Source organism: Oncorhynchus keta, chromosome 31 (assembly GCF_023373465.1).
Source record: "Oncorhynchus keta strain PuntledgeMale-10-30-2019 chromosome 31, Oket_V2, whole genome shotgun sequence".
In the NCBI taxonomy this organism is placed as follows: domain Eukaryota; kingdom Metazoa; phylum Chordata; class Actinopteri; order Salmoniformes; family Salmonidae; genus Oncorhynchus; species Oncorhynchus keta.
The window spans coordinates 22281492-22353580 of record NC_068451.1 but is presented as its reverse complement, the minus strand read 5'-3'; the positions used below and the strand labels follow the sequence as shown (position 1 = coordinate 22353580).

Here is a 72089-nt window from a genome sequence, read left to right as displayed (position 1 = left end):
CGTTATCAACTGGTTAAATGAACACTATAACGGCATTATAAACTGGTTAAATGAACACGACAACAGCATTATCAACTGGTTAAATGAACACTACAACAGCGTTATCAACTGGTTAAATGAACACGACAACAGCTTTATCAACTGGTTAAATGAACACTACAACAGCTTTATCAACTGGTTAAATGAACACGACAACAGCTTTATCAACTGGTTAAATGAACACGACAACAGCTTTATCAACTGGTTAAATGAACACGACAACAGCTTTATCAACTGGTTAAATGAACACGACAACAGCGTTATCAACTGGTTAAATGAACACGACAACAGCGTTATCAACTGGTTAAATGAACACGACAACAGCATTATCAACTGGTTAAATGAACACGACAACAGCGTTATCAACTGGTTAAATGAACACGACAACAGCTTTATCAACTGGTTAAATGAACACGACAACAGCGTTATCAACTGGTTAAATGAACACGACAACAGCGTTATCAACTGGTTAAATGAACACGACAACAGCGTTATCAACTGGTTAAATGAACACGACAACAGCTTTATCAACTGGTTAAATGAACACGACAACAGCGTTATCAACTGGTTAAATGAACACGACAACAGCTTTATCAACTGGTTAAATGAACACGACAACAGCTTTATCAACTGGTTAAATGAACACGACAACAGCTTTATCAACTGGTTAAATGAACACGACAACAGCTTTATCAACTGGTTAAATGAACACGACAACAGCGTTATCAACTGGTTAAATGAACACGACAACAGCGTTATCAACTGGTTAAATGAACACTACAACAGCTTTATCAACTGGTTAAATGAACACGACAACAGCATTATCAAGTGGTTAAATGAACACTACAACAGCTTTATCAACTGGTTAAATGAACACGACAACAGCGTTATCAACTGGTTAAATGAACACGACAACAGCGTTATCAACTGGTTAAATGAACACGACAACAGCATTATCAACTGGTTAAATGAACACGACAACAGCGTTATCAACTGGTTAAATGAACACGACAACAGCATTATCAACTGGTTAAATGAACACGACAACAGCGTTATCAACTGGTTAAATGAACACGACAACAGCTTTATCAACTGGTTAAATGAACACGACAACAGCTTTATCAACTGGTTAAATGAACACGACAACAGCTTTATCAACTGGTTAAATGAACACGACAACAGCTTTATCAACTGGTTAAATGAACACGACAACAGCATTATCAACTGGTTAAATGAACACGACAACAGCATTATCAACTGGTTAAATGAACACGACAACAGCTTTATCAACTGGTTAAATGAACACGACAACAGCATTATCAACTGGTTAAATGAACACGACAACAGCTTTATCAACTGGTTAAATGAACACGACAACAGCTTTATCAACTGGTTAAATGAACACGACAACAGCTTTATCAACTGGTTAAATGAACACGACAACAGCTTTATCAACTGGTTAAATGAACACGACAACAGCTTTATCAACTGGTTAAATGAACACGACAACAGCTTTATCAACTGGTTAAATGAACACGACAACAGCTTTATCAACTGGTTAAATGAACACGACAACAGCTTTATCAACTGGTTAAATGAACACTACAACAGCTTTATCAACTGGTTAAATGAACACGACAACAGCGTTATCAACTGGTTAAATGAACACGACAACAGTTTTATCAACTGGTTAAATGAACACGACAACAGCTTTATCAACTGGTTAAATGAACACGACAACAGTTTTATCAACTGGTTAAATGAACACGACAACAGCGTTATCAACTGGTTAAATGAACACGACAACAGCTTTATCAACTGGTTAAATGAACACGACAACAGCGTTATCAACTGGTTAAATGAACACGACAACAGCTTTATCAACTGGTTAAATGAACACGACAACAGCATTATCAACTGGTTAAATGAACACGACAACAGCTTTATCAACTGGTTAAATGAACACGACAACAGCTTTATCAACTGGTTAAATGAACACGACAACAGCTTTATCAACTGGTTAAATGAACACGACAACAGCGTTATCAACTGGTTAAATGAACACGACAACAGCGTTATCAACTGGTTAAATGAACACGACAACAGCATTATCAACTGGTTAAATGAACACGACAACAGCTTTATCAACTGGTTAAATGAACACGACAACAGCTTTATCAACTGGTTAAATGAACACGACAACAGTTTTATCAACTGGTTAAATGAACACGACAACAGCTTTATCAACTGGTTAAATGAACACGACAACAGCTTTATCAACTGGTTAAATGAACACGACAACAGCTTTATCAACTGGTTAAATGAACACGACAACAGCTTTATCAACTGGTTAAATGAACACGACAACAGCTTTATCAACTGGTTAAATGAACACGACAACAGCGTTATCAACTGGTTAAATGAACACGACAACAGCGTTATCAACTGGTTAAATGAACACGGCAACAGCGTTATCAACTGGTTAAATGAACACGACAACAGCATTATCAACTGGTTAAATGAACACTACAACAGCTTTATCAAGTGGTTAAATGAACACGACAACAGCGTTATAAACTGGTTAAATGAACACTACAACAGCTTTATCAACTGGTTAAATGAACACGACAACAGCATTATCAAGTGGTTAAATGAACACTACAACAGCATTATCAACTGGTTAAATGAACACGACAACAGCTTTATCAAGTGGTTAAATGAACACGACAACAGCTTTATCAAGTGGTTAAATGAACACGACAACAGCTTTATCAACTGGTTAAATGAACACTACAACAGCATTATCAACTGGTTAAATGAACACGACAACAGCGTTATCAACTGGTTAAATGAACACGACAACAGCGTTATCAACTGGTTAAATGAACACGACACCAGCATTATCAACTGGTTAAATGAACACGACAACAGCATTATCAACTGGTTAAATGAACACGACAACAGCTTTATCAACTGGTTAAATGAACACGACAACAGTTTTATCAACTGGTTAAATGAACACGACAACAGCTTTATCAACTGGTTAAATGAACACGACAACAGCTTTATCAACTGGTTAAATGAACACGACAACAGCATTATCAACTGGTTAAATGAACACTACAACAGCATTATCAACTGGTTAAATGAACACGACAACAGCGTTATCAACTGGTTAAATGAACACGACAACAGCGTTATCAACTGGTTAAATGAACACGACAACAGCATTATCAACTGGTTAAATGAACACGACACCAGCATTATCAACTGGTTAAATGAACACGACAACAGCATTATCAACTGGTTAAATGAACACTACAACAGCATTGTCAACTGGTTAAATGAACACGACAACAGCATTATCAACTGGTTAAATGAACACGACAACAGCTTTATCAACTGGTTAAATGAACACGACAACAGCATTATCAACTGGTTAAATGAACACGACAACAGCATTATCAACTGGTTAAATGAACACGACAACAGCATTATCAACTGGTTAAATGAACACGACAACAGCTTTATCAACTGGTTAAATGAACACGACAACAGCTTTATCAACTGGTTAAATGAACACGACAACAGCTTTATCAACTGGTTAAATGAACACGACAACAGCTTTATCAACTGGTTAAATGAACACGACAACAGCTTTATCAACTGGTTAAATGAACACTACAACAGCATTATCAACTGGTTAAATGAACACGACAACAGCATTATCAACTGGTTAAATGAACACGACAACAGCGTTATCAACTGGTTAAATGAACACGACAACAGCATTATCAACTGGTTAAATGAACACGACAACAGCATTATCAACTGGTTAAATGAACACGACAACAGCTTTATCAACTGGTTAAATGAACACGAAAACAGTTTTATCAACTGGTTAAATGAACACGACAACAGCGTTATCAACTGGTTAAATGAACACGACAACAGCGTTATCAACTGGTTAAATGAACACGACAACAGTTTTATCAACTGGTTAAATGAACACGACAACAGCTTTATCAACTGGTTAAATGAACACGACAACAGCTTTATCAACTGGTTAAATGAACACGACAACAGCTTTATCAACTGGTTAAATGAACACGACAACAGCGTTATAAACTGGTTAAATGAACACTACAACAGCTTTATCAACTGGTTAAATGAACACGACAACAGCATTATCAAGTGGTTAAATGAACACTACAACAGCATTATCAACTGGTTAAATGAACACGACAACAGCTTTATCAACTGGTTAAATGAACACGACAACAGCTTTATCAAGTGGTTAAATGAACACGACAACAGCTTTATCAACTGGTTAAATGAACACGACAACAGCATTATCAACTGGTTAAATGAACACGACAACAGCTTTATCAACTGGTTAAATGAACACGACAACAGCTTTATCAACTGGTTAAATGAACACGACAACAGCTTTATCAACTGGTTAAATGAACACGACAACAGCATTATCAACTGGTTAAATGAACACGACAACAGCATTATCAACTGGTTAAATGAACACGACAACAGCGTTATCAACTGGTTAAATGAACACGACAACAGCATTATCAAGTGGTTAAATGAACACTACAACAGCTTTATCAACTGGTTAAATGAACACGACAACAGCGTTATCAACTGGTTAAATGAACACGACAACAGCATTATCAACTGGTTAAATGAACACGACAACAGCTTTATCAACTGGTTAAATGAACACGACAACAGCTTTATCAACTGGTTAAATGAACACGACAACAGCTTTATCAACTGGTTAAATGAACACGACAACAGCTTTATCAACTGGTTAAATGAACACGACAACAGCTTTATCAACTGGTTAAATGAACACGACAACAGCATTATCAACTGGTTAAATGAACACGACAACAGCTTTATCAACTGGTTAAATGAACACGACAACAGCATTATCAACTGGTTAAATGAACACGACAACAACTTTATCAACTGGTTAAATGAACACGACAACAGCTTTATCAACTGGTTAAATTAACACTACAACAACTTTATCAACTGGTTAAATGAACACGACAACAGCTTTATCAACTGGTTAAATGAACACTACAACAGCTTTATCAACTGGTTAAATGAACACGACAACAGCTTTATCAACTGGTTAAATGAACACTACAACAGCTTTATCAACTGGTTAAATGAACACTACAACAGCTTTATCAACTGGTTAAATGAACACTACAACAGCTTTATCAACTGGTTAAATGAACACGACAACAGCATTATCAACTGGTTAAATGAACACGACACCAGCATTATCAACTGGTTAAATGAACACGACAACAGCATTATCAACTGGTTAAATGAACACTACAACAGCATTATCAACTGGTTAAATGAACACTACAACAGCAATATCAACTGGTTAAATGAACACGACAACAGCATTATCAACTGGTTAAATGAACACTACAACAGCGTTATCAACTGGTTAAATGAACACGACAACAGCATTATCAACTGGTTAAATGAACACTACAACAGCGTTATCAACTGGTTAAATGAACACGACAACAGCGTTATCAACTGGTTAAATGAACACGACAACAGCGTTATCAACTGGTTAAATGAACACGACAACAGCTTTATCAACTGGTTAAATGAACACGACAACAGCTTTATCAACTGGTTAAATGAACACGACAACAGCTTTATCAACTGGTTAAATGAACACGACAACAGCATTATCAACTGGTTAAATGAACACGACAACAGCGTTATCAACTGGTTAAATGAACACTACAACAGCATTATCAACTGGTTAAATGAACACTACAACAGCTTTATCAACTGGTTAAATGAACACGACAACAGCATTATCAACTGGTTAAATGAACACGACAACAGCTTTATCAACTGGTTAAATGAACACGACAACAGCTTTATCAACTGGTTAAATGAACACGACAACAGCTTTATCAACTGGTTAAATGAACACGACAACAGCTTTATCAACTGGTTAAATGAACACACAACAGCGTTATCAACTGGTTAAATGAACACGACAACAGCGTTATCAACTGGTTAAATGAACACGACAACAGCATTATCAACTGGTTAAATGAACACGACAACAGCTTTATCAACTGGTTAAATGAACACTACAACAGCTTTATCAACTGGTTAAATGAACACGACAACAGCTTTATCAACTGGTTAAATGAACACGACAACAGCTTTATCAACTGGTTAAATGAACACGACAACAGCGTTATCAACTGGTTAAATGAACACGACAACAGCGTTATCAACTGGTTAAATGAACACGACAACAGCATTATCAACTGGTTAAATGAACACGACAACAGCTTTATCAACTGGTTAAATGAACACGACAACAGCTTTATCAACTGGTTAAATGAACACGACAACAGCTTTATCAACTGGTTAAATGAACACGACAACAGCTTTATCAACTGGTTAAATGAACACGACAACAGCTTTATCAACTGGTTAAATGAACACGACAACAGCTTTATCAACTGGTTAAATGAACACGACAACAGCATTATCAACTGGTTAAATGAACACGACAACAGCTTTATCAACTGGTTAAATGAACACGACAACAGCTTTATCAACTGGTTAAATGAACACTACAACAGCTTTATCAACTGGTTAAATGAACACGACAACAGCGTTATCAACTGGTTAAATGAACACTACAACAGCTTTATCAACTGGTTAAATGAACACGACAACAGCATTATCAACTGGTTAAATGAACACGACAACAGCTTTATCAACTGGTTAAATGAACACGACAACAGCTTTATCAACTGGTTAAATGAACACGACAACAGCTTTATCAACTGGTTAAATGAACACGACAACAGCTTTATCAACTGGTTAAATGAACACGACAACAGCTTTATCAACTGGTTAAATGAACACGACAACAGCTTTATCAACTGGTTAAATGAACACTACAACAGCTTTATCAACTGGTTAAATGAACACGACAACAGCTTTATCAACTGGTTAAATGAACACGACAACAGCTTTATCAACTGGTTAAATGAACACGACAACAGCTTTATCAACTGGTTAAATGAACACGACAACAGCGTTATCAACTGGTTAAATGAACACTACAACAGCTTTATCAACTGGTTAAATGAACACGACAACAGCTTTATCAACTGGTTAAATGAACACGACAACAGCTTTATCAACTGGTTAAATGAACACGACAACAGCTTTATCAACTGGTTAAATGAACACGACAACAGCTTTATCAACTGGTTAAATGAACACGACAACAGCTTTATCAACTGGTTAAATGAACACAACAACAGCTTTATCAACTGGTTAAATGAACACAACAACAGCTTTATCAACTGGTTAAATGAACACGACAACAGCTTTATCAACTGGTTAAATGAACACGACAACAGCGTTATCAACTGGTTAAATGAACACGACAACAGCGTTATCAACTGGTTAAATGAACACGACAACAGCGTTATCAACTGGTTAAATGAACACGACAACAGCTTTATCAACTGGTTAAATGAACACGACAACAGCATTATCAACTGGTTAAATGAACACGACAACAGCTTTATCAACTGGTTAAATGAACACGACAACAGCTTTATCAACTGGTTAAATGAACACGACAACAGCTTTATCAACTGGTTAAATGAACACTACAACAGCTTTATCAACTGGTTAAATGAACACGACAACAGCGTTATCAACTGGTTAAATGAACACGACAACAGCTTTATCAACTGGTTAAATGAACACGACAACAGCTTTATCAACTGGTTAAATGAACACGACAACAGCTTTATCAACTGGTTAAATGAACACGACAACAGCTTTATCAACTGGTTAAATGAACACAACAACAGCTTTATCAACTGGTTAAATGAACACTACAACAGCTTTATCAACTGGTTAAATGAACACGACAACAGCTTTATCAACTGGTTAAATGAACACGACAACAGCTTTATCAACTGGTTAAATGAACACAACAACAGCTTTATCAACTGGTTAAATGAACACGACAACAGCATTATCAACTGGTTAAATGAACACGACAACAGCTTTATCAACTGGTTAAATGAACACTACAACAGCTTTATCAACTGGTTAAATGAACACAACAACAGCTTTATCAACTGGTTAAATGAACACTACAACAGCATTATCAACTGGTTAAATGAACACGACAACAGCTTTATCAACTGGTTAAATGAACACAACAACAGCTTTATCAACTGGTTAAATGAACACGACAACAACTTTATCAACTGGTTAAATGAACACTACAACAGCTTTATCAACTGGTTAAATGAACACGACAACAGCTTTATCAACTGGTTAAATGAACACGACAACAGCATTATCAACTGGTTAAATGAACACGACAACAGCATTATCAACTGGTTAAATGAACACGACAACAGCATTATCAACTGGTTAAATGAACACTACAACAGCTTTATCAACTGGTTAAATGAACACTACAACAGCGTTATCAACTGGTTAAATGAACACGACAATGTCTTGGAAATATTCAGTCAATCATATTTCTTAAATACCCGGAGCCTGTGAGTTCAAACATACTTTTTTTTACAACATAATACAAGCAGAGCTGGTTCATGAAATCAACCCCTTTCCAGTCTTGGCACATACTCATACATTTTTCCTCCTTACGTCACACCCATAGTATCTCCTCTTAATGACTCACCCCCTCTGGTATTTAGCCATCGTTATCTTATTGCTTTGCACTAATTTTAGTTTTGTTTCACAATAGGGCATGGAAACTGTAGAGCCACAATAGTAGTTAAAAAATACAGACATGTCCTGGCCTTAAGACATGTTCTGTCACTGACCTTAGAGCTTTTTATGTCTCTATTTTGGTTTGGTCAGGGTGTGATTTGGGTGGGCATTCTATGTTCATTTTTCTATGTTTTGTATTTCTTTTTTTTGGCCGGGTATGGTTCTCAATCAGGGACAGCTGTCTGTCATTGTCTCTGATTGGGAACCATACTTAGGTAGCCTTTTCCCACCTGTGTTTTGTGAGTAGTTATTTTCTGTTTTGTGTTTCTGCACCTGACAGAACAGTTCGTTGTCATTTTGCTCTTTGTTATTTTGTTCAAGTGTTTTGAAAATAAATCATGAACACTTACCACGCTGCGCTTTGGTCCACTCCTTCTTCATCAGACAAGTGTTACATGTTCATGCCTGTAGGACCATAGCAACAGTCCTTGACACTTTACAGAAATAATCAGACATGTCATCCTGCTAACTACTCTGAAAGGGACACCCATGTTCTGGAGAAGACCAAAGAGGTATAACCATAGCAACAGTACATATTAGGCCATATAACAGTTACAGGAATTCCCAGACAGGTGTATGTCTAATGGTGTCTAGTGACCCAGAGCACATACAGAGAGCACTAGTTTTGCTGGCTCCTTCTGAAATAAATAATTGCCACATATGTTCTGGAAAACCCCCCAAAACAGCATGATCAACTTGTCAAATGAACACTACAACAACATTATCAACCAGTTAAATGAACACAACAGCATTATCAACTTGTCAAATGAACACTACAACAGCATTATCAACCGGTTAAATGAACACTACAACAGCTTTATCAACTGGTTAAATGAACACGACAACAGCGTTATCAACTGGTTACATGAACACGACATCAGCATTATCAACTGGTTAAATGAACACGACAGCAGCATTATCAACTGGTTAAATGAACACGACAGCAGCATTATCAACTGGTTAAATGAAAACAACAGCATTATCAACTGGTTAAATGAAAACAACAGCATTATCAACTGGTTAAATGAAAACAACAGCATTATCAACTGGTTAAACCACTGGTCCAAATCTGTCATATAACGTTTGCTGAGATCAAATCAAATCTGATTTGTTACATATGCCGATTACAACAGTTGTAGACTGTACAGTGAAATGCTTACTTACAAGACCCTAACCAACAACGCAGTTTTAAGAAAATACCCAGCAAAAAAGGATGAGTTAAGAAAAACAAATAATTAAAGAGCAGCAGTAAATAACAATAGCGGGGCAATATACAGGGGGTACCGTTAGAGTCAATGTGCGGGTGCTTCGGTGTCGAGGTAATATGTACATGTAGGTAGAATGATTAAAGTGACTATGCATAGATAATAACAGAAAGTAGCAGCAGCGTAGAAGAGGGGGGATAATGCAAATAGTCTGGGTAGTCATTTGATTAGATGTTCAGGAGTCTTATGGCTTGGGGGTAGAAGCTGTTCAAAAGCCTTGTGGACATAGATAGTAGCGCTTGCCGTGCGGTAGCAAAGAGAACAGTCTATGACTAGGGTGGCTGGAGTCTTTGACAATTTTTAGGGTCTTCCTCTGACACCGACTGGTATAGAGGTCCTGGATGGCAGGAAGCTTGGCCCTGTTGATGTACTGGTCCGTACACACTACCCTCTGTAGAGCTTTGCGGTTGGAGGCCAAGCAGTTGCCATACCAGGCAGTGATGCAACCCATCAGGATGCTCTTGATGGTGCAGCTGTAGAACCTTTTGAGGAGCTGAGGACCCATGCCAAATCTTTTCAGTCTCCTGAGGGGGAATAGCTGTTGTCATGCCCTCTTCACAACTGTCTTGGTGTTCTTGTACCCTGTTTGTTTGTTGGTGATGTGGACACCAAGGAACTTAAAGCTCTCAACCTGCTACACTACAACCCTGTCGATGAGAATGGGGGCGTGCTCGCTCCTCCTTATCCTGTAGTCGACAATCATCTCCTTTGTCTTGATCAAGTTGAGGGAGAGGTTGTTGTCCTTGCACCATACGGTCAGGTCTCTGACCTCCTCCATATAGGCTGTCATCGTTGTCGGTGATCAGGCATACCACTGATGATCAGGCATACCAACTTAATGATGGTGTTGGAGTAGTGCCTGGTCGTGCAGTCATGAATGAACAGGGAGTGGAGGAGGGACTGAGCACGCACCCCTGAGGGGCCCCGTGTTGAGGATCAGCATGGTGGATGTGTTGTTACCTACCCTTACCACCTGGGGGAGGCCCGTCAGGAAGTCCAGAATCCAGTTGCAGAGGGAGATGTTTAGTCCCAGGGTCCTTAGCTTAATGATGAGCTTTGAGGGCACTATGGTGTTGAACTCTGAGCTGTAGTCAACGAATAGCATTCTCACATAGGTGTTCCTTTTGTCCAGGTGTGAAAAGGCAGTGTGGAGTGCAATAGAGATTAAGACTCCGGCATGCAAATTGGAGTGGGTCTAGGGTTTCTGGGATAATGGTGTTGATGTGATCCATGACCAGCCTTCCAAAGCATTTCATGGCTACAGATGTGAGTGCTACTGGTTGGTAGTCATTTAGGCAGATTACCTTTGTGTTCTTTGGCACAGGGACAATGGTCGTCTGCTTGAAACATGTTGGTATTACAGGAAGAGGTTGAAAATGTCAGTGAAGACACATTTTTGTTCCACCTTTATTTGAGAACAAGTTCTCATTTACAACTGCGACCTGGCCAAGATAAAGCAAAGCAGTGCGTCAAAAAAACAACAGAGTTACAAATGGGACAAACAAACGTACAGCCAATAACACAATAGAAAAATCTATATACAGTGTGTGCAAATGGCGTGAGGAGGTTCGGCAATAAGTAGGCCATAGAGTCGAAGTAGTTACAATTTAGCAAATGAACACTGGAGTGATTGATGTGCAGATGATGATGTGCAAAAGTAAATAAAAACAATATGGAGATGAGGTAGGTAGTTGGATGGGCAATTTACAGATGGACTATGCTCAGATAGCTGATGCTTAAAGTTAGTGAGGGAGATATAAGTCTCCAATTTCAGCAATTTTTGCAATTCCTTCCTGTCATTGGCAGACGAGAACTGGAAGGAAAGGTGGCCAAAGTAGGTGTTGGCTTTGGGGATGACCAGTGAGATATACCTGCTGGAGCACGTGCTACGGGTGGGTGTTGCTATGGTGACCAGTGAGCTGAGATAAGGCGGAGCTTCTCCTAGCAAGAGCGCTGCAGTACAGTGCCCTTAACAACTGCGCCACCCGGGAGGCAATAAGAGCTAGTTTTCAGTTTCCCCTCCACATTCAGACCACTCCGACAGTTCTAGCAAAATTCTTGCTTGACAAATTGCTCTTTGCTAAGAAGCTATTGTCTGTTTTTGTTCATTTGAATTAAAACCAATCACAGTAAGGTCACAGTAACTGCAACAGGTTGTTGCCCAGAAATGATATTGAGGTCGAAAAACGGCTGCATTGGACCTTTAACGCTTTGATTACAGTGTCTTTATGTTAAAAAGAAAACTGTCTGTTACACCTGTCTTTGTGCTTGTCTCCACCCCACTCCAGGTGTCACATATCTTCCTCATTATCTCCAGTGTATTTATACCAGTGTTCTCTGTTTGTCTGTTGTCAGTTTGTTTTGTTTCGTCAAGCCTACCAGTGTTTTTTCCCCGTGCGCCTTTCTGGCTCTAGTTCCTGTTTTCTAGCTTTCCTGGTTTTTGACCAATCTGCCTGCCCTGACCCTGCCTGTCGTTTTGTCCCGTGGTCACACCACCCTGGATTACTGATCTCTGCCTGCCGTTCTGTACCTTTCGGACTCTGCTCTGAACTACTGACCTCCCTGGTCTTGTCGTTTGCCTGTTTAAAAAATAAAATTGATACTGTGGCATATCAATATCCCTGCGGTCTGCCATTTTTTTTACCTTTAAATGCGAGTCACATTGAGATTAAAAATCTCTTTTACAAGAGAGCTGTAACGGTTGTCGTCGGTGGAAGAAGGAGAGGACCAAAACGCAGCATGGTTAGTGTTCATCTTATTTAATCATAATCAAAACTGAACACTGAATAACAAAAACAACAAAGAAACAACCAAAACAGTTCTCTGGTGCAGACACACACAGACTGAAAATAACCACCCACAAAACACAATAGAACACAGGCTACCTAAATATGGTTCTTAATCAGGGACAATGATTGACAGCTGCCTCTGATTGAGAACCATATCAGGCCAAACACAGAAATAGAAAATCATAGAAAAACGAACATAGACTGCCCACCCCAACTCACGCCCTGACCATACTAAAACAAAGAATAGAATAACAGAACTATGGTCAGAATGTGACAAGAGCCCTGTATACATTACAATAAAAACAGAAAACATACACATGTATAGAACAATATAATTCAGCACACAACAAAATAAAAATAATTAATACAAGCAAGGACGTAAATTAAGAACAAATTGTATAATATTACATTGTATTGTACCCTCCAACGATTTCCCACAGATCCCTTGTCCAAAATGTCCTTAATCTGTCAATTATTTTATTTCTTAATTTAATTTGGGAAACCCTGTTCTATGGAACAAAGTAGGTACTTTGGTTAAGATATGGCAACCTTTTATTGAATATATGGAAAACTTCCCTGGTGATGGATCATGAACCCCTCCTCACCCCAACACTCAAAACATTCTGGTGCAAGGTGTGGGGGCACTAAAATGAATGATTATATGCATAAATGATGACTTCGGACAGCTTCCCAGTCTTCAGTATCAGAACCGTATAAATCTAACCATAGAGGGAAGAGTGCTCCTTGGTGAGAGCTAGTGCCGGTCAACAATGCCAGGACAACAAGGATGGTGATTAAAATGAGTCAAAACATTATTGTGGTCAGTATGAGGGTCTGAATGGTACCAGTCTATGTTGTCACCATTACTCATCACCCTCACTAGATTTGGGTTGATATCATGTTATAGACTTCTGACTTCACTAACTTCTCGGCCTAGGAGGGGGCCTATGTGATATACAGTTGGCCAAAAGTTGAGAATGACACAAATATTAATTTCCACAAAGTTTGCTGGTTCAGTGTCTTTAGATATTTTTGTCAGATGTTACTATGGAATACTGAAGTATAATTACAAGCATTTCATAAGTGTCAAAGACTTATATTAACAATTACATGAAGTTGAGGTAAAGAGTCAATATTTGTAGTGTTGACCCTTCTTTTTCAAGACCTCTGCAATCTGCCCTGGCATACTGTCAATCAACTTCTGGGCCACATCCTGACTGATGGCAGCCCATTCTTGCATAATCAATGCTTGGAGTTTGTGGGTTTTTGTTTGTCCCTCTCAAGCCTCTTGAGGATTGACCACAAGTTCTCAATGGGATTAAGGTCTGGGGAGTTTCCTGGCCATGGACCCAAAATATCAATGTTTTGTTCCCCGAGCCTTAGGGCAAAGTGCTCCATCATGCTGGAAAAGGCATTGTTCGTCACCAAACTGTTCCTGGATGGTTGGGAGAAGTTGCTCTCGGAGGATGTGTTGGTACCATTCTTTATTCATGGCTGTGTTCTTAGGGAAAATTGTGAGTGAGCCCACTCCCTTGGCTGAGAAGCAACCCCACACATGAATGGTCTCAGGATGCTTTACTGTTGGCATGACACAGGACTGATGGTAGCGCTCACCTTGTCTTCTCCAGACAAGCTTTTTTCCAGATGCCTCAAACAATCGGAAAGGGGATTCATCAGAGAAAATGACTTTGCCCCAGTTCTCAGCAGTCCAATCCCTGTACCTTTTGCAGAATATCAGTCTGTCCCTGATGTTTTTCCTGGAGAGAAGTGGCTTCTTTGCTGCTCTTCTTGACATCAGGCCATCCTCCAAAAGTCTTGGCCTCACTGTGCTTGCAGATGCACTCACACCTGCCTGCTGCCATTCCTGAGCAAGCTCTGTACTGGTGTTGCCCTGATCCCGCAGCTGAATCAACTTTAGGAGACGGTCCTGGCGCTTGCTGGACTTTCTTGGGCGCCCTGAAGCCTTGTTCACAACAATTGAACCACTCTCCTTGAAGTTCTTGATGATCCGATAAATCATTTACATTTTACATTTAAGTCATTTAGCAGACGCTCTTATCCAGAGCGACTTACAAATTGGTACATTCACCTTATGACATCCAGTGGAACAGCCACTTTACAATAGTGCATCTAAATCTTTTAAGGGGGGTGAGAAGGATTACTTTATCCTATCCTAGGTATTCCTTAAAGAGGTGGGGTTTCAGGTGTCTCCGGAAGGTGGTGATTGACTCCGCTGTCCTGGCGTCGTGAGGGAGTTTGTTCCACCATTGGGGGCCAGAGCAGCGAACAGTTTTGACTGGGCTGAGCGGGAACTGTACTTCCTCAGTGGTAGGGAGGCGAGCAGGCCAGAGGTGGATGAACGCAGTGCCCTTGTTTGGGTGTAGGGCCTGATCAGAGCCTGGAGGTACTGAGGTGCCGTTCCCCTCACAGCTCCGTAGGCAAGCACCATGGTCTTGTAGCGGATGCGAGCTTCAACTGGAAGCCAGTGGAGAGAGCGGAGGAGCGGGGTGACGTGAGAGAACTTGGGAAGGTTGAACACCAGACGGGCTGCGGCGTTCTGGATGAGTTGTAGGGGTTTAATGGCACAGGCAGGGAGCCCAGCCAACAGCGAGTTGCAGTAATCCAGACGGGAGATGACAAGTTCCTGGATTAGGACCTGCGCCGCTTCCTGTGTGAGGCAGGGTCGTACTCTGCGGATGTTGTAGAGCATGAACCTACAGGAACGGGCCACCGCCTTGATGTTAGTTGAGAACGACAGGGTGTTGTCCAGGATCATGCCAAGGTTCTTAGCGCTCTGGGAGGAGGACACAATGGAGTTGTCAACCGTGATGGCGAGATCATGGAACGGGCAGTCCTTCCCCGGGAGGAAGAGCAGCTCCGTCTTGCCGAGGTTCAGCTTGAGGTGGTGATCCGTCATCCACACTGATATGTCTGCCAGACATGCAGAGATGCGATTCGCCACCTGGTCATCAGAAGGGGGAAAGGAGAAGATTAATTGTGTGTCGTCTGCATAGCAATGATAAGAGAGACCATGTGAGATTATGACAGAGCCAAGTGACTTGGTGTATAGCGAGAATAGGAGAGGGCCTAGAACAGAGCCCTGGGGGACACCAGTGGTGAGAGCGCGTGGTGAGGAGACAGATCCTCGCCACGCCACCTGGTAGGAGCGACCTGTCAGGTAGGACGCAATCCAAGCGTGGGCCGCGCCGGAGATGCCCAACTCGGAGAGGGTGGAGAGGAGGATCTGATGGTTCACAGTATCAAAGGCAGCCGATAGGTCTAGAAGGATGAGAGCAGAGGAGAGAGAGTTAGCTTTAGCAGTGCGGAGCGCCTCCGTGATACAGAAAAGAGCAGTCTCAGTTGAATGACTAGTCTTGAAACCTGACTGATTTGGATCAAGAAGGTCATTCTGAGAGAGATAGCGGGAGAGCTGGCCAAGGACGGCACGTTCAAGAGTTTTGGAGAGAAAAGAAAGAAGGGATACTGGTCTGTAGTTGTTGACATCGGAGGGATCGAGTGTAGGTTTTTTCAGAAGGGGTGCAACTCTCGCTCTCTTGAAGACGGAAGGGACGTAGCCAGCGGTCAGGGATGAGTTGATGAGCGAGGTGAGGTAAGGGAGAAGGTCTCCGGAAATGGTCTGGAGAAGAGAGGAGGGGATAGGGTCAAGCGGGCAGGTTGTTGGGCGGCCGGCCGTCACAAGACGCGAGATTTCATCTGGAGAGAGAGGGGAGAAAGAGGTCAGAGCATAGGGTAGGGCAGTGTGAGCAGAACCAGCGGTGTCGTTTGACTTAGCAAACGAGGATCGGATGTCGTCGCCCTTCTTTTCAAAATGGTTGACGAAGTCATCTGCAGAGAGGGAGGAGGGGGGAGGGGGAGGAGGATTCAGGAGGGAGGAGAAGGTGGCAAAGAGCTTCCTAGGGTTAGAGGCAGATGCTTGGAATTTAGAGTGGTACTTACTGGCAGCAGTATACTTGCATGTGAAGCCCTTTTTGTGCAAAGCAATGATGACAGCACGTGTTTCCTTCCTTGATAGACAGAGGAAGAACAATAATTCCAAGCACCACCCTCCTTTTGAAGCTTCTAGTCTGTTATTCAAACTCAATCAGCATGACAGAGTGATCTCCAGCCTTGTCCTCGTCAACACCTGTGCTAACCAGAGAATCACTGACATGATGTCAGCTTGTCCTTTTGTGGCAGGGCTGAAATGCAGTGGAAATGTTTTTTGGGGATTCAGATAATTTGCATGGCAAGAGGGACTTTGCAATTCATCTGATCACTCTTCATAACTTTCTGGAGTATATGCACACTTTTGGCCACGACTGTATATACACACACACACTATCTGATAAGGTGACATACAGTGGGCAAAAAAGTATTTAGTCAGCCACCAATTGTGCAAGTTCTCCCACTTAAAAAGATGAGAGGCCTGTAATTTCAACTATGACAGACAAAATGAGAAAAAAAAATCCAGAAAATCACATCGTAGGATTTTTTATGAATTTATTTGCAAATTATGGTGGAAAATAAGTATTTGGTCACCTACAAACAAGCAAGATTTCTGGCTCTCACAGACCTGTAACTTCTTCTTTAAGAGGCTCCTCTGTCCTCCACTCGTTACCTGTATTAATGGCACCTGTTTGAACTTGTTATCAGTATACAAGACACCTGTCCACAACCTCAAGCAGTCACACTCCAAACTCCACTATGGCCAAGACCAAAGAGCTTTCAAAGGATACCATAAACAAAATTTGTAGACCTGCATCAGGCTGGGAAGAAGCAGCTTGGTTTGAAGAAATCAACTGTGGGAGGAATTATTAGGAAATGGAAGACATACAAGACCACTGATAATCTCCCTCGATCTGGGGCTCCACGCAATATCTCACCCCGTGGGGTCAAAATGATCACAAGAACGGTGAGCAAAAATCCCAGAACCACACGGGGGGACCTAGTGAATGACCTGTAGAGAGCTGGGACCAAAAAATCCTGCAGTGCCAGACGTGTCCCCCTGCTTAAGCCAGTACATGTCCAGGCCCGTCTGAAGTTTGCTAGAGAGCATTTGGATGATCCAGAAGAAGATTGGGAGAATGTCATATGGTCAAATGAAACCAAAATATAACTTTTTGGTAAAAACTCAACTCGTCGTGTTTAGAGGACAAAGAATGCTGAGTTGCATCCAAAGAACACCATACCTACTGTGGAGCATGGGAGTGGAAACATCATGCTTTGGGGCTGTTTTTCTGCAAAGGGACCAGGACGACTGATCCGTGTAAAGGAAAGAATGAATGGGGCCATGTATCGTGAGATTTTGAGTGAAAACCTCCTTCCATCAGCAAGGGCATTGAAGATGAAACGTGGCTGGGTCTTTCAGCATGACAATGATCCCAAACACACCGCCCGGGCAACGAAGGAGTGGCTTTGTAAGAAGCATTTCAAGGTCCTGGAGTGGCCTTGCCAGTCTCCAGATCTCAGCCCCATAGAAAATCTTTGGAGGGAGTTGAAAGTTTGTGTTGCCCAGCAACAGCCCCAAAACATCACTGCTCTAGAGGAGATCTGCATGGAGGAATGGGACAAAATACCAGCAACAGTGTGTGAAAACCTTGTGAAGACTTACAGAAAACGTTTGATCTCTGTCATTGCCAACAAAGGGTATATAACAAAGTATTGAGATAAACTTTTGTTATTGACCAAATACTTATTTTCCACCATAATTTGCAAATAAATTCATTAAAAATCCTACAATGTGATTTTCTGGATTTTTTCCCCTCATGTCTGTCATAGTTGAAGTGTACCTATGATGAAAATTACAGTCCTCTCTCATCTTTTTAAGTGGGAGAACTTGCACAATTGGTGGCTGACTAAATACTTTTTTGCCCCACTGTATGTGACGTGACTATTCCCAAACACCCTGACCGTCTGAAAGCCCAGACGCAGAGATGTGAATGGAGGATGCTGATACCAGGGGCTGGGTTTATGTTGGGACCCAGGCTAGGGTTCCCAGGCTGTTAGTTAGTCAGACAGGGTCTGAGGAGGTCTCTGTGTGACGAAGGAGGAGATCACTTCCCCTGGCAGCTGGTTCAAATTATCCCTTCCTCCCCCACCCTGTCTAGGCCTCCTTCCCTGCGTCAGGGAGGAATGCTCTCAGCCCAACCAGAGACATGCTGCTCCCATTAAAAGGGGAAGCACAGTAATGTGACTAAACTGAAAGATGTGGTCTGTGTGTGTGTGTGTGTTTGAGGTTCGGATCTATCTCCTTCCCGCCTCCACATCAAGGTTTCAAAGTAATTCCATATCAACAGTCACCCACTTTGATATCAATGGAGCTGATGTTCTCAACTCACTTTGGACAGGATGACAACGCCCAGTGAAGTGTTTTGCGGCCTTGTTAGAAGTGCTATGTAAATGCAATCCATATGATCGTGATTCTCATTACCGTCATTATCACCACAATGGCGTCATAATCGCACGAGATGCAGAGAAACCAATAGATGAGGTCTGCGATGCATCGTGTTGTGATGCCTGAAAGAGGAAGACAGCAAGAAGGACAAAAGTGAAATGAGGACAGACAACAAGCATTGTAATGCAACTAAAATGGACTTACCCCTAAAACACAACTGCTATGGAAACAATGATACTTTCCCACCCAGTGAGAGTTAAGATAAAACCTCCACGTTTGCCTCTCAGAGTTGAGAAAAGGACCATAGACAATGGGGGGGATGGAATATCCTTTAAGATTACACCATTTCTCAGAGGTTATTTGTCATAATGTATTTCAACACCTCTAGCTAAGAGAGTTTCCTCAGGCTGGGGAGCCTATGGACTGTCTGGGAGTTCCTCAGGGTTGATTGATAATAATGACGTAGCTTTTCAGTTGTAAATTGTTTTTCTGGTTGAAAAGACGTCAGACAATATTACACCCAAAATACTGTACATGTTTGTTCATGATGGCATCGAGACGTCTGGGAAATACTGTACATATTTGTTCATGATGACATTGAGACATCTGGGAAATACTGTACATATTTGTTCATGATGACATCGAGACATCTGGGAAATTTGTCATATTTTGATTGGTATCAGGTCAGAGAAGCAGGTAAAGAAGTGTTTTTCTGGTCGCTAAAAATACATTTAATTTTTTTTTTTTAAACTACCTGACCATGAGGTCTAAAATGATGTCTCCCTGATGATATAATTGTATTACAACCATGCTTTGTGCCAGTCAAGTTGAAGGAAGGCCTTCGTTGTTGAGATGAAAAGGGTCAGGCTCCCAGATATCAAGACATAAGTTGGCATGTAATGCATGTCATTTAGAAAGCATAATCCTTTCCAAAACGATGACAGACACACAAAGGCGGCCACATAAAGAGACCTTGGTTTCAGCTGGACTCCCTTATAAAGGTTAAATAAAATGGAAGGGTCCAGTCCATCATTATCTGTTAGAATAAGGCCTATACTGTAGAGTACTGGGAACTTCAAACAAAGCTAAGTTCCAGGTTTACCTGATGTGATTACATAATACTACCTTTTCTCTGGTAAAATGACAGAAGTCAGTGATGTGACCTCTGTCAGAGTGATATATAGCCCCATGAGGATGAAAGCTACAGGTTTGGTCGAGGCTGGGGCCGGCTCTAACGTAGGGCTGATTTGTGACATATATTCAGCTTTTGCGATATTGGTCACTAAGGTTAATGCTCAATGATAAAAATTCTGCGATCATATGGTGTACAGGATTGGGGTCAATTTTCATGTCAATTCATGTCAGCTCAATGAATTTGAAATGACTTTTTTTCAATTCTTGAATTGAACGCATTTGATTGAATTAAATCAACAGTATATGACTGAAGTCAAATGCAATAGAGCCCACCCATGATCATATATAAATAGTCTAATGGATTTCACATTTTGACTTTCATCAAATTTGAGATTCTACCTTGCTTCTCCATTAACTCCATGAAAAAAATCAAGTCTGATTACATCCTACACTCCAGGGCTCCTGAGTGGTGCAACGGTCTGACACTGCATCTCAGTGCAAGAGGTGTCACTACAGTACCGGTTTCGAATCCAGGCTGTATCACATCCGGCCGTGATTGAGAGTCCCATAGGGTGGTGCACCACTGGCCCAGCGTCGTCCGGGTTTGGCCTGGGTAGGCCAATCATTGCAAGTAAACATTTGTTCTTAAAACTGACTTGCCTAGTTAAAAAGGTTAAATAAAATACTTGTGTTTGGTCAAGTATGTGGTCAAAAGCCACAAACCACAATAGCATATCATGAAGTGGAAACTAATTCCAGGTTTGATAAAATCTAGAATACACCTCCAGCTAGGAGGCCCCTTGATGCATCATCCATTGCCCAGGCAACTGAACAAACCATAGGAAAAAAATACACCCTCAGCGCCTGTTAAATGGCTGGGTTAAGCGATGAGTCATGTCTGTATATATTTAGACACACACTGAGGGTTTATAACGCCAGTAACGCTCCGCCTCTCCTCAGATCATGTTCCCTCCATCATGGTATGGTCAGTGTCACACTAGTCTCACAACCACCTAGCCAGAATACAGTCAACTAATATTACTCATGAGCCACATCAAGTTTAACCAATGAAGGGGTTAATTCAAACAACAGTTAACCCATCTGTCTGTCACAGTTAATGATCAGTTAACAATGTATGTATCTCATCAAATCTGTCATAACAGTAAGGGTCTTTGAACAAATAAAAATGTGTTGAATCTGTCCCATAAAGCATTCTCTGGTCTCACCGTGGGGTGATAATAGGAACCTAATCATCGTCATTATAACAAATAATGTCTTACATCCAATCGATCTTTAATGACTCCTGCCTTAAAGCACTGAAGTTATAGATATTAACATGTGCTTATCGCCCTCTAGTGGTGAAACCAGCTAAAGACCGATTGCTCTGACCAAACCCAGATATTCTTCACTGTCACAGAAGGGAATGGATGAGCGTCATCGGACTGTTTTTATTGCAGTAGATAAATCTCCCGCACTGGGCACCTTGAATCTGGATCGTCTTCAGCTTGCTCCACATCACTCTTATCCTTTATCGATCACCAGCGCAGAACCCTGTAACAACCAGGGACACAGATGAGTTAGTCCAGACGAGAGCTTCTCCGTGATATGTAAGACTATACCCATGTCTAGACTAGGATATCCCCTTGGTAATATCTGTAATATACACATAATGCATACATAAAAAAAGTTCTGGTATGAGTGCTGAATTGGGTATGAGACTGGATGTGTGTCATTTTGGAAGGAGAATCAAATATTTTTTTGTCCTATCGGAGCTTTAAGTGGCCATATCTTTTCAGGCTCCAAGAAATGAGATATAGTGTCACAGTTGCTGAGCAAACATGAACCTCATTACTGTTCTGGAAACTAGATATGATAAGATTTGAGACTGCCGGTCCATATTTGACAGGGAGAGCCCTTTCTCTGGTTAAGTCACATCCAGATTCAAACCGTCTTTATTGGCAGCACGGCAAAAAAAAAGCAATCCAATGCTGTTAAAGCAACCTGGCTTTAATAAAGCAATAAGGCCTGAAGAGGCACCGTATGGTGAATATGCCACAGCTAAGGGGTATTAAGGCACTTTCTGCGTTAATAACCGTCTATACTATAGCCTATAGAATATAAATGAGAGTATCCCTCCCTCACAGATGGAGACAAACACAGTCAAAGGTATATCTACAGCTCTGTGTATGTGAGCTGCTACACTGACACACAGGTGCTACCTAGAACATGAAAGGGTTCTGCGGCTGTCCCCATAGGACAGGGTCATTTTGGGAGTGCACCTTGTGGTTTTTGTCCTAGCATTACACAGCTCAGTCAAATAATCAACAATATTTGATCATTTGAGTCAGCAGTGTAGTGTTAGTGCAAAAACAAATTGTGCCCAGAGTTTTGGAAACACTGATTTAGAAAAATCTTTTTCCTGGTTAGAACTGTTCTGGTTCCAGATAGAACCCTTTCCCCGGAGGTTTCTACATGGAACCCAAAAAAGTTATTGAGAAGAAAAGGAGAGCCGCACACTCTAGGAGCAACAACATTTCGACAGCCAAGCAGTCTACATCAGGATTCTACCTGGAACCAAAAAAGGTTATTTTATAGGAACAGCCAAATAACCCTTTTTCTAAGAGTGTACCTTGTATGTGGTGTACAGCATGTTCACTTACCCCAGGGAGAGGAAGAGCAGCAGTAGCAGAGATGTCAGACAGGCCGAGAGGAGAGATTGAGGGCGTGGGACCATCCACCATGCACAGGGACAATTCGGCCCCCTGGAAGCAGTGACAGATCAATTATCTCCTGCTGCTCACTGTGGCCTACCAACTGGGGAATGACTGGGTTAGAGAGGGGGGTCAGAGACTCAGAACACCGAGAGAGAGGATACATCGACTATAACGATACATACAAAGATGTGTGGTGAAGCTCTGGCACAAAATGGGCACCGTGCTACACATTGATGGTGAATGGGGAGTCCCCACCATACAACACACATAAAGGAATATGGGACTTGAATGAACTTCTCTCTGCAACACTATCATCACCTATGAGGTGCTAGTAGTCTGACTAAGGAGCACTGGTCAGAGTAGATCTCACACTGGTATGTACCCTGGTTTTGCAGACCAGCTGAGGGGATAGAGTAGAGCCTGTCTATGCCTACTGTCACCTCATCAAACTGATCCACCTGTCCTGATCTGCAAGTCAGGGGACAACATGACTGCACAATCCTCTGATCTTCTCTCACTACAAAGGAATCATGTCTAAATGGAAGTATCAGGAAAAGGGATGGTTTCATAACATAACTTCAATAATTCAGCTCATCTTTTGGGAGAGATTATCATCTAAAGACATACTTGGGTCTAGATTGTGAGGAATTGCAGTGGGTACTGTATAGTGATGGACATGCTAGGCCATTATCACACACTGAAACACCCTAACCTTGTGGTCAAGCTGTTCTCAGGGGGCAGCAGAGTGGCAGTCTGAGCCGTCCTAATGATAATATTTAAATACAGCCTCCAGGGGGGGTGCACTGAAAGGGGGTGATATGCTGAACAGTAATCGTGCAGCACTGGGTGGATATGAATACCATGGTGTGTGGGAGGAGACTGTCACCTTACACAAAGAAGTCAAGAACTTAAAGGGCACCTTAGGGCCTTTCTGTGCAACAAAAAAAATCCTCTGACTTTACTGCTAAGAACATTTCAAGGATGAGGCACCAAGTGGATGTTTTCACAAGGAGAAAATACAGTTGTAACAGCCTACACAAGCAGTATTACACAGACAGACCTACACCGACAGTGTTAAGGCAAGTTTGAGATGAAGTCTTTTAACCAGGCTTTGGGGAGATGAGGGTATTTGAGTGATGAAACAAATCTGTGTGAATGGTCAATAGATTTGAAGTGGTGTTTTGTTACTCACTTGGACAGTCAAGTGGGAACACACAGGAGTCACACTGACAGGTGATAGTTGTAGACATAACCAGAAGCCAGAAAACCTGAGGAACCCATGGGAGGAAATGCAACACAGCCTATACGTTTCTAGAACAAGGTAGAATAGAAAGGAAGTACCATAGGAAATGAAATCTATGTAATACTTTGTACATGTCTTAGTATAACTATTACATTGACAGCAGGTGCACAACTTGCTTGCTATCATAAAACGATTCCAACTATTCTATGAATCAATCTAACACGTTGAGGCAATAGCTAAGCAAATCTACTAAGAGTTCATGAGGTTCAACAGGAAGGTCATGCCAGGAGGAACAATGGCAGAGGAAACAGTCACTCACCACATGGAGGGAAACATCCAGAAGTTGGGTAGAGATAATAGGGGGAAAACAAACAAAAAATGACAAGAAAGAGGCACACAATTTAAGCAACAAAACATTTTTACTGATGAACATTGACATGACAAGTTGTCTTGATTGACATTGTTCAGTATAGAGCCAAGTATATCGTTAGACTGATAAAACTGTACAGAGCCAGTGGTGTGAAGTACTTAAGCAAAAAAACTTTAAAAGTACTACTTAAGTAGTTTTGGGGTATCTGTACTTTAGTATTTTTGCCAACTTTTACTTTACTACATTCCGAAATAATTTTTACTTCATACATTTTCCCTGACACCCAAAGGTACTCGTTACATTTTGACAGGAAAAATGGTCTAATTCACACACTTATCAAGAGAACATCCCTGGTCATCCCTACTGCCTCTTATCTGGTGGACTCACTAAACAGAGAACATACCTGGTCATCCCTACTGCCTCCGATCTGGCGGAATCACTAAACAGAGAACATACCTGGTCATCCCTACTGCCTCTGATCTGGTGGACTCTACCTGGTCATCCCTACTGCCTCCGATCTGGCGGAATCACTAAACAGAGAACATACCTGGTCATCCCTACTGCCTCCGATCTGGCGGAATGACTAAACAGAGAACATACCTGGTCATCCCTACTGCCTCCGATCTGGTGGACTCACGAAACAGAGAACATACCTGGTCATCCCTACTGCCTCCGATCTGGCGGAATCACTAAACAGAGAACATACCTGGTCATCCCTACTGCCTCCGATCTGGCGGAATCACTAAACAGAGAACATACCTGGTCATCCCTACTGCCTCCGATCTGGCGGAATCACTAAACAGAGAACATACCTGGTCATCCCTACTGCCTCCGATCTGGCGGAATCACTAAACAGAGAACATACCTGGTCATCCCTACTGCCTCCGATCTGGCGGAATCACTAAACAGAGAACATACCTGGTCATCCCTACTGCCTCCGATCTGGCGGAATCACTAAACAGAGAACATCCCTGGTCATCCCTACTGCCTCCGATCTGGCGGAATCACTAAACAGAGAACATACCTGGTCATCCCTACTGCCTCCGATCTGGTGGACTCACTAAACAGAGAACATACCTGGTCATCCCTACTGCCTCCGATCTGGCGGAATCACTAAACAGAGAACATACCTGGTCATCCCTACTGCCTCCGATCTGGCGGAATCACTAAACAGAGAACATCCCTGGTCATCCCTACTGCCTCTGATCTGGTGGACTCACTAAACAGAGAACATACCTGGTCATCCCTACTGCCTCTGATCTGGTGGACTCACTAAACAGAGCACATACCTGGTCATCCCTACTGCCTCCGATCTGGCGGAATCACTAAACAGAGAACATCCCTGGTCATCCCTACTGCCTCTGATCTGGTGGACTCACTAAACAGAGAACATACCTGGTCATCCCTACTGCCTCCGATCTGGCGGAATCACTAAACAGAGAACATACCTGGTCATCCCTAAACAGAGAACATACCTGGTCATCCCTACTGCCTCCGATCTGGCGGAATCACTAAACAGAGAACATACCTGGTCATCCCTACTGCCTCCGATCTGGCGGAATCACTAAACAGAGAACATACCTGGTCATCCCTACTGCCTCCGATCTGGCGGAATCACTAAACAGAGAACAGACAGAGAACAGACAGCAGGACTTGATTGCTCTTTCACGTCATTTCCGGTCACAACTTGCAGGCTTGTTTTCGAGTTGCTGTGCGTTTTGTTGCCAACCTATTTTGCTACCTGACAACTTTACGGTTTTCACTTTTTAATTACCGTTCATATATTTATTTATTTTTCCTCAACTTTTTCACTCCGGACGCTTTATCTGGACACGATTCGTCAGGACCTCCAACAGCCGAAGCTAAGTAGTAACATTAACATGATGCCTACTATTTGTAGTCGCTGTACTCGCCTTACGGCGAGGATAGCTGTGCTACAAGCCCAGCTTTAGATGCAATCGTTAGGCATGGGTAATTTCAGTGTAGGAAAGGATGAAACCGCGTCTGTGCCACCAGTAAGTACTGATAGTAGTATAAATCCCCTGGCATAGTCCCCGCAGCCGGACAACTTTCTCACGGTTTCTGGAAGGAAATGCTGTAGGAAAGCTCAACCGGTGTCGCTCATTCAGCAGACAGAAACTTTCAACCGGTTTTCCCCATTAAGCAGCGGGTCGGAGTCAGAGGCCGAGTCTTCTCTGGTCTCTACTACTCCCGTTACGGGGTCTGAGACGCTGAAGCTTCCCACCATTAGCTCTGACAAATTGAAAACTCTAGTCATTGGCGACTCCATTACCCGCAGTATTAGACTTAAAACTAATCATCCAGCGATCATACACTGTTTACCAGGGGGCAGGGCTACCGACGTTAAGGCTAATCTGAAGATGGTGCTGGCTAAAGCTAAAACTGGCGAGTGTAGAGAGTATAGAGATATTGTTATCCACGTCGGCACCAACGATGTTAGGATGAAACAGTCAGAGATCACCAAGCGCAACTTAGCTTCTGCGTGCATATCAGCTAGAAAGATGTGTCGGCATCGAGTAATTGTCTCTGGCCCCCTCCCAGTTAGGGGGAGTGATGAGCTCTACAGCAGAGTCTCACAACTCAGTCACTGGTTGAAAACTGTTTTCTGCCCCTCCCAAAAGATAGAATTTGTAGATAATTGGCCCTCTTTCTGGGACTCACCCACAAACAGGACCAAGCCTGGCCTGCTGAGGAGTGACGGACTCCATCCTAGCTGGAGGGGTGCTCTCATCTTATCTACCAACATAGACAGGGCTCTAACTCCTCTAGCTCCACAATGAAATAGGGTGCAGGCCAGGCAGCAGGCTGTTAGCCAGCCTGCCAGCATAGTGGAGTCTGCCACTAGCACAGTCAGTGTAGTCAGCTCAGCTATCACCATTGAGACCGTGTCTGTGCCTCGACCTAGGTTGGGCAAAACTAAACATGGCGGTGTTCGCCTTAGCAATCTCACTAGGATAAAGACCACCTCCATTCCAGTCATTACTGAAAGAGATCATGATACCTCACATCTCAAAATAGGGCTACTTAATGTTAGATCCCTTACTTCAAAGGCAATTATAGTCAATGAACTAATCACTGATCATAATCTTGATGTGATTGGCCTGACTGAAACATGGCTTAAGCCTGATGAATTTACTGTTTTAAATGAGGCCTCACCTCCTGGCTACACTAGTGACCATATCCCTTGTGCATCCCGCAAAGGCGGAGGTGTTGCTAACATTTACGATAGCAAATTTCAATTTACAAAAAAAATGGCGTTTTCATCTTTTGAGCTTCTAGTCATGAAATCTATGCAGCCTACTCAATCACTTTTTATAGCTACTGTTTACAGGCCTCCTGGGCCATATACAGCGTTTCTCTCTGAGTTCCCTGAATTCCTCTCGGACCTTGTAGTCATAGCAGATAATATTCTAATCTTTGGTGACTTTAATATTCACATGGAAAAGTCCACAGACCCACTCCAAAAGGCTTTCGGAGCCATCATCGACTTTGGGTTTTGTCCAACATGTCTCTGAACCCACTCACTGCCACAGTCATACTCTGGACCTAGTTTTGTCCCATGGAATAAATGTTGTGGATCTTAATGTTTTTCCTCATAATCCTGGACTATCGGACCACCATTTTATTACGTTTGCAATTGCAACAAATAATCTGCTCAGACCCCAACCAAGGACCATCAAAGCTCGTGCTATAAATTCACAGACAACACAAAGATTCCTTGATGCCCTTCCAGACTCCCTCTGCCTACCCAAGGACCCCAGAGGACAAAAATCAGTTAACCACCTAACTGAGGATCTCAATTTAATCTTGCGCAATACCCTAGATGCAGTTGCACCCCTAAAAACTAAAAACATTTCTCATAAGAAACTAGCTCCCTGGTACACAGAAAATACCCGAGCTCTGAAGCAAGCTTCCAGAAAATTGGAACGGAAATAGCGCCACACCAAACTGGAAGTCTTCCGACTAGCTTGGAAAGATGGTACCTGCAATGCTTGCTGTTTGGGGTTTTAGGCTGGGTTTCTGTACAGCACTTTGAAATATCAGCTGATGTACGAAGGGCTATATAAATAAATTTGATTTGATTTGATTTGATACCTGGTCATCCCTTCTGCCTCCGATCTTGCGGAATCACTAAACAGAGAACATACCTGGTCATCCCTACTGCCTCCGATCTGGCGGAATCACTAAACAGAGAACATACCTGGTCATCCCTACTGCCTCCGATCTGGCGGAATCACTAAACAGAGAACATACCTGGTCATCCCTACTGCCTCCGATCTGGCGGAATCACTAAACAGAGAACATACCTGGTCATCCCTACTGCCTCCGATCTGGCGGAATCACTAAACAGAGAACATACCTGGTCATCCCTACTGCCTCCGATCTGGCGGAATCACTAAACAGAGAACATACCTGGTCATCCCTACTGCCTCCGATCTGGCGGAATCACTAAACAGAGAACATACCTGGTCATCCCTACTGCCTCCGATCTGGTGGACTCACTAAACAGAGAACATACCTGGTCATCCCTACTGCCTCCGATCTGGCGGAATCACTAAACAGAGAACATACCTGGTCATCCCTACTGCCTCCGATCTGGTGGACTCACTAAACAGAGAACATACCTGGTCATCCCTACTGCCTCCGATCTGGCGGAATCACTAAACAGAGAACATACCTGGTCATCCCTACTGCCTCCGATCTGGCGGAATCACTAAACAGAGAACATACCTGGTCATCCCTACTGCCTCCGATCTGGTGGAATCACTAAACAGAGAACATACCTGGTCATCCCTACTGCCTCCGATCTGGCGGAATCACTAAACAGAGAACATACCTGGTCATCCCTACTGCCTCCGATCTGGCGGACTCACTAAACAGAGAACATACCTGGTCATCCCTACTGCCTCCGATCTGGCGGAATCACTAAACAGAGAACATACCTGGTCATCCCTACTGCCTCCGATCTGGCGGAATCACTAAACAGAGAACATACCTGGTCATCCCTACTGCCTCTGATCTGGAACGGAATCACTAAACAGAGAACATACCTGGTCATCCCTACTGCCTCCGATCTGGCGGAATCACTAAACAGAGAACATACCTGGTCATCCCTACTGCCTCCGATCTGGTGGACTCACTAAACAGAGAACATACCTGGTCATCCCTACTGCCTCCGATCTGGTGGAATCACGAAACAGAGAACATACCTGGTCATCCCTACTGCCTCCGATCTGGCGGAATCACTAAACAGAGAACATACCTGGTCATCCCTACTGCCTCCGATCTGGCGGAATCACTAAACAGAGAACATACCTGGTCATCCCTACTGCCTCCGATCTGGCGGAATCACTAAACAGAGAACATACCTGGTCATCCCTACTGCCTCCGATCTGGCGGAATCACTAAACAGAGAACATACCTGGTCATCCCTACTGCCTCCGATCTGGCGGAATCACTAAACAGAGAACATACCTGGTCATCCCTACTGCCTCCGATCTGGCGGAATCAAACGCAAATGCTTTGTTTGTAAATTGGTGTGCACCTGGAAATTCATATTTTTATTATTTTTTTTTATTGTGCCATCTGGTTTGCTTAATAAGGAATTTTAAATGGTTTATACTTTTATTTGTACTTTTGATACTTAAGTATATTTAAAACCAAGTACTTTTAGACATGGTATTTTTCTGGACGCCTTCCACTTTAGTAGTTTACATATTAAGGTAACTTTACTTTTACTCAAGTATGAAAATTAACTACTTTCTCAGTTGAGTACTTGTACAGAGACCATACTATACAGAGCCTATCACACAGATGACAGGTTGGGAAAAGGTAAGGCATTACTACTGATGATACACGCCCCATGGCAAGTAACAGAGGTTTGGATATGAAAGAAATATTTTGAAATATGGTGTGAGGTAGTAGTGAGGAAAAGGAAATACAAGGAAAAGGAAATTGTCTGCAGATGTCAGTAACCTCTCGTCATACAGTGTCTGATAGATAGAGGGGAGGAGAGAAAAAAAACTAAATTGCTCCCATGAAAGTGTGGATGTGCACATGCTAGCCTGCTGCTATATCCAGTGTAAAACACTGCTCCCAGTGTAAAAACAAGGGAATCAAAATGCATAATGATGCACTAGAGGAGTTGCTGTGTGTGGGGGGTTAAGACAGTACATTTTAGCCAAAACTCCTATCCAGAGAGACTTACATTTACAGATGTAGGATCTTAATTTGATCACCCCGTCACAGGGGAACTTCCCTGCAAAGCAGGAAATGTAAAACATGTAGTGTTTGAGGTTAATGCCTCTGAAGTGTGCGATTTACACTGACATTTCAGGCTTGTTTTTACCTTAAAGATGTGAATTAATTGGATCGTAATTAATACATCTCCTGTTGATGCAAAATTATTTTCCTGCTGTAACAAAGTGTCTCAAATCCACTACAGATGTAGGATCATTATTTATGGTAGCTAGGTAAGACCATTTTTCATACTGGTTGTGCGCATCAAATAAAATGTCCATTCCATTGTTGAAAGGCAAAGTATTCTTTGATCGAACTTAACACCCATGACTGTTACAGTATGCAGGAAATAAAATTCACTAATAGAATTCTCCCAAAAAATTATTTAACATTGTCTCCCAACACCATTAACAGTGAGGAAAGCACAGCGTATTGAGCCATTTGAGGGACTATTTTGTTAGGAGTGATGTAGACAGCAGGACTTGTACCATCATTCATCTTGTCAAATTCCGCCGCCGTGAGCTCAGCCTTTAGGATCTCCTACAGCTTCCGATCATAGCCTTTCCCTGAGAAACAAAATTCCAAGTTCTTAACTTATAACCCATATCGCTGTGCCTAAATAAAACAGGATCAGTTCTCACCAACTCACCCTGCCTCAATTACTTTCTGGTTGTTATTGAATATATTCTCTAGTTTTTTTTAAGCACGAGTTTAAAGAACACACATGGAGAAAAAGGTGTAGATTCACCCGCAGAGCAATGCAGGTGTTTATTTCGCCTCTGCAGAAGGCATGAATTGTGGTCACAGGCAGGCAATGGTCATACACAGGTAGGTGAATCAACTGGGACTGAAGGCTGTAACTGGTTCTCACAAATGAGCTAGAAAAAAGGCTTAGTAGAAGCAAAACAAACAATACTTCACAAAGGCACAAACAGAATGAACTGCACTTAAGGAGCTGATGAGACCAGGTGAGTAACAGGTGAAATCAATGAACAAAAATGAAAGACACACAAAACATGGTCAAGGAGCCATTGAAGAACCTTTTGCACATGTTCCTTCAGGGATTAAATCAGGATGTCATCAATGTAGACGATGAGAAAGCGGTTGATCATATCCTGGAAAACCTTGTTCATAAAGGATTGGAAGACGGCGGGGGCGTTAGTAAGGCAGTCTTCCATTTGTTGCCTTCACATATACGGACAAGGTTATATGAACATCGCAGGTCGAGTTTTGTATAGATGTTGGGGCAGGCCCACTGGTCGCTGGGATCAGAGGATGAGGGACACGGTTGGACCGTGACGTCATTCAGGGAAAGTTTATCATGGCCCAACTGCATGGGCTCTGGAAGACTCAGATGATGGAATCATGGAAAGAGAAGGTGTCGGGTTCCTGGGTGGCAGAGTTCTTTAGCAGTCGGCGATGAGGTGGTCGATGGAGATACGAATGTATTTAAATCCTGAAGGTCACCTCTACGGGCCAGCGCTGCCTGAAGTTCCGTGTTAAGCCCTCTTCGGTAGACAGTAAGTAAAACAGCCTCAGTCCATCCACTCCCTGCAGCCATGGTGCGGAACGCGAGAGCATACTGTCTTTGTTGAAGTTCTATGAGGAGGTCTCCTATAGGACGACCGGAAGGAGAGGGATCAAATACCTCTTTGAAGAGGGTGTGGAAATAGGTCGTGGAGCAGAGTTGTGCTTTTGGCAGTCCGTATGAAGAAGGCCCAATCCAGGGCTTTGCCTGTGAGTAGAGACAACAAAATCCACACTGCTCTTGTTGGTGGTGAAGTTAGTGGGGTTGTGCTCAATGTATTTGCTGCATTGCATCAGAAATCCCTGACATTTCCCAGGCGAACCGTCATATTTTCCAGGCATGGATTACGATACCTGTCATACGCTCCTCTTGTTGGGTTAGGCGCTGTTGTAGCTCCGCTGAATCCATTCAATTTAGGTGAGGTATTCTGTAGTGAATACTCAGGGAGAAAAAGGTGTAGATACCAGCGCAGAGTGCGGCAGGTGTTTATTTCACCTTTGCAGAAGGCAGGAATCGTGGTCACAGGCAGGCAATGATCATACACAGTTAGGCACGTGAATCAAAACTAGGACTGAAGGTAATAACTGGTTCTCACAAACACGTTAGGAAAAGGCTTAGTAGAGTCAAAACAAACAATACTTCACAAAGGCACAAACAGAATGAACTGAACTAAATAAGGAGCTGACGAGACCAGGTGAGTAACTAACACAGGTGAAATCAATGAACAAAAAATGTAAGACAGGGCTACGTTCAAGAACACAACGAAACAGAACACAAGGTTGACTAAGAAAATAAATACAGAACCTTACAACGAGTCTACATTTTGAATGTTGTATTTGGTGAGGACGTGTCCCCAACACAGACGTATACTGTCTTCAACCTCCACAAAGCACGGATAGCAGCTAGGAGAGAGGTTGAACAACATGCTGGAATAGAGAACCCACAACCCACACTTCCACATCTTCAGGATGATGTGCTGCCATATGGGAAAAGTTGGTTGAGGTTCCAAAACTTACTGTATTGTGGAATATGAATGTATGATGTCATAAAGGATGTCACTGAGATACGGATATTCACATAGAATTCTAATTCAGGTTCCATGGATATTCCATTTGCATGACACACTAAATGAAATGCTGTGTCTTTGAGCCCATAGTGATTTGTGCAGAGCAGATGTTCATCTTCACTTGAGGTGTAAGTGTCTTTAAACCACTCCACTTATATCTGACAATGACAGCGTAATACATGTGAAATGCTCTACCACTTCATGACTAGGTATAGGAGGAGCACCAAAGCCTTCCCTTTGCCTGTGCCGGTTTCCCCACCTTTCTTCTCAATTCCATTGTCTCTGGTCCCCTCTCTCTGCTACCACAATGCACCAGTTTTACTGCAGAGCAGAGGGATGGAGTGAGAGAGGGAGGGGGAGGAAGGGAGGGGAAAACTAGCAAGGAGGGGGGGTGAAGAGAGAGTGCAAAATGCTCATGAAAGTGTAACGATATAGAGTGGAAGTTTGTCTGTGAGGGAGTCAAAACAAAAATGAAAGGCAAAAGGCTCACTGGTGGTCTGGAGAGAGAGAGAGAGAGAGAGAGAGAGAGAGAGAGAGAGAGAGAGAGAGAGAGAGAGAGAGAGAGAGAGAGAGAGAGAGAGAGAGAGAGAGAGAGAGAGAGGGAAATTAAAACTAAGAGGGATAAACCCTGAGCAGTGGAGGACACTGAAATCATTGAGATAATGAGTGATGGAGAAAAGTGCCAATCCCTAATTAATGAAAGAAAATGAGGGATATTGAAAAAAGGTTAGACATGGAGAGAAAAAGAGAGATCACGAGAAAACAAGAGAGAAAAAGGAGAACAGAGAGAGAGAGAGAGACTACCAATCAAGCCCACTGCCTCATCACATCCCATATCCCCTCCCCTCCCCCACAACCCCCACTCTCCCAATCTCTCTCTCTCTCTCTCTCTCTCTCTCTCTCTCTCAGTGTCTCCATGGTAACCAGACAGGGTGCCTAATACACCAAGTTAATATATTTCCAGTGGCATGGTGAGCTGGGTACTAAAGCATTCATCTGTCTCCACACAGACAAGCTAATCAATATTGGCCAAGAGTCTGCTCCAGGACTGCCAGAGTCAGACAACAAGTCAGGCAGCCACCCTGGCTTCCCAGCTGGGGAGGGCCACAAATACATGTGTGTGTGTGTGTGTGTGTGTGTGTGTGTGTGTGTGTGTGTGTGTGTGTGTGTGTGTGTGTGTGTGTGTGTGTGTGTGTGTGTGTGTGTGTGTGTGTGTGTGTGTGTGTGTGTGTGTGTGTGTGTGTGTGTGTGTGTGTGTGTGTGTGTGTATGAGAGAGACAGGGAGACAGAGAGACAGAGAGAAGGCAAAAGAGAAAGAAGTCATGTGTGTGTGTGTGAGAGAGAGAGAGAGAGAGAGAGAGAGAGAGAGAGAGAGAGAGAGAGAGAGAGAGAGAGAGAGAGAGAGAGAGGAGAGAATGTGACCAATTGGGGACCAATTGTTTGTCCCCTCGAGTTCAAATGCTATTTCTAGGGGGTTTTACGGTTAAGGTTAGAATTAGTGTTAGGGTTAGAATTACGTTCAGGGTTAGGGTTAGGGTTAGGAGCTAGGGTTACAGTTAAGGTTAGGTTTTGGGGTTAAGTTTAGGGTAAGAGTACGGCTTAGGGTTAGGGTTAAGTTTAGGGGTTAGGGAAAATAGGATTTTGAATGGGACTGAATTGTGTGTCCCCACAAGGTTAGCTGTACAAGACTGTGTGCCTAGTTTTGTGTGTGTAGCCAACAAGGGCACTTTGATGAACAGACACTTCATGCAGTAAAGATAAATGTTCATTCAGTTCTGTTTATTTACATTTAAGGTTTGAAATCCTCTCCATTAATATCTAGTGTGTGACTGGGAGGTCAGCAGGATGATATTTCTGGATGACTGCATGTTTGTACATTACCAAGATGATAGTCCGGGATATGTTAAATGTTTGATAATGGCTTTGCAGCAGTAGTTAGTGCTTCAGTGTCAGCAGCCACATTAACATTGTCTTCAATTAGATGATAGCATGTCAAATCAAATCAAATTTTATTAGTCACATGCACCGATTACAACAGGTGAGTGAAATGCTTACTTACAGTGAAATGCTTACTTACAGTGAAATGCTTACTTACAGTGAAATGCTTACTTACAGTGAAATGCTTACTTACAGTGAAATGCTTACTTACAGTGAAATGCTTACTTACAGTGAAATGCTTACTTACAGTGAAATGCTTACTTACAGTGAAATGCTTACTTACAGTGAAATGCTTACTTACAGTGAAATGCTTACTTACAGTGAAATGCTTACTTACGAGCTCCTAACCGTATTTAAAAAAATATGGATAAGAATAAGAGATAAAAGTAACAAGTAATTAAAGAGCAGCAGTAAAAAATAACAATATATACAGGGAGGTTTTTTCACCTCTGGAGTCTCTCACGTGTAGATCTGCCAGACATATCTCATAGCATGCTCCTCTTCACACGTTCACACAGACTGTCACACCGTTTATATTACTCTGTCTTTATTTAGGAATTAAAACATACAATTTATACAGTAACAAATACACTAACAAAATACAGTAACAGTGTATAAATACTTTATTTCACATGGATCATTAGCTGTCTTCGAAGATGATAACTTTGACAGGGTCACCACCCTTGGCTGTCTTCTGATTGGCTCCCATTATGAGTTAGAACACAAAGCCAGAGGTCACTCCTGCAGTTGGAGAGTACAGACAGACATCCTCTTCCACAGGCATTTGTTGTTAAGAGGGAATCACACTTCAGACAAGTACATAAGTACCACAACAGTCAGTAGAGACCTGCAGAATGGATAGGGCTGTGTGTACCATTATCAGATATAATGACATGGGACATCCACCCTCTGTGTCAAAGTCTGGGATTTTGTTTTGTATTCAGATGTGTGGAAGCAACTCTAACTATGATCACTTTAAAATGAAACACCAGTTGAAACACTATACATTGCATTCTTTACACTGGAACATTCTATGGGAAATAACAAGGAGTTCATTGACGTATAAAAACAGTAAGTCATCTTCCACAGCGACTCTTCTCTTCTCTTTTTCTCCACAATGATGAACATGAATGCAGCCCTGTTCCCGAGGACCTCACCTGTGACCTACTATGACCTCACAGGTTAAGGGTCTCAGGGACAGAGGGGCATGCTGGGAAAAGTAGTTCCACAGGGGTTTCACATTAGCAAACATGGTCTGATGGATGAAACGCCTTTTTACGAAAGAAAAAAGAACCGCATAGTCGCACCGACGACAAAAAGCTATGACCTCGTCTGACATTTTCATTTCTAAGGCAACCGGCCGGCTACTGTGTTGGGTTTGCGGCAGAAACGCAGCAAATCTGATCAATATGAAACATGTCATATAAATTCCAGACATTCTGTATAAGAACTTGTTAATGTCCATTCTCGCCAATCAGAAACAAGTATTCAACAATGCTGCGGTGTAACATACAATATAATACATACCTTCTAGATATATACTGATTGACAGTGTGTGTATTCATACCTAATATATTCTGTTAATATGTAATATACTCTCTTAATAACCTCGGCTCTGAATCATTTCTCTAATAGCTCTTTAGAGACGTTTGCCTCTACGGACCTCCTAGGCAGTCCACTGAGCTGTGTCAATCAGAATAAAATAGTCCCAGTCAGTATAATTCCCCTACACTTAATATACCACTATGTAACACTTGACAATCTCCAGCCTGATGGTGTGGGTCTGCTCTGCAATTTAACAACTCTATGCTATTGGCCAAGAATGGCTACATCTGCTTATGAGGACTTAAAGAGCAATTCTGCCCTTTCTCTCTTCTAACTCCTACTGGTTGAGCCACTGTCTCCCAGTCTTCACTGGCAATTACAGGTAGATGTTGCCTTTGTTAGTCTGACAGTGGTTCAAATGAAGGACAGGAGCTGTGCTCTCACTCACAGGGTGAGATGGGGACACAGGACATGATGGTCGTGCAGGGTTAAAGGAGGATGTGGAAGGGTGAAGAGAGAAGCCTTTGCATCCATCTTAGCAAGATGTCGCTGGATACAATTTTCCAAAATGTCCGACTCTACCTGCGGAGGGAGGGAATGAAATTGCGTCACTCTAAGGGACAGTCAAACACTATGAAATAAGAACATGTTACTGTACATACACTTCTCTCAAACATGTTTATTTGTTTGAATAACTATTTAAGTACAATATGTCCAAAATATCCTACTATAGTGCCAAGAGCAAAAGTTCTGTGAGAGAAGATTTGGCAAAGCAGTGCCACCTATTGGTAGACAGTCTGACTGACACACTGACTTACTCTCTTACACAGGTAAATTCTCTTTGTGACAATACTTTCAAATAATGAGAAAAATACAATCAATAAATCAAGTTAAGGTTGTGTCTGTTTAGCTGTCAGAAATAAATAGATGCTGATGGATGTGAATCATGTGAAACAGGGTGAGTCTTTACAGAAAGGAAAGAAGAGCCATTTGAAGACATTTGTCACAACTTCACACACTAATGAATTATGTATTTATCTGCGGTTCAAGTTACAAGTCCATATTATTAATACACTTCAGTTGGATCTGTAGATATCGTTTTTACCGCAATACTGCAATCTCAAACTCAATTCTGCTTTAGAACACCCATATGGTGTGAACGCAGGTGCAGATATCAGCCATATACTGATAAACCACATCAACATGTCTACCAACTCAAACGAGTTCCCAATCCCCTTTCATCATTCTAAATGGAATATCATCAACGTCTGAGAAAGATCATTTGAAACGCAGAGACAGATTGACTAAAGCAATCTGGGAATCTAGAGGAGAAACAAGACGAACACATAGAGTAGCAGCGACACAGACATGTGGACAACATGTCTCCCTCAACATGTGTCCTCTGATGGTTCAGCTGTTGATTAAACACACACACAGACACAGGCACACACACACACACACACACACACACACACACACACACGGACACGCACACGCATGCATATGCACACAAATACAGGTACAGGGACACAAAAGGACGGTATCTTCCTCTATCCAAAGTTCCAGTACATCTTGGCGGCAGAGGCACTAAACAAAACACAAAGGTTTAAAAAACACAAAGGAATCAAACTTAGCCTTTTTCAACACTCCATCTTCATTCACCATCATTTGAGGCAAATGCAAAAGAAGGCGGCAATGCCTGCATTTCCCCTCCTTTTCTCTCTCTTTGTCCCCCCTCTCGTTCCCTCTCTTTGCTCTACGGCGGCTGGGTCTGATGGCTGACTGGCTACTGGGGCCAGACTGAAAGCCCAACGGCAGGTATGTTACAGACAACAGTATTGATTCTATTATCCTGCATGCTCTACTCTCTACCTACCTCCCCCAACGCCACCAGCACAGTCCCCTCAGCCTCTGTCTTCTCCCTCCATCAATCTGTGTCACCGGGAACACAAGCACACATACACGCTAAAACACACAGACATATGAACTTATACATGTTTGCATGCATATGCGTACCCCCGCAAATAAAATCCACACACACTGTCTTACACACACAGTTTGTCTTCTCACTTTCCGCCTCCTTCTTGCTCTCATGATCTCATTCCCCAGTCTCCCCTCTCTGCTCTGAGCATCCCTCCCACTTCTACATGCCTTGTCCTCTCTCTCTCTCTCTCTCTCTCTCTCTCTCTCTCTCTCTCTCTCTCTCTCTCTCTCTCTCTCTCTCTCTCTCTCTCTCTCTCTCTCTCTCTCTCTCTCTCTCTCTCTCTCTCTCTCTCTCTCTCTCTCTCTCTCTCTCTCTCTCTCTCTCTCTCTCTCTCTCTCTCTCTCTCTCTCTCTCTCTCTCTCTCTCTCTCTCTCTCTCTCTCTCTCTCTCTCTCTCTCTCTCTCTCTCTCTCTCTCTCTCTTTTTCTCTCTCTCTCTCTCTCATTTTTCGAATATCACGTCTCCACTTACCCACCCAGCCCCCTCTTTGCAGTCTGTGGGCTCTGTGCTGGTGTGTGTGTCTGGGAATGAGGAGAAATGTGTGTGTTAGACAGGGGAAGCTTAGAGGGTGTCAGAGAGGCTCGGAAGCAGAGGGAATGGAGGGGGAGGGTCAGAATTTCAAACAGGGTGAGAAGGGAAGGTGCACCAAGCCAAAGGAGAGCACATGAACCTGCTATCCTGATATCACCACTGCCTTCCAGGTTTTACACTAATCATCCAACCATTAATTGCTCTACAGTACAATAAATGGCAGCTTGAATGACAGAGAAAACACCAAATAAACCGCCCAGATAGGAGGACCAAATCAATAACGCAGTAAAACATGCAGACTACTACAGTATATCCATTATTCCCATAGAAACTAGCATTAATGGCTGGTAATAACCAAAGGCAGATGCCAGGCTCATGGCAGTCTGCTGAGATATCTGTGTTGCTCTCAGTTCCTCAGAGAGAACATCTTGTTACCTCATTTGTACATATGTGTTTATTGTATAACATAATCACAGGGCCCCTGAGGGGAATGTTTGATATGTAAGCATCCTGATTGGTCATAAAGTGCTCTAACCTTGTTACACTGTAAAGACTATCACCGATGTGCACAAGTCTTTGAGGGCGCGGGAGTGTGCTTGCTTCCGTATGGGTGTGTGTGTGTGTGCACATGTACAGTATGCTTGCTGTGTGTGTATAGTCTTGGAGGGAGCGACTCTGAGTGCACTCTCCTTGGGCAAGATTTCTCTTTAGCCTATAAACTATGGTCTAACGATAATAGCTGTTTGTAATCTTAATTTAGCAGCCAGCAGGTGAGCAGCAGTTGAGGAGTGGAGGCATATTGACCAGGAAAACAACAGACATCAAAGAGTCCTACATGGGGAGATCCTATCAGACATCAACAGACAAAGGAGATCCTATCAGACAGCAAAGAGTCCTACATGGGGAGATCCTATCAGACATCAACAGACAAAGGAGATCCTATCAGACAGCAAAGAGTCCTACATGGGGAGATCATTTATCAGACTGATCCTCTGTATCATTCAACCAGGCTTTTAATACAGATCTTCACTGGAACCTCTCGTCATTCTGATATAACATCAGACCAAGACCTTATTAAGCAGAGAACTTAACAGCAGCCGAATGGATTATTCCACAAAACACACCAAAACCAGCACCATCATTACCAACGACGTCATCATTACCAACGACGCCATCATTACCAACGACAACATCATTACCAACGACGCCATCATTACCAACGACACCATCATTACCAACGACGCCATCATTACCAACGACGCCATCATTACCAACGACACCATCATTACCAACGACACCATCATTACCAACGACGCCATCATTACCAACGACGCCATCATTACCAACGACGCCATCATTACCAACGACGCCATCATTACCAACGACGCCATCATTACCAACGACGCCATCATTACCAACGACGCCATCATTACCAACGACGCCATCATTACCAACGACGCCATCATTACCAACGACAACATCATTACCAACGACGCCATCATTACCAACGACGCCATCATTACCAACGACGCCGTTCATTACCAACGACGCCATCATTACCAACGACGCCATCATTACCAACGACAACATCATTACCAACGACAACATCATTACCAACGACAACATCATTACCAACGACAACATCATTACCAACGACGCCATCATTACCAACCACACCATCTACATCATCATTACCAACCACACCATCTACACCATCATTACCACCACACCATCATTACCATCAACGCCATCATTACCAACGACACCATCATTACCAACGACATAATCAACACCATCTACAACATCATTACCATCAACACCATCATTACCAACCACACCATCATTACCATCAACATCATCATTACCAACCACACCATCTACACCATCATTACCACGACACCATCATTACCATCAACACCATCATTACCAACGACACCACCATTACCATCAAACCCATCATTACCATCAACACCATCATTACCAATGACACCATCATTACCATCGACACCAGCATTACCAGCATTACCAACGACACCATCATTACCAATGACGTCATCTTTGCCACGTCACCATTATTACCACAACACCATCATTACAATGACACCATCATTACCATCAACACCATCATTACCAATGACACCATCATTACCAACCACACCATCTACAACATCATTACCAACCACACCATCTACACCATCATTACCACCACACCATCATTACCATCAACGCAATCATTACCAACGACACCATCATTACCAACGACACAATCTTTACCATCTACACCATCATTACCATGACACCATCATTACCATCAACACCATCATTACCATCAACACCATCATTACCATCAACACCATCATTACCAACCACACTCTCTACACCATCATTATCACGACACCATCATTACCATCAACACCATCATTACCAATGACACCATCATTACCAACGACACCCTCATTACCAACGCCACCATCAATACCAGACAGAAAAATCCGGTGCAATCTTTTTCTGAAAGTAGGTTAGAATGAATATAAAGGGAGAACATTAATTTATAAGCTCACAGCTGCTCGCCTGACAGAGTGAGTGCCAGCATACTTTCCTGTGTCTGTTTCTGAGCCAGGCTGGAAGCTATCTCTGAGACATTTGCACTTAAAAAAGAAGAGCCACTCATGGTGCTAGGGCTTTGAGACAGAGACACACAAAGATATGCTGTCCTAGACAGGTGCATCTGCCGGCGGCTCTGCTCTGCATCACTCCACTGTCAGACAGCACAAAGAGTGTTCCAGAAGATGTGACGTCAGTCCATCCCCCCTCTCAAGTCTGGGCTGTTCTAACTAGCATGTTGCACTGTATATGTTTGGATCATACAGATAATATAGATGTGTGTGTGTGTGTGTGTGTGTGTGTGTGTGTGTGTGTGTGTGTGTGTGTGTGTGTGTGTGTGTGTGTGTGTGTGTGTGTGTGTGTGTGTGTGTGTGTGTGTGTGTGTGTGTGTGTGTGTGTGTGTGTGTGTGTGTGTGTGTCTGTGTGTGTGTGTGTGTGTGTGCGCACGTATGTAGGCTAGCTGCATTATCTACCCAGACTACCAATGAGCTCTGATCAGCCATGTGGATAAAATACCCACTGATCCAATCAGTGATATCCAGATCTCTCTCTGCCACAATGATGGAGATACAGAGACAAAGAAATAAATGGCAGCTCCCTGTTCTCACTAAAATAGACAGAGGATACAACGTTTACAGAGACAAGAACACAGAAGGAGAGAGAGGGAGAAAACGCAACCTTCTGCGCTCGAGACGTCAGGCATTTGACAAAGGTGCATCTGTCTGGGACGGCAGAAGGAGAAAGGCGTTGTGTGTATGATAAAGAACAGCGCCACAACAGCGCCGATTCAGCAGAATTCTGATATATGCCCCCCTTTCGTCCCTTCCAGGAGAGGAGCCACAACGCAATGCGGATGCCTGTTGTCTTAGCTACTATCCCAGACACACTGGGGGGACGAGAGGAGGCAGGGTGCAGGGAGGGGGAGGTTGGTTGCGTGAAGGGGGGATGCAGCAGGAGAGGAGGGGGCTTCTTGGAGGGTAGTGAGGGGTTGGCTGTTTGCAAGCAATTGATATACTTATTTGACTGCGAATGCAAACCTCAGGAAAAAACACAAAGAGTACATGTTCTGGAGTGATATGAGAGACAAGAACACAGGCGAGAGCCATAGACATGGATCATGTTACACAGAATGAATGTGGGTGCATGACACCCAGTTACATTGCTAGAATGATTAGTTATTGGGATGTTATATGATATTGTTACCCTGTATGAAAGTAAAGGAGGGAGAGGAGAGACTACAATAATGTTACCACTGTGTAGGATGGCAGGCATTAGTGAATTCTGTATTATTTCAGACGAGCGGGCAAATTCTGGGTGTCATCGATCAGAACCACAGAGCCAGAGGACACAACGCAAAGGCTGCAGAACAAGGACAGTCTAGTAATGACTGAAAATGACCGCTTGTACTAGTTTTGGCCAGTAGAATCCAGTCAAATGGCTGCAGGAAAGAGGGAATGCAGTATTGAGGTGTGTTATCGTGTGGAGTATGATACAGTATGATATTGGATCTGAAGGTCTAGTTAAGGACTTTAAGAGGCACCTATAGAGAGAGAGCTCTGGGACCATATTTTGGCCTTGAAGGAGAGGTAGTCTACAGTAAGTGCACTGTGCAGTGTATAGTACATAGTACAACTTACTGACCCAGAGTAGTGATATGTAATAACACAGGGCTGTAGTGCCTTGATTCAGAGGGGTTGGGTTAAATGCGGAAGACACATTTCAGTTGAATGCATTCAGTTGTATCCCCTTTTCCCTTAACTCCCTGGTGCCTGGACATGGAGTTCACTGATGCTGTACTGTAGGTAGTAGACACATGCTGTTAAAATAGACTGATCTGAATGATACTAGTGGAAGCAAAAGAGACCAGACAGGAGGCAGCTCTTGCATTCAATTGAATCCAACTCAACTCAACCTTCCACGACATAAAAAAAAACTTGTGGATCACATAATGAAAAATGTTTTCCATGCACAGTTCAGTTACATTGTCTGTTCTTCAAATGTTGTGTGACCTAAACTAGCCTCTGTGTTGTCTTGTGTGACCTAAACTAGCCTCTGTGTTGTCTTGTGTGTGACCTAAACTAGCCTCTGTGCTGTCTTGTGTGACCTAAACTAGCCTCTGTGTTGTCTTGTGTGACCTAAACTAGCCTCTGTGTTGTCTTGTGTGTGACCTAAACTAGCCTCTGTGCTGTCTTGTGTGACCTAAACTAGCCTCTGTGCTGTCTTGTGTGTGACCTAAACTAGCCTCTGTGCTGTCTTGTGTGACCTAAACTAGCCTCTGTGCTGTCTTGTGTGACCTAAACTAGCCTCTGTGTTGTCTTGTGTGTGACCTAAACTAGCCTCTGTGTTGTCTTGTGTGTGACCTAAACTAGCCTATGTGTTGTCTTGTGTGACCTAAACTAGCCTCTGTGTTGTCTTGTGTGTGACCTAAACTAGCCTCTGTGTTGTCTTGTGTGACCTAAACTAGCCTCTGTTGTCTTGTGTGTGACCTAAACTCGCCTCTGTGTTGTCTTGTGTGTGACCTAAACTAGCCTCTGTGTTGTCTTGTGTGTGACCTAAACTAGCCTCTGTGTTGTCTTGTGTGACCTAAACTCGCCTCTGTGTTGTCTTGTGTGACCTAAACTAGCCTCTGTGTTGTCTTGTGTGTGACCTAAACTAGCCTCTGTGTTGTCTTGTGTGACCTAAACTAGCCTCTGTGTTGTCTTGTGTGTGACCTAAACTCGCCTCTGTGTTGTCTTGTGTGACCTAAACTAGCCTCTGTGTTGTCTTGTGTGTGACCTATACTAGCCTCTGTGTTGTCTTGTGTGTGACCTAAACTAGCCTCTGTGTTGTCTTGTGTGTGACCTAAACTAGCCTCTGTGTTGTCTTGTTAGTGACCTAAACTATTCTCTGTGTTGTCTTGTTAGTGACCTAAACTAGCCTCTGTGTTGTCTTGTTAGTGACCTAAACTAGCCTCTGTGTTGTCTTGTTAGTGACCTAAACTAGCCTCTGTGTTGTCTTGTTAGTGACCTAAACTAGCCTCTGTGTTGTCTTGTTAGTGACCTAAACTAGCCTCTGTGTTGTCTTGTTAGTGACCTAAACTAGCCTCTGTGTTGTCTTGTTAGTGACCTAAGCTAGCCTCTGTGTTGTCTTGTTAGTGACCTAAACTAGCCTCTGTGTTGTCTTGTTAGTGACCTAAACTAGCCTCTGTGTTGTCTTGTTAGTGACCTAAACTAGCCTCTGTGTTGTCTTGTGTGTGACCTAAACTAGCCTCTGTGTTGTCTTGTTAGTGACCTAAACTAGCCTCTGTGTTGTTGTCTTGTTAGTGACCTAAACTAGCCTCTGTGTTGTCTTGTTAGTGACCTAAACTAGCCTCTGTGTTGTCTTGTTAGTGACCTAAACTAGCCTCTGTGTTGTCTTGTTAGTGACCTAAACTAGCCTCTGTGTTGTCTTGTTAGTGACCTAAACTAGCCTCTGTGTTGTCTTGTTAGTGACCTAAACTAGCCTCTGTGTTGTCTTGTTAGTGACCTAAGCTAGCCTCTGTGTTGTCTTGTTAGTGACCTAAACTAGCCTCTGTGTTGTCTTGTTAGTGACCTAAACTAGCCTCTGTGTTGTCTTGTTAGTGACCTAAACTAGCCTCTGTGTTGTCTTGTGTGTGACCTAAACTAGCCTCTGTGTTGTCTTGTTAGTGACCTAAACTAGCCTCTGTGTTGTTGTCTTGTTAGTGACCTAAACTAGCCTCTGTGTTGTCTTGTTAGTGACCTAAACTAGCCTCTGTGTTGTCTTGTTAGTGACCTAAACTAGCCTCTGTGTTGTCTTGTTAGTGACCTAAACTAGCCTCTGTGTTGTCTTGTGTGTGATCTAAACTAGCCTCTGTGTTGTCTTGTTAGTGACCTAAACTAGCCTCTGTGTTGTCTTGTTAGTGACCTAAACTAGCCTCTGTGTTGTTGTCTTGTTAGTGACCTAAACTAGCCTCTGTGTTGTTGTCTTGTTAGTGACCTAAACTAGCCTCTGTGTTGTCTTGTTAGTGACCTAAACTAGCCTCTGTGTTGTCTTGTGTGTGACCTAAACTAGCCTCTGTGTTGTCTTGTTAGTGACCTAAACTAGCCTCTGTGTTGTTGTCTTGTTAGTGACCTAAACTAGCCTCTGTGTTGTTGTCTTGTTAGTGACCTAAACTAGCCTCTGTGTTGTCTTGTTAGTGACCTAAACTAGCCTCTGTGTTGTCTTGTGTGTGACCTAAACTAGCCTCTGTGTTGTCTTGTTAGTGACCTAAACTAGCCTCTGTGTTGTTGTCTTGTTAGTGACCTAAACTAGCCTCTGTGTTGTCTTGTTAGTGACCTAAACTAGCCTCTGTGTTGTCTTGTGTGTGACCTAAACTAGCCTCTGTGTTGTCTTGTTAGTGACCTAAACTAGCCTCTCTGTGTTGTCTTGTTAGTGACCTAAACTAGCCTCTGTGTTGTGTCATGTACTTTCTCTAACAGTCCTATACTTACCACAGTGTTGGCTTGGTGGTGTGACTCCAGGGGTGCTTACTGTAGGTTGTGGTGACACCGCGGGGAAAGCTAGAAGGTTGTACAGTTATCTCCGGGCTGTTTATTATGTGAAACCATACAACCAACTACCTCACACCGCAGCACACTCTGTAGTAGCACTCCCTCTGCCACGTCTTCACCAGCCGGCCAGGTGTCTGTCTGTCTGGTCTGTCTCTCTGGTCTGTCTGTCTGTCTGTCTGTCTGTCTGTCTGTCTGTCTGTCTGTCTGTCTGTCTGTCTGTCTGTCTGTCTGTCTGTCTGTCTGTCTCGGTCTGTCGGTCTTATCGGACTGTCTGTCTCTCTCTGTCTCGGTCTGTCTGTCTTATCTGTCTGGTCTGTTTGTCTGTTTGCCTTATCTGTCTGTCTCTCTGTCTTGTCTTGTCTGTCCTGTCTGTCTTGTCTATCTGTCTCTCTGTCTTGTCTTGTCTGTCCTGACTGTCTTGTCTGTCTGTCTATCTGTCTCTCTGTCATGTCTTGTCTGTCCTGTCTGTCTTGTCTGTCTTTCTATCTGTCTCTCTGTCTTGTCTGCCTGTCTGATCTGTCTGTCTGTATCTCTGTATTGTCTGTCTGTCTGTCTGTCTGTCTGTCTGTCTGTCTGTCTGTCTGTCTGTCTGTCTGTCTGTCTGTCTGTCTGTCTGTCTGTCTGTCTGTCTGTCTGTCTGTCTGTATTGTCTTGTCTGTCTGTCTATCTGTCTCACTGTCTTGTCTTGTCTGTCTGTCTGTCCGTCCGTCTGTCTGTCTGTCTGTCTGTCTGTCTGTCTGTCTGTCTGTCTGTCTGTCTGTCTGTCTGTCTTGTCTGTCTTGTCTGCCTGTCTGATCTGTGGGTCTGTCTGTTTGTCTAAATGGTCAAAACAGAATCTGTCTGTTAATAGACATGTCTGGTGATGATGATAGCATACAATACATAGTAGGGGAGTTTAGACATATCATTTGACAGAAAACACCAACACACACACGCACATCGTTATTATAAACGCCAGGAGAAAACTGTGCACAACTGCTACAACCAACCACTACTGCAATCATTTCTGGGGCACTGTTGCCCTCTTGTGGCGACTGACCTTGCTTTGTCCCCTGTTTCTCTCCACTCCCTCTCAGCAGCGCTCTAACAAGCATCACTCTGGTCTCGTAACACAGTGCTACCTAACTCACATCACTACAGAGTGGCCTGAAATATCTATTCTGACCCCATAATGGTTTTAAATGCATTATCTCTTACTGTCAATATACACTATGTGGCTGCATATCCTCTTCTGATAGTTATGATATAAACACATTAAAGAAATACCACAGTCAGCTGTCCTGCATCATTTCTGTGTGCTGCTGTCACAATAGCTTTAGGCAAATTTATAGTTGATCTAGTTATTGAACATTTGATACATTTTAAGTGCTTAGTTCTGCAAATCCAAAATCAGAAATGTCTTTGAGATGATTCTTGCCATTGTTACTCTGTGTTTATCAGGAGCCTCTCCCCTGAAGGGTTTTAACCAAATGAGTTGACTCATTTAGCTAAATGGATTTCTGCTGTAAAGGTTGATTAGGGAGCACAGTGACCTGCTCTAAAATGAATGGGCCTGCGATGACAAAGTCACACTGTGTGTTTGTGCCATAACGGCCTGCCTTCCCACAGTTTGTGAACGGTACTACCTGTGCAATTAATACTGACGCATGTCGTCAGCCTTGTGGATATAGGTTCAAATCCCTCCAGGTACCCAGCTAAAGCCAGGTTGTGAGGCTGTGAGATTGTAGCTATGCGACTGTAGCTCTGCAACAGATTGTTTGTGTCTCTCTCTGCCTTTGAAAAGCAGTCTGTCTGTGTTTGGGAAGGCTGCTTGCGAGGGTTATCATCCTGCCAGCCAAAAGTTGTCAGATGACATTAGCAAGAAGGAAACAAATAAAGACCAGTGACCGTGTTTTCCCCACCTATCTTTCTGCAGACCTTACTTCCAACTATAGCTAGCTATCCGTGGATGAGGCTGGTGTGTGAACGGAGAGAGCGAGATAGACCCAGACACATCCATCTTCAGAATACTCCCTCAGCCAATCAGATGATGGCAGGGTTGCCATGGCTATGCCAGCGGAACCATTCAAACGTTGCCAGGTGGAATTTTTCTCTTCTCCCTCCGTCCTCTTCCTCTTCACGCCCCTCCCCCTTTTGGACTGTGCTCAAATTCCTAATCCCCCCTGTCTGCTTCTCTCCCCTTCTCCTTTCCACCATCACCCTCTCTCATTCCTCTCTCGTGTCCCAAAGTGCTTGCCCCTCCCTCTCTCCACTCAGCTGACCTTTTTCTCCTCGCCCGCCCTCGTCACTCTTCATTTCCCACCTCTTATCCTATTTGTCACCCTCTCTCTACGTACCCACCTCCTTCCTCTTCCCCCTCCTCTTCCTCTGCTCGGTTCCCCGCCTGCCATCTTTTTCACAGTCAAATCACGCAGGAATGCAGCGTGGTTGTGCCATTATCGGCTATCCCGCTCTCTCTTTCTCTCGTCATCTCTCTCTCTCGTCGTCTCTCTCTCTCTCTTTCCTCAGCAGGTCTGTCTGTGTGTCTAGGGGCATGAGGCAATTCCCCCAAGAAAGCTGGCCAACTTTAAGTGTCTGTGCTGGGGCAGGTGTGTGCCCCTAGAAGGTTGTTGGAGCCTACATAGTATTCTGCCAGCAATGGACTCCTAAACCCTCACAGACCTATACCACACTATTACGTACTGTACTTTGTCAGTTTCCATCTCCCAATTCAACCCTTCACTTCAAAACTCTCTGATCATCATAGCTACCCTTCAGTGTATCCAGAGGATGTGTGAATGGGAGAGATATTTGTGGTGAATGCAGTAGCGAGCGCAGTCGGATGGAGAGACAGTTGATGAAGTGAAGACAGGCTACTGGGCAGTGTCTGGTCTGCTGGAAATCAATCTCTAAAATATTATTCACAGCTTGTACTATTTCCTTGATGTTTAATGAATGGACACATTACTGGACGAGGGTTGAAATTCAAACATCCTTGTTAGACTTTATACGGTAAATAATGAATTCATTAAAAGCCACTAAAGCCACTCCTTGATTACTGCGTAAAAGACCATCAGATGGGACTAATTTAGCTATGTCATTTAAAAGCGCCATGGTAATGCCTTGCTGTGCAGACGGGTTGAGCTCCAATCTGCTGGAATAAGCATTTGATTTTCCAGCTGAGAGCTGCGTTGCTGTAACACACATTCATCTGCCCAACGCCAACCTTGTAAGTACGCCAACCAAATTGGCAAAATGAGTGTTGCCATGGGAACCTCTTCCCTGGAAACCCCTGGCGGCTTGGCAATGCGCCAAACCAATGGTTGCTAGGGCACAGCTGTCAATCTCTGCCCGGGCCAGGCTGGTGTGCCAGGCGTGCCCCTGGCCCCTCCCAGTCGGGGTGCTTTACATTACATGATGTGGAAATGGAATTTCTGACATTTACACAAAGTGTGCTTCAGAGGCTGGAAGTTTGTAGAGTTTTAGTAAACGAGTGGACAGCCATGGGTAACAGCATTCATACACACTACACTGCACTGTACACTACAGGCTAACATACACACTACACTGCACTGTACACTACAGGCTAGTAACCTTCTCTAGGTTTCTCTACTCAAATGTGGAGTTTGAAATTTCAATCAAATGTTGTAATAGCGTCTTTGATACAAATACATTACATTAAAAATATATATATTGAAAGAGGAATCTTTTTTAATTGCAGGCAGAATATTGAGAAGAAAATAGTCATAGCGCTAGTCATGGCTTTGTTATACATGGACTATATACAACTATGTTAAAACCATAGAATACAGGAGTCTAGTTGTTGTACATGGACTATAGACAGCTATGGTAAAACCATAGAATACAGGAGTCTAGTTGTTGTACATGGACTATATACAGCTATGGTAAAACCATAGAATACAGGAGTCTATTTGTTGTACGTGGACTATATACAACTATGTTAAAACCATAGAATACAGGAGTCTAGTTGTTGTACATGGACTATAGACAGCTATGGTAAAACCATAGAATACAGGAGTCTAGTTGTTGTACATGGACTATAGACAGCTATGGTAAAAACCATAGAATACAGGAGTCTAGTTGTTGTACATGGACTATAGACAGCTATGGTAAAACCATAGAATACAGGAGTCTAGTTGTTGTACATGGACTATATACAGCTATGGTAAAACCATAGAATACAGGAGTCTATTTGTTGTACGTGGACTATATACAACTATGTTAAAACCATAGAATACAGGAGTCTAGTTGTTGTACATGGACTATAGACAGCTATGGTAAAACCATAGAATACAGGAGTCTAGTTGTTGTACATGGACTATATACAGCTATGGTAAAACCATAGAATACAGGAGTCTATTTGTTGTACGTGGACTATATACAACTATGTTAAAACCATAGAATACAGGAGTCTAGTTGTTGTACATGGACTATAGACAGCTATGGTAAAAACCATAGAATACAGGAGTCTAGTTGTTGTACATGGACTATAGACAGCTATGGTAAAAACCATAGAATACAGGAGTCTAGTTGTTGTACATGGACTATAGACAGCTATGGTAAAAACCATAGAATACAGGAGTCTAGTTGTTGTACATGGACTATAGACAGCTATGGTAAAAACCATAGAATACAGGAGTCTAGTTGTTGTACATGGACTATAGACAGCTATGGTAAAAACCATAGAATACAGGAGTCTAGTTGTTGTACATGGACTATAGACAGCTATGGTAAAACCATAGAATACAGGAGTCTAGTTGTTGTACATGGACTATATACAACTATGGTAAAAACCATAGAATACAGGAGTCTAGTTGTTGTACATGGACTATAGACAACTATGGTAAAACCATAGAATCCAGGAGTCTAGTTGTTGTACATGGACTATAGACAACTATGGTAAAACCATAGAATCCAGGAGTCTATTTGTTGTACATGGACTATAGACAGCTATGGTAAAACCATAGAATACAGGAGTCTAGTTGTTGTACATGGACTATAGACAGCTATGGTAAAAACCATAGAATACAGGAGTCTAGTTGTTGTACATGGACTATAGACAGCTATGGTAAAAACCATAGAATACAGGAGTCTAGTTGTTGTACATGGACTATAGACAGCTATGGTAAAACCATAGAATACAGGAGTCTAGTTGTTGTACATGGACTATAGACAGCTATGGTAAAAACCATAGAATACAGGAGTCTAGTTGTTGTACATGGACTATAGACAGCTATGGTAAAAACCATAGAATACAGGAGTCTAGTTGTTGTACATGGACTATAGACAGCTATGGTAAAAACCATAGAATACAGGAGTCTAGTTGTTGTACATGGACTATAGACAGCTATGGTAAAACCATAGAATACAGGAGTCTAGTTGTTGTACATGGACTATATACAACTATGGTAAAAACCATAGAATACAGGAGTCTAGTTGTTGTACATGGACTATAGACAGCTATGGTAAAAACCATAGAATACAGGAGTCTAGTTGTTGTACATGGACTATAGACAGCTATGGTAAAACCATAGAATCCAGGAGTCTAGTTGTTGTACATGGACTATAGACAGCTATGTTAAAACCATAGAATACAGGAGTCTAGTTGTTGTACATGGACTATAGACAGCTATGGTAAAGCCATAGAATACAGGAGTCTAGTTGTTGTACATGGACTATAGACAGCTATGTTAAAGCCATAGAATACAGGAGTCTAGTTGTTGTACATGGACTATAGACAGCTATGGTAAAACCATAGAATACAGGAGTCTAGTTGTTGTACATGGACTATATACAACTATGGTAAAAACCATAGAATACAGGAGTCTAGTTGTTGTACATGGACTATAGACAGCTATGTTAAAGCCATAGAATACAGGAGTCTAGTTGTTGTACATGGACTATAGACAGCTATGGTAAAACCATAGAATACAGGAGTCTAGTTGTTGTACATGGACTATGGAAAACTAGAATACAGGAGTCTAGTTGTTGTACATGGACTATAGACAGCTAAAAACCATAGAATACAGGAGTCTAGTTGTTGTACATGGACTATAGACAGCTATGGTAAAGCCATAGAATACAGGAGTCTAGTTGTTGTACATGGACTATAGACAGCTATGGTAAAACCATAGAATCCAGGAGTCTAGTTGTTGTACATGGACTATAGACAGCTATGTTAAAACCATAGAATACAGGAGTCTAGTTGTTGTACATGGACTATAGACAGCTATGGTAAAGCCATAGAATACAGGAGTCTAGTTGTTGTACATGGACTATAGACAGCTATGGTAAAACCATAGAATCCAGGAGTCTAGTTGTTGTACATGGACTATAGACAGCTATGTTAAAACCATAGAATACAGGAGTCTAGTTGTTGTACATGGACTATAGACAGCTATGGTAAAGCCATAGAATACAGGAGTCTAGTTGTTGTACATGGACTATAGACAGCTATGTTAAAGCCATAGAATACAGGAGTCTAGTTGTTGTACATGGACTATAGACAGCTATGGTAAAAACCATAGAATACAGGAGTCTAGTTGTTGTACATGGACTATAGACAGCTATGGTAAAACCATAGAATACAGGAGTCTAGTTGTTGTACATGGACTATAGACAGCTATGTTAAAACCATAGAATACAGGAGTCTAGTTGTTGTACATGGACTATAGACAGCTATGGTAAAACCATAGAATACAGGAGTCTAGTTGTTGTACATGGACTATAGACAGCTATGGTAAAACCATAGAATACAGGAGTCTAGTTGTTGTACATGGACTATAGACAGCTATGGTAAAACCATAGAATACAGGAGTCTAGTTGTTGTACATGGACTATAGACAGCTATGGTAAAACCATAGAATACAGGAGTCTAGTTGTTGTACATGGACTATAGACAGCTATGGTAAAACCATAGAATACAGGAGTCTAGTTGTTGTACATGGACTATAGACAGCTATGGTAAAACCATAGAATAAGGAGTCATTGTTGTAGAATACAGGAAAAACCATAGAATACAGGAGTCTAGTTGTTGTACATGGACTATAGACAGCTATGGTAAAACCATAGAATACAGGAGTCTAGTTGTTGTACATGGACTATATACAACTATGGTAAAAACCATAGAATACAGGAGTCTAGTTGTTGTACATGGACTATAGACAGCTATGTTAAAACCATAGAATACAGGAGTCTAGTTGTTGTACATGGACTATATACAACTATGGTAAAACCATAGAATACAGGAGTCTAGTTGTTGTACATGGACTATAGACAGCTATGTTAAAACCATAGAATACAGGAGTCTAGTTGTTGTACATGGACTATATACAGCTATGGTAAAACCATAGAATACAGGAGTCTAGTTGTTGTACATGGACTATATACAGCTATGGTAAAACCATAGAATACAGGAGTCTAGTTGTTGTACATGGACTATATACAGCTATGGTAAAACCATAGAATACAGGAGTCTAGTTGTTGTACATGGACTATAGACAGCTATGGTAAAACCATAGAATACAGGAGTCTAGTTGTTGTACATGGACTATAGACAGCTATGGTAAAACCATAGAATACCAGAGTCTAGTTGTTGTACATGGACTATAGACAGCTATGGTAAAACCATAGAATACAGGAGTCTAGTTGTTGTACATGGACTATAGACAGCTATGGTAAAACCATAGAATACAGGAGTCTAGTTGTTGTACATGGACTATAGACAGCTATGGTAAAACCATAGAATACAGGAGTCTAGTTGTTGTACATGGACTATAGACAGCTATGGTAAAACCATAGAATACAGGAGTCTAGTTGTTGTACATGGACTATAGACAGCTATGGTAAAACCATAGAATACAGGAGTCTAGTTGTTGTACATGGACTATATACAGCTATGGTAAAACCATAGAATACAGGAGTCTAGTTGTTGTACATGGACTATATACAGCTATGGTAAAACCATAGAATACAGGAGTCTAGTTGTTGTACATGGACTATAGACAGCTATGGTAAAACCATAGAATACAGGAGTCTAGTTGTTGTACATGGACTATATACAGCTATGGTAAAACCATAGAATACAGGAGTCTAGTTGTTGTACATGGACTATAGACAGCTATGGTAAAACCATAGAATACAGGAGTCTAGTTGTTGTACATGGACTATAGACAGCTATGGTAAAACCATAGAATACAGGAGTCTAGTTGTTGTACATGGACTATAGACAGCTATGGTAAAAATGGTGCACCATAGAATACAGGAGTCTAGTTGTTGAATACTATAGACAGCTAGTCCATAGAATACAGGAGTCTAGTTGTTGTACATGGACTATAGACAGCTATGTTAAAACCATAGAATACAGGAGTCTAGTTGTTGTACATGGACTATAGACAGCTATGGTAAAACCATAGAATACAAGAGTCTAGTTGTTGTACATGGACTATAGACAGCTATGGTAAAGCCATAGAATACAGGAGTCTAGTTGTTGTACATGGACTATATACAGCTATGGTAAAACCATAGAATACAGGAAGGAGTCTAGTTGTTGTACATGGACTATAGACAGCTATGGTAAAACCATAGAATACAGGAGTCTAGTTGTTGTACATGGACTATATACAACTATGGTAAAAACCATAGAATACAGGAGTCTAGTTGTTGTACATGGACTATAGACAGCTATGTTAAAACCATAGAATACAGGAGTCTAGTTGTTGTACATGGACTATATACAACTATGGTAAAAACCATAGAATACAGGAGTCTAGTTGTTGTACATGGACTATAGACAGCTATGGTAAAACCATAGAATACAGGAGTCTAGTTGTTGTACATGGACTATAGACAGCTATGGTAAAACCATAGAATACAGGAGTCTAGTTGTTGTACATGGACTATATACAGCTATGGTAAAACCATAGAATACAGGAGTCTAGTTGTTGTACATGGACTATAGACAGCTATGTTAAAAACCATAGAATACAGGAGTCTAGTTGTTGTACATGGACTATATACAGCTATGGTAAAACCATAGAATACAGGAGTCTAGTTGTTGTACATGGACTATATACAGCTATGGTAAAACCATAGAATACAGGAGTCTAGTTGTTGTACATGGACTATAGACAGCTATGGTAAAACCATAGAATACAGGAGTCTAGTTGTTGTACATGGACTATATACAGCTATGGTAAAACCATAGAATACAGGAGTCTAGTTGTTGTACATGGACTATATACAGCTATGGTAAAACCATAGAATACAGGAGTCTATTTGTTGTACATGGACTATATACAGCTATGTTAAAACTATAGAATCCAGGAGTCTCATAAGCAAACTGTAGTCACCACAGCACAATGAGTCATGAGTCAAGCCAGAAACAGGGAGGTGAAGAGACCTGGTTCTCCATAAAGCAGATGGGATAGTAGAGCTTTTCTATAGAGGCAGCAAGACAGCTGTCTGTCAGACAGAAAACAGAAGATAAAACAGATTGAGAAACAGGAGACCTAAAAGACTGATGGGTGTTAGAAGGGATGATGACGACCCAGACCCAGGGTGCAGGGAGTGAGGGATGGAATGATGGATGGAGGTAGAGAGGAGGAGAGGATATTACCTCATGGCTGTTCTGCTGAGGACCAGGAAGACAGGAGAGGGCAGTCAGGTGATGGGTCCGGTCCCCACACTGAAACACAAAGAGTCACAAGGGCTTAGAGAGAGACGTACTGTAGCTGCTGTGGAAAAACACAGTGTTGTTTTCCAGTCATATGATCGATGAGTGAGATATTTCTATATGAACGAGGCAGATATTTCCAGACAACAGATTATAAGTCAACATATGAATTATAACAGCTTCAATTTGATCCAAGTGTCAAGAAAGTAATTGCACAGCTACTTAACGTAATACACACATTGAAATACCACTACCAGTGTTTTGAAGTGTGACATTTTAAATGCCACTGTCGATTCTAACTGCTCAGCTTCAGAAGTTAGATAGACACATGGTTCAGTATGACACACTACAGTATACATCAGTAGTATGATTGAAATGGAAATATGAAATGAGAATTTACCACTGGGAAGTAGTTTCCTCTAACTTCCTGAGCTCTGACAGGTTTTCTTTGTCTCAGCATCTGACACGGCATGTTAAACCAACGTGCCAAATATGAGGACCAATTTTTAAACGTACACAGATTCGGGCCATGGTGGTGACGTGCACTTTTAATAGTCAATATCAATATTTTGACACCAGTATATGGGCTCAGAGCAGAGAAACGTTCCATTTTCTATGGGTCAGAAAAAGGTCATTGCTAATGAGGGAAATGAAAAGCAGGCAAACACAGCTGCAATTAAAATGATTCAATTACACAATCAATTATCACCATCTACAGTAAATAAACAGGCAAAATAATGAAATTAACAATCATCTATCAACGCTATGCTGTGTGATCTGTACAAGGAGGTCAGAAATACAGCACTATAGATAGAGTGTAAATGAATCAGAATAAATGTCACATGCAGAACTTCACCCAAATCCACATTCAGCATCTAGAGTGCCTGTCTCATTCAGTTCAAGTGCTCTCATTAATGCATTTCTACAATTTAGCCAGGTTGATTGACTTAATAACTGGGTAATTCAGCACAATGCAAAATGGCAATATTTTGTACAGGCTATCCAGATTTAATTGGCCACGTGAAGATGTTTGACAATCATATGCATATACGAAAGTATCACTCAGTGAATGATATGGGTAGTTTTGGTCAAATATATAGGCATTAAAAAACAGACTTTTCATGGTATTTGAAGTATCAGAAACGTAGTGTGTTGAAATATAATCTGTCTCACACCTCCTCTCCCTCTTTGATCTTTCAGGAAAGCATCTGGACACACATCTGCACACATGTCCAATCCCTAATATCAAAATAAGCCTCACTTTACCGTCTAAACAAACATGTGTCCTTTCCTCCCCATTCTGAATCATTAGAAGACACAGATCTCGGTGTATAAGCTGAGCCTCCTGCTTGTGCTTGATAAATATAACTTCAAACGGCACAGCAGCCAAACGGTTTCAGCTGGCCGGGCCGGGAGGCTGCACAATGACTATAATAACCCCCTCCATCCCCTGGGACACACAGCCTAGTTCACTTACCCTCCTCCCTGAGAGAGAGAGAGAGAGAGAGAGAGAGAGAGAGAGGTAGGGAGGGAGAGGTAGGGAGGGAGGGAGAGAAAGAGAGACAAGGAGAGAGGGAGATAGAGAGAGAGAGAAAGAAAGAGAGAGCGAGAGAGCTTTCATGTCTGTGTGCACATGTGTCTTTGTCTCAGTATGCCTCCCTCCCTCCCCCTCCACGGCTCTCCATCTCCATGTCTGTGTACACAGCGGATGTATAGAGGAACCTTTTGTACCTCAGTTTTAGAGAGGAAATGCGCCCCTCTGCCCCCCTCCTTCGACTCCTCGCTCCTCGCCCCTTGCCTCTTTCCCCCTTCCATTCGCCCCTCAAATGTAATGCCTGACTGACCACAGCACCCCTTCGGGAGGTCAAAGGGCAGATAAAACAGTCTGGTGTCATGGCAACCTGACTGCCACCATCTAGAATGGTTAGGGGATGAGGGGGAGGGTCAAAGGAGCTGTCAGTCAAACCTTTTAAAATCCCGCCATAGGTTTACAAAGGTTGAGCCGAAACACACACACACACACACTCAAACATGCCTGCATATAGGCTTAGAGTGCACCTGCATCCCCAAAACATTGTAAAGCTTTATAAATCAGTGTCTATTCTACCAAACGTCTTATTTAATATAACTGATTTCTGAATTAAGTTGTAATGTATAACTGTAGACTTACAAGTCTGCAAAAGGGTAATTACATAGGTAGTTACTCAGGTATAAAGCTTAGTGTGTTTTATATAGAAAGGTGATGAGTATTCACCACACTGCAGAAGTGAACCTTAACCCTCTTAATATGTCAAATGTATGCATGCATGGCTGTAAACCGCGTCTGCTAAATGGCATATATTATGTAATACTATTAATATACAGCCGCTTTCTGACTACTGGACTGTCTGACGACTCCCCTCCACTCAGCAATCTGTGCATATGTGTGGCTGTGTAAACATCCTATATGAACATGCTGCTTTAGTTGGGCAAGAAATACATCATTTTACATCAAATGCAATCAACATGATTTTACACACAAATTGACATATGGAGTGTGTTTGTGTCTATGTGTGTGTGTGTGTGTGTCAGACTCTGTCTCCTGTGTGAGAGGGTCTTTGTGCCTGGTTGCTCATTGCAGTGGCAGTGGGGGAGTTTAGAGGGGAGTGTAGGGGGGAGTTTAGAGGGGAGTGTAGGGGGGAGTTTAGAGCGATAAATGGGAGGCAAATGCATTCAGATCAATAGTTAGCTGAGAAAGGGTGAAAGTGGGGTTGAGAGAAGTGAGGGTGCGAGAGGGAGGGGTGGAGGGAGAGTGGAGGAGGGGAATAGTGGGCCTGATTAATCATTCCTGTATTGTTATTGACTATCTGTTAAAGGGGTGACTCAGACCCAGAATTATATATGTGTGTGTGTGTGTGTGTGTGTGTGTGTGTGTGTGTGTGTGTGTGTGTGTGTGTGTGTGTGTGTGTGTGTGTGTGTGTGTGTGTGTGTGTGTGTGTGTGTGTGTGTGTGTGTGTGTGTGTGTGTGTGTGTGTGTGTGTGTGTGTGTGTGTGTGTGTGTGTGTGTGTGTGTGTGTGTGTGTGTGTGTGTGTGTGTGTGTGTGTGTGTGTGTGTGTGTGTGTGTGTGTGTGTGTGTGTGTGAACAGTATGTGTGTGTGTGCACACGTGTGCACTGTGCACAGAGTCGGAGAGTACAAAAGCATCAATTACAGCCTTGAAAAGCAAGGGCTTTACCACATACATAAACAGTGTGCGGAATTTAGGGGGGAACCTTGTCTATACATTCCTGTTCTTTGGTGATTTATCCTCCTATAGTATAGTCATCTTGAACAGGCCTAGACAATGCAATAAATATCCTGAAAGACAAAATATCCAATTGCTAAATAGAGAGGTTAAGACATTACATGTTATATTTTTGGATGGTGGGCCGGACGGGAAGATCCCTGTGAAGGGTTAATAAACAGCTCCTGACGAGCCACCAGACACAACAGAGAGAAGAGAGAAGAGGGGGAAGGAGGAAGTAGAGGAGGGGAGGAGCGGAGGGGAAGATCCCTGTGAAGGGTTAATGAACAGCTCCTGACGAGCCACCAGACACAACAGAGAGAAGAGAGAAGAGGGGGAAGGAGGAAGTAGAGGAGGAGAGAAGAGAGAAGAGGGGGAAGGAGGAAGTAGAGGAGGAGAGAAGAGGAGGGGAAGGGGAAGTGTTGTATTTCCCAGCCTGACATCTGACCCATTGTCTGGGGTCTGGGAGGTTTGGGAGGGCACGGATAGACACACTGCAGCTGAGCACAGGTCAGCCCTCGTGGAGGGAGTGCCGGGCCTACCCCTTCAAACACCCCTCCCAAAACTCATCCTCTATTAAATACATGTAATCCCCTTTCTCTGTGGGTAAACACACAGATAGACAAACACACACAAATTACACACGCTCCCATAGACACAAAAAGCTCAATCTGAGACTGTGATCTTACAGCAGTTTGGCAGCAGTAAGAGTTGGGTTTTCTCAATCAGACGACCTCACATAAGGTATCAATGTTTGTTGGGCCATATTTCCAATCAAATCTCTGGAAATAAATCTATTCCCATAGCTATTCTGAAAAGGAAAATGCTGACTATTTTTGACTTACCTCCAAACACACTTTTCAAATTGAATTATCTGATTGCTTTTTGAGCCAAGTAGCCACCCAAACGCTACATGGTCAAGCCCTCATGCAATTTTAAATAGTCAAACGTGTAATTTCAATTAATATTGACCTAATTGCTTCTCAATTATGCTATCATAACACAAACGTCTGATTTGACCCAACAGCAACATTTCCTCCCAATTAATACCACTTTTACAAAAAAGCCCACAGCTGGAAGAGGGCAGCTGCATAGACGGAATGAAAAGTGCCATTCAACTTTACCTTGAACTTGAACAATGCGCCTGGTGTTTGGGGTCATTTCCTGACCTCTCCTTCTCTCTGAGGAACCTCTGAAGCATGAAGCGACCAACCACATCCTCTCCTTTCATCTCCCAGCCCTGACCCCCACAGACACTCCTATAGCCCCTCTGCCACCACAACCAACCGCCCAGACACACTCAGGAGGCTTTACATCACTATTCACAATCAATTACTACAAGGTTGGTTTGCTTTGTCACAATATTGTACAGGGGGTATCACAACAGTCTTTTAAATTGGGGATTCTGCAGCCGTGACCGGTAGTTAAAACTCAGAAACGGGCCAGCGGTCATGGATGTCCAGCCAGTCACTATAAGACATGTCTGAACTATGGAGATATCCAGAGACACAGTAGTGAGTGCTTACATTGACTTTTTTTCCATACTGGTCCCCTGTGGGAATGGAATCCACTATCCTGGCGTTGCAAGCACCATGCTCTACCAACAGAGCAGCACTACCTCCCTGTGCTTCTGACACCATTTTTCCCTTCCTCTGCCTCTTCGACCTTCCCTCCTTTCTTCCTCCTCTCCACCCTACCTCCCCTCCTCCCTTCCTCTGCCTCTTCACCTTCCCTCCTCCCTTCCTCTGCCTCTTCACCTGCCCTTCTTTCTTCCTCCTCTCCACCCTACCTCCCCTCCTCCCTTCCTCTGCCTCTTCACCCCCCTCCTTTCTTCCTCCTCTCCACCCTACCTCCCCTCCTCCCTTCCTCTGCCTCTTCGCCTTCCCTCCTTTCTTCCTCCTCTCCACCCTACCTCCCCTCCTCCCTTCCTCTACCTCTTCACCTCCCCTCCTCCCTTCCTCTGCCTCTTCACCTCCCCTCCTCCCTTCCTCTGCCTCTTCGCCTTCCCTCCTTTCTTCCTCCTCTCCACCCTACCTCCCCTCCTCCCTTCCTCTGACTCTTCACCTCCCCTCCTCCCTTCCTCTGCCTCTTCACCTCCCCTTCTTTCTTCCTCCTCTCCACCCTACCTCCCCTCCTCCCTTCCTCTGCCTCTTCACCTCCCCTCCTCCCTTCCTCTGCCTCTTCACCTTCCCTCCTTTCTTCCTCCTCTCCACCCTACCTCCCCTCCTCCCTTCCTCTGCCTCTTCACCTCCCCTCCTTTCTTCCTCCTCTCCACCCTACCTCCCCTCCTCCCTTCCTCTGCCTCTTCACCTTCCCTCCTTTCTTCCTCCTCTCCACCCTACCTCCCCTCCTCCCTTCCACTGCCTCTTCACCTCCCCTCCTCCCTTCCTCTGCCTCTTCACCTCCCCTCTTCCCTTCCTCTGCCTCTTCACCTCCCCTCCTTTCTTCCTCCTCTCCACCCTACCTCCCCTCCTCCCTTCCACTGCCTCTTCACCTCCCCTCCTCCCTTCCTCTGCCTCTTCACCTCCCCTCCTTTCTTCCTCCTCTCCACCCTACCTCCCCTCCTCCCTTCCACTGCCTCTTCACCTCCCCTCCTCCCTTCCTCTGCCTCTTCACCTCCCCTCCTTTCTTCCTCCTCTCCACCCTACCTCCCCTCCTCCCTTCCACTGCCTCTTCACCTCCCCTCCTCCCTTCCTCTGCCTCTTCACCTCCCCTCCTCCCTTCCTCTGCCTCTTCACCTTCCCTCCTTTCTTCCTCCTCTCCACCCTACCTCCCCTCCTCCCTTCCTCTGCCTCTTCACCTCCCCTCCTCCCTTCCTCTGCCTCTTCACCTTCCCTCCTTTCTTCCTCCTCTCCACCCTACCTCCCCTCCTCCCTTCCACTGCCTCTTCACCTCCCCTCCTCCCTTCCTCTGCCTCTTCACCTCCCCTCCTCCCTTCCACTGCCTCTTCACCTCCCCTCCTCCCTTCCTCTGCCTCTTCACCTCCCCTCCTCCCTTCCTCTGCCTCTTCACCTCCCCTCCTCCCTTCCTCTGCCTCCTCACCTCCCCTCCTCCCTTCCTCTGCCTCTTCACCTCCCCTCCTTTCTTCCTCCTCTCCACCCTACCTCCCCTCCTCCCTTCCTCTGCCTCTTCGCCTTTCCTCCTTTCTTCCTCCTCTCCACCCTACCTCCCCTCCTCCCTTCCTCTGCCTCTTCACCTCCCCTCCTTTCTTCCTCCTCTCCACCCTACCTCCCCTCCTCCCTTCCTCTGCCTCTTCGCCTTCCCTCCTTTCTTCCTCCTCTCCACCGTACCTCCCCTCCTCCCTTCCTCTGCCTCTTCGCCTTCCCTCCTCTCTTCCTCCTCTCCACCCTACCTCCCCTCCTCCCTTCCACTGCCTCTTCACCTCCCCTCCTCCCTTCCTCTGCCTCTTCACCTTCCCTCCTTTCTTCCTCCTCTCCACCCTACCTCCCCTCCTCCCTTCCACTGCCTCTTCACCTCCCCTCCTCCCTTCCTCTGCCTCTTCACCTCCCCTCCTCCCTTCCACTGCCTCTTCACCTCCCCTCCTCCCTTCCTCTGCCTCTTCACCTCCCCTCCTTCCTTCCTCTGCCTCTTCACCTCCCCTCCTCCCTTCCTCTGCCTCTTCACCTCCCCTCCTCCCTTCCTCTGCCTCTTCACCTCCCCTCCTTTCTTCCTCCTCTCCACCCTACCTCCCCTCCTCCCTTCCTCTGCCTCTTCGCCTTTCCTCCTTTCTTCCTCCTCTCCACCCTACCTCCCCTCCTCCCTTCCTCTGCCTCTTCGCCTTCCCTCCTTTCTTCCTCCTCTCCACCCTACCTCCCCTCCTCCCTTCCTCTGCCTATTCGCCTTCCCTCCTTTCTTCCTCCTCTCCACCCTACCTCTCCTCCTCCCTTCCACTGCCTCTTCACCTCCCCCTTCCCTTCCTCTGCCTCTTCACCTCCCCTCTTCCCTTCCTCTGCCTCTTCACCTCCCCTCCTTTCTTCCTCCTCTCCACCCTACCTCCCCTCCTCCCTTCCAATGCCTCTTCACCTCCCCTCTTCCCTTCCTCTGCCTCTTCACCTCCCCTCCTTTCTTCCTCCTCTCCACCCTACCTCCCCTCTTCCCTTCCTCTGCCTCTTCACCTCCCCTCTTCCCTTCCACTGCCTCTTCACCTCCCCTCTTCCCTTCCTCTGCCTCTTCACCTCCCCTCTTCCCTTCCTCTGCCTCTTCACCTCCCCTCTTCCCTTCCTCTGCCTCTTCACCTCCCCTCTTCCCTTCCTCTGCCTCTTCACCTCCCCTCCTTTCTTCCTCCTCTCCACCCTACCTCCCCTCCTCCCTTCCTCTGCCTCTTCACCTCCCCTCTTCCCTTCCTCTGCCTCTTCACCTCCCCTCTTCCCTTCCTCTGCCTCTTCACCTCCCCTCCTTTCTTCCTCCTCTCCACCCTACATCCCCTCCTCCCTTCCTCTGCCTCTTCACCTCCCCTCTTCCCTTCCTCTGCCTCTTCACCTCCCCTTCTTTCTTCCTCCTCTCCACCCTACCTCCCCTTCTCCCTTCCACTGCCTCTTCACCTCCCCTCTTCCCTTCCTCTGCCTCTTCACCTCCCCTCCTTTCTTCCTCCTCTCCACCCTACCTCCCCTCCTCCCTTCCACTGCCTCTTCACCTCCCCTCTTCCCTTCCTCTGCCTCTTCACCTCCCCTCTTCCCTTCCTCTGCCTCTTCACCTCCCCTCCTTTCTTCCTCCTCTCCACCCTACCTCCCCTCCTCCCTTCCTCTGCCTCTTCACCTCCCCTCTCCCCTTCCTCTGCCTCTTCACCTCCCCTTCTTTCTTCCTCCTCTCCACCCTACCTCCCCTTCTCCCTTCCACTGCCTCTTCACCTCCCCTCTTCCCTTCCACTGCCTCTTCACCTCCACTCTTCCCTTCCTCTGCCTCTTCACCTCCCCTCTTCCCTTCCTCTGCCTCTTCACCTCCCCTCTTCCCTTCCTCTGCCTCTTCACCTCCCCTCTTCCCTTCCTCTGCCTCTTCACCTCCCCTCCTTTCTTCCTCCTCTCCACCCTACCTCCCCTCCTCCCTTCCTCTGCCTCTTCACCTCCCCTCTTCCCTTCCTCTGCCTCTTCACCTCCCCTCTTCCCTTCCTCTGCCTCTTCACCTCCCCTCCTTTCTTCCTCCTCTCCACCCTACATCCCCTCCTCCCTTCCTCTGCCTCTTCACCTCCCCTCTTCCCTTCCTCTGCCTCTTCACCTCCCCTCCTTTCTTCCTCCTCTCCACCCTACCTCCCCTTCTCCCTTCCACTGCCTCTTCACCTCCCCTCTTCCCTTCCTCTGCCTCTTCACCTCCCCTCCTTTCTTCCTCCTCTCCACCCTACCTCCCCTCCTCCCTTCCACTGCCTCTTCACCTCCCCTCTTCCCTTCCTCTGCCTCTTCACCTCCCCTCTTCCCTTCCTCTGCCTCTTCACCTCCCCTCCTTTCTTCCTCCTCTCCACCCTACCTCACCTCCTCCCTTCCTCTGCCTCTTCACCTCCCCTCTTCCCTTCCTCTGCCTCTTCACCTCCCCTTCTTTCTTCCTCCTCTCCACCCTACCTCCCCTTCTCCCTTCCACTGCCTCTTCACCTCCCCTCTTCCCTTCCTCTGCCTCTTCACCTCCCCTCCTTTCTTCCTCCTCTCCACCCTACCTCCCCTTCTCCCTTCCACTGCCTCTTCACCTCCCCTCTTCCCTTCCTCTGCCTCTTCACCTCCCCTCCTTTCTTCCTCCTCTCCACCCTACCTCCCCTTCTCCCTTCCACTGCCTCGTCACCTCCCCTCTTCCCTTCCTCTGCCTCTTCACCTCCCCTCCTTTCTTCCTCCTCTCCACCCTACCTCCCCTCCTCCCTTCCTCTGCCTCTTCACCTCCCCTCCTTTCTTCCTCCTCTCCACCCTACCTCCCCTCCTCCCTTCCTCTGCCTCTTCACCTCCCCTTCTTTCTTCCTCCTCTCCACCCTACCTCCCCTCCTCCCTTCCTCTGCCTCTTCACCTCCCCTTCTTTCTTCCTTCTCTCCACCCTACCTCCCCTCCTCCCTTCCTCTGCCTCTTCGCCTTCCCTCCTTTCTTCCTCCTCTCCACCCTACCTCCCCTCCTCCCTTCCTCTGCCTCTTCACCTCCCCTCCTTTCTTCCTCCTCTCCACCCTACCTCCCCTCCTCCCTTCCTCTGCCTCTTCACCTCCCCTTCTTTCTTCCTCCTCTCCACCCTACCTCCCCTCCTCCCTTACTCTCCCTTTTCACCTTCCCTCCTTTCTTCCTCCTCTCCACCCTCCCTCCCCTTCTCCCTTCCACTGCCTCTTCACCTCCCCTCTTCCCTTCCTCTGCCTCTTCACCTCCCCTCCTTTCTTCCTCCTCTCCACCCTACCTCCCCTCCGCCCTTCCTCTGCCTCTTCACCTCCCCTTCTTTCTTCCTACTCTCCACCCTACCTCCCCTCTTCCCTTCCTCTGCCTCTTCACCTCCCCTTCTTTCTTCCTCCTCTCCACCCTACCTCCCCTCCTCCCTTCCTCTGCCTCTTCACCTCCCCTCCTTTCTTCCTCCTCTCCACCCTACCTCCCCTTCTCCCTTCCACTGCCTCTTCACCTCCCCTCTTCCCTTACTCTCCCTCTTCACCTTCCCTCCTTTCTTCCTCCTCTCCACCCTACCTCCCCTCTTCCCTTCCTCTGCCTCTTCACCTCCCCTCCTTTCTTCCTCCTCTCCACCCTACCTCCCCTCCTCCCTTCCTCTGCCTCTTCACCTCCCCTCCTCCCTTCCTCTGCCTCTTCACCTTCCCTCCTTTCTTCCTCCTCTCCACCCTACCTCCCCTTCTCCCTTCCACTGCCTCTTCACCTCCCCTCTTCCCTTCCTCTGCCTCTTCACCTTCCCTCCTTTCTTCCTCCTCTCCACCCTACCTCCCCTTCTCCCTTTCACTGCCTCTTCACCTCCCCTCCTCCCTTCCTCTGCCTCTTCACCTCCCCTCCTTCTCTGTTCGTCTGGCACCAGGTCCCATAGCACCAAAGGGTGTTGCTCTGTAAATACGGCCGGCTAGCACCACTGATGGTACTGCAGAGCAGAGCATAGCTGAGCAGAGAACAGGGGTAGACTGTGAAGGCTTGTGAGCCGTGTCAATATGGCAGCCAGACAGCCAGCCAGCAGGCCTGACTCACAGTCACACCACACCAACGCTATACACCATGAGTTATCTGATAGACAGTATTGGCCGCTGCCTGTGTATGCCATGTTTATGGTTGTATATGTTTCCGTGTGCCATCTTAATAATGTTCTGTGTTTGCTTCACAACCAGCATCTCTGGGAGCTCCCCTCGTCTGTCAAATAGTCTTGTGAAGGACCCGAGATAGTTCTGGAATTTTTGCCTCGGCAGGAAGGTATGCTGGCATGTGATGATCAGCAATATGCATTTCAATGTTAGTAGGAGCTGAATCAGTGGTGACTGACCACGATAGTCCAGTGGGACATGTGAGGAAGATGTCATGTAAACTAGATGATAAGAACAGGTAGAATCTGGTGACATAGATAATGGCCCTTCCTCAGGAACCCAGCTCAATTAATCATAGAGGACTAGAAGCACTGTAAGCAGGAGTGAGAGCTGTACTGCTAGATTTATTTAACACACACATGCGCACCAGCACACACACACACACACACACACACACACACACACACACACACACACACACACACACACACACACACACACACACACACACACACACACACACACACACACACACACACACACACACACACACACACAGTCTCCCCTTCTCGCTTCCCTTTCAACCCACCCCCAACACCTCAGGCCTTAGATGTCTGTGAGAGAGGGAGAAGGGGGAGAGGATTAGGATCAGAACTAGAGAAGGGAACAGAGAGAAAGAAAGAAAGAAAGACAGAGGGAGGGAAGGAGAAAACATGGTGAGACTGAGAAGGATCAGCAGAGAGAGAGAGAGAGCCGAGAGAGAGACGGAGGGCGGGTGGGGGAGGAGAGAGACAGACATGGTGGAGAGGGAGAAGAGAGAGCCGAGAGAGAGAGGGAGGGCGGGTGGGGGGAGGAGAGAGACAGACATGGTGGAGAGGGAGAAGAGAGAGCCGAGAGAGAGAGAGGGAGGGCGGGTGGGGAGGAGAGAGACAGACATGGTGGAGAGGGAGAAGAGAGAGCAGAGAGAGAGAGGGGAGGGCGGGTGGGGAGGAGAGAGACAGACATGGTGGAGAGGGAGGAGAGAGAGCAGAGAGAGAGAGAGGGAGGGCGGGTGGGGGAGGAGAGAGACAGACATGGTGGAGAGGGAGAAGAGAGAGCAGAGAGTTTGCCGAGGTAAGAGGCAAAGCTGTGACCTACTAATTCAGAACTGAGGAATTCTCACATTCCTCCCGCCTGTACAGTTTAACCCCCACACCACCACCACTACCACCGCCTCAATCTACAGTACACACACAGGACAAAACTACACTATACAATCTTCACAAAAATGTACAGTACCACAGGAATGTAGCCATTCATACACCATAACATTACGAGGGGTTGTCCACAAAGAGAGAGACTCCGAGAGAAGGTAATATTGTGTCCGAACAATGACAATGGTGTAATTTGAAGTGTGTAATTCAAGGTAAAACACATGTTTTAAAGGTAATAGAACATCAATTACTAAACACAATGGCATAAATACTTCAGAAGAGGTATGAAGAGTTGTTAAAGAGGCTTTTTAGTTCCATAAAAATGTAACACATTCTGGATACATAATACCTGACTTATCATAATACCTTTTCACCTCTCTGCTACTGTCCATGTCTGGGCGGCAGGGTAGCCTAGTTGTTAGAGCGCAGGACTAGTAACCAGAAGGTTGCAAGTTCAAACCCCCGAGCTGACAAGGTACAAATCTGTCGTTCTGCCTCTGAACAGGCAGTTAAACCCACTGTTCCCAGGCCATCATTGAAAATAAGAATTTGTTCTTAACTGACTTGCCTGGTTAAATAAAGGTCCAAAAATATATATATATATACCCTGATATGCATAAAGTATTTCCCAGCCTAAGTCTAAAATACCCCCCCCACACACACATACCTCTCACTCTTGGGTCTTTCATATGTGCTGATTTGATGCGCAAATTGTCGAAGCTCCTATACATCAATGCACTCAAATACAACTTGGACTTAAGTGTTAGTACAATACACAGTATGGACACATCAAATCCAATTGAAAAAAAATGTTGATTCCATTTTATTGACAAAAACCAGGTGTGCTACCGAGTGCTCTGAAAAAATACGAGCTACTAACTTAATTTACCCACGGCAACAGACACACAGAGACACTGGAGGACTGAACACTGTATGAAAAAAAACACACAAATAATTCAGTATTTATGAAAAAGGCCCCAATAGGCTATATGAATCAAACCAGAACTCGCAGCTCGTCTGGTTCTGCCTTGTTTCAGTGGTCTGTGTCCTCGTCAAGCTGAGGCAGACAAATCCTGACACAACTGGAACAACGATTCTGGGGGGGGGTTCTCTCACCCGGATCCTGAGAGTGGGAATACATCCATGATGGTCACATGCTGCTTTTTCTATCTATGCCCCAGTCAGTCAGTCATTCCCTCCATAGTGGACCCAGTAGCTTGTTGTACCTTCTGTAGCAGGCTAGTAGCCCACCCCCTCTCAGAGGCAGACAAGTACTAGCTGTATAATTGATAGTGCTGGATGAGTTACGCTTCATAAAGGGAAGCACATTACTGGCCTCCTCCACCGGAGCACTGATGCTGAGACGGCTGGGAGAGCCTGAGGAACTGACGTCAAACTAGAGCCGGTTCAAATATTTAATGGAAGGTAACTGATCTGTGGCATTCCATCATCACAGGCCGTATATCTAGCAGCACTGACTGACCTCTCTATCATTTTTTCTATTGTCATATGAGGTGTGAGACCGTGGATCCACCATGTCGTCATAGTGTGATGATGTGCGATTTTGGACTAGCAAACAACACATTTTAATTTAAAAAATGTGCTCTCTACTACAGTGTACAATGCCTTTTCATCAAGGTGAAAATACAAAACGACAAATAAAGTAAACATATGATTATCCACTCTGAGATGTTTTTACACAAACCTTAAACTGTAAAGGCTTAGTTTGCTTATGTGTTGAGATGATGGTATAAACCATATAGACTATCACCTTCAGCGAGACTGGGGGAAGGACAAGAGAGCACCGTTACGCCGTGCTTTCAGTCCACCTGATAAGACAATAGAGTAGAGATCTCAGTCAGGCCTTTCAGAAAGCCAGTCAGCCAGGCCTTCTTTTCAGCCCTTCTACCCACTATTAACCAAGCCTGCAGGCCCGTAGCGGTGGGGTGTCTAGGCCTGAGCTCCATACTTAAGTCCCCAGCTTAACCTCCATTCAGACACAAAGCCCCTTAGCCATGGCTATCAGGACCACGTCCATCCCCGCCATCAACTCCCAATCGGGGTACCCTCCTCTCCGTCCCTTCACCAATTTTACACCCTGGCAGGGCGACGTCCGGGGTTGTCTTTGTGAGCCCGCGAAGAGGCCGAGGTACGGGGGCCGAGAGAACATAGCGGGTCTCCATGGAGATGTACAGGGCGGCTAAGAGCTGGGATGGAATGAGAATATAACACACACATCCATATATACACAGCACACACTCTGGCCTCTGAAATTAAGTCTGAACGGAGGGACATACCGACTTGTGTAAATCAAACAATGGAAGCAAATGTGGAAGCCAATAGCATGGGGATGGACAGAGAAGGCCCACAGAGATTGCTGTAAGCTAGACTGCCATATTAGTCGATAAATAGAGAAACACATTCAGAAGAGATGTGTTTATGTACAGACTAACAGACAGATGTATTGAGGACACAAACAGACAGGAAGTAGGGGAGAACGAGGAGCGAGTCAGAGAGAGAGCGGCGATGGGGATACCCCTATAAGAGAACTACATTCACTTCACAATGTCGCCTTTTTACCAGTTAAATATTGTCAAACTCATCAAAATGACTCCAAACTGTGCAGAAAATATGCATACAATAACTGAACGAAGCTTACGACGATAAAACACTTACATACCCATACACACAAAGATTAAACAAACAAAAAAACAGAGGAAAATTAGGCCCCCCCCCCTCCCCCTTCTTCCCTCCCTTTCGGCCTCACTACTGGGCCCCAATTTCAGTTTCACCTTTTCCAACATAGTTTTTGTTCGAACTATGTAATCTTTCAATGGGAAAATCCAAGTGAAAGTATCAAAACAAAATGAAACAAAAGCAATCATTGCATTTCATTTGGGCGAGATAGAAATGTGGAAGGACGGAGGAAAACCTTCCGATGAGAACGAGAGGAAGGAAAGGGTTCTAAAGTACACACATGGACAGAGACACTTTTTAAAAACAAGAAGAAAGACAAGCAACGCTGAAAACCCGAGAAGACATGGAAAGAGAAACCCATGAGAGATAGATAGAGAAACGTAAAGGAAACAAATAATTTCAGAAACACTTAAAAAGAAAGTATGTGAATAACAAAAGGATGAGAAAAATACCAGCAGAGGTCGGATGAGTCTGGCAATTTTTCCCTCCTTTTCCTGCGTTTTCGGCCCGATTCCACCTCGATCATCCCTCGATCCCTGTTGCTCTCTTCTTTCTCCCTCTCCTCGTTGCTTTGCCTCTCGTGTTGCAGCCTAACTCCAGTCTTCTCTAGTCCTCTCCCCTCTCTCTCTCCTTTTCTGCCTCCTCATCTCCCCTTCACGCAGACACCTTTCTCTTATTTCTTTCCCCTCTTCCTAGATCATTCTTGGAAGAGAGCAGAGAGTTAAAGAAAGAAAAGGTCTGGTGGAAAAGCAGACAGTGTGAAATCAAAGCAGAAAAGGCAGCAGAGTGGAGGCAGGATGTTGGCAAGAGGTACGCTGCTCCTGGCTCTGTGCATGGGATCGCACAAACTGGATCAGCACAGAACCGGTTTCGCCATACACTCGCTCAAGCACAAACACACCGCAGCCAGGGAAAAAAGTATTGGTGATGTAGCGGAGAGAGCTTGGAGAGAGAGAGAAAACGAGGGTGAGAGAGAGAGGGAGGGTAAGAGGGCGTCAGTCATCTAGTGTGTGTGCAAGTGGGGTAGGAATGGAGGAGAGAGCGAGAGAGGGAGGGACAGAGCGAGAGAAATAGAGAAAAGGGGTGGTTCTGAAAGGAATATCTTAGGGGGAGGGTAAGATGAGTGTATAAGTGGAGAGAGGGAAGGGGAGGGGATGGACATTTTTTTCAAGATTTTTCCGTTCACAATTTTTTTTCTCAAATTTCACCCATTTTTTTAAATGACCCTCATGCTCTCCCCCCTGTCCTCAGCTGCTTTGTCAGTAGTTCAGCCTCTCGCCTTCCCATTTCTCCTTCCCTTC

At 44.2% G+C, this 72089-nt stretch overlaps 1 long non-coding RNA gene across 1 annotated transcript; it reads right to left on the bottom strand.

Annotated features, from left to right (window-relative positions):
- Positions 1 to 36820: 36820 nt before the first annotated feature.
- On the bottom strand, positions 36821 to 71735 carry LOC118367857 (uncharacterized). The gene is made up of 3 exons (XR_008088034.1): positions 71241 to 71735; positions 56400 to 56468; positions 36821 to 37718 (listed from the first exon to the last, which is right to left on the bottom strand). It is a non-coding gene; the product is annotated as an uncharacterized LOC118367857 (long non-coding RNA).
- Between the last annotated feature and the right edge of the window lie 354 nt (positions 71736 to 72089).